At 37.9% G+C, this 69,302-nt stretch overlaps 2 pseudogenes; both read left to right on the top strand.

Annotated features, from left to right (window-relative positions):
- The first annotated feature begins 10,742 nt into the window (after positions 1-10,742).
- LOC135363540 (tigger transposable element-derived protein 1-like) lies at positions 10,743-15,353 on the top strand (annotated as a pseudogene).
- A 12,488-nt stretch (positions 15,354-27,841) lies between these two features.
- On the top strand, positions 27,842-37,003 carry LOC123848867 (adiponectin receptor protein 1-like; annotated as a pseudogene).
- The last annotated feature ends 32,299 nt before the right edge of the window (positions 37,004-69,302 follow it).

Genomic DNA, 69,302 nt, shown 5'->3' with positions numbered 1-69,302 from the left:
ACCTGTGTGTGTAGTATTCCAAAACTCAAAGAGAAGAATTCCTTGGTTGTAATGGAGCCATGATTATTGTTATGTCAAGAAATATGCACAGAAAGCAGTTAACATAGCAGCGCTGAGACTGCTCTCCTTAAAAAGGCCTGCTTGCAAGATTGGCCTCTGGTTACCCTCTGGGAGCCTGGGTTTTAAGAGGGTTCCCATTATGCCTACAACTGATAAGAATTGTTCACTGTGCCTAAACTGTATAACATGGTTTATGTTGAACACCTGCTTTTCTTCTGGGAGTCTGAAATTTTGGTACATGCTAGGCAGAGAGGGCCAAATGCATGGTTAGCTTTATGATGAAAGGCATCAGTGTTTCCTGCAGGACACATTCATCATCGAAGTTGAAGACTTGGAGGTAGTGAAAGACCAAGGCAGGTTCCAGTTCATCTAAATGGGTTCCAGCTCAGCCTCAACAATCCCCCATGGTCTCTGAGTGTCCCTTGATGTTCTTGCTGGGTATGCTGAGAATACAAGTCTCTTCCTACCTGGGCACCTCTCAGGGTTGTGCTTACTTACTGTGAGTGATCTTGAGGATTAGATAATATTTTACTCTGGGATAAAGAACAGACTTGCTTACTGCTTACTGTATGTGCTTACCTTGGTGAATTCTCTAAATTCAGGGTTTCTCAACTGTGATGCAATTTCCCTGTAGGTGCGGTGTCTGAGTACCTCTGCATTGCACCCATAGGACTTGGGGGTGAGAGGAACTGAGACAAGCATGATGTTTCTGCTGCTTGCTGTACTATGAGTAGAAGTATTTTCTCTCTGACCTGGAGTATAATGTTTCCACCAGAATCCTTATTAGCTTGAAAGTAGGTTAAAATCTTAGACTCTGATGGCAGGTTCTAGTTTGTCCTTGCTTCCCCCACTTCATGTTCATTTTCTCTTCTCAGCTGCCTGCCCTGTGAACTTTAGGCACCAGACACAGGAACAACAGACTAACATAGATTGAATTTTGCCCACTCCGCAACCCTCTTCCACTCCAGTAACCATCAACTTAATCTGTTTTCTGTATCTATGAGTTTTTTTTTTAGTATTGTTTTGTTTGTTTATAGATGACACATATAAGTGAAATCATATGGTATTTGTCTTTGTCTGACTTATTTCACTTAATGTAATACCCTCTAGGTCCATCCATGTTGTTGCAAATGGCAAGACTTCAATCCTCTTTATGGCTGAGTAGTATTCCTCTGTATGTGTGTGTGTGTGTGTATAGAAATAATCCTCTTTATCCATTCATCCATCAGTGGACACTTACATTATTTCCATGTGTTGGCTATTGTAAATAATGCTGCTACAAACATGGGGGTGCAGATATCTCTTCAACATAGTGTTTTCATTTCCTTTGGATATATTGCCTGAAGTGGAATTGCTGAATCATATAGTTTTATTTTTAATTTTTTGAGGAATCTCCATATTATTTTCCATAGTGACTGTACCAATTTACAATCCCACCAACAGTGCACAAGAGTTCCCTTTTCTCCACGTCCTCACCAGCATTTGTTATCTCTTGTCTTTTTTTAAAAGATTTTATTTATTTGAGAGAGATAGCGAGAGAGGGCACGAGCAGGGAGGAGAGGGAGAAGCAGACTCCCTGCTAAGCAGAGAGCTCGCAGTGGGGCTCAACCCCAGGATCCCAGGATCATGACCTGAACCTAAGGCAGGTGCTTAACTGACTGAGCCACCCAGGTGCCCCTCTCTTGTCTTTTGGTTTGTTTTGAGGCTCCCTAATGATCAGTGCTATTGAGTACCTTCGCATGTACCTGTTGGTCATTTGTGTAACTTCTTTGGAAAAATGTATATTCATTTCCTTTGCCTGTGTTTTAATCAGATTTTTTTTTTTTTTTTTTTTTTTTTTGCTATCAAGTTGTATGAGTTCTTCATATATCTTGGGTGATACTAACCACTTATCAGATATATGGCTTGCAAATAATTTTTCCCATTTCATATGTTGTCTTTTTGTTTTGTTCATTTTTTTGCTATGCAGATGCTTTTTAGTTTGATGTAGTTCCCTATGTTTATTTTTTTATTTTTTTTTAAAGATTTTATTTATTTATTCATGAGAGACAGAGAGAGAGAGAGGCAGAGGGAGAAGCAGGCTCCCAAGGAGCAGAGAGCCCGATGCGGGACTCGATCCCAGGACCCTGGGATCACGACCTGAGCCGAAGGCAGACACTCAACCATCTGAGCCACCCAGGCGCCCATGTTTATTTTTTATTTTGTTGCTTATGCTTTAGATGTTACATCCAAAATATCATTGCCAAGACCTATGTCAAAAAGCTTTTTATTCTCCTGTGTTTTCATCTAGGAGTTTTATGGTTTTCAGGCTTACATTTAAGACTTTTTGAGTTAATCCATTTTGAGATAATCTTTATGAGTGGTGTAAGGTAGGGAGACTGTATCATATTAAGGGAAGACTGTGTATCCCAGCCGGTGTATGCAGGCCATAGATATGGAGTCTAGAAATAGGTGGTTATTAAAAGTCAAGAAAGATGAATGGTAGATATTAGAGACTTCGCTTAACAATCTTGAATTGAGAAGGAAAAGGACCTAGGAAGGAGAATCTAATAGTAGTAGCAAGGCGGACCACCTGTCTTAGAGAGATTAGGTCACTAGGGAGGTTCCTAAAACAGGACAGATAAGGGATAGTGACTAGAATTGGGGCTAAAAGGAACTAGGCTTGGTGGCAAGATTGGCCTGATACTGAATGTCAAAGTTCAGCTTGCCCCAGAGTGCCAAGGTCTGGGTTGTACTTAGAGATGGAAAGGGGAGAGCCATCAAGTAGGTCAAGTGGTTCTGGGTATGGGGAAAAGAAGCCTGCAGATTAGATGCAGAGACCCCAGTCTGAAAAAGCAATGCACCTGCTATTAGTCATGCTAATGTAAATAATGTTGTTATGTTGTTGCTGCAGCTTTATTCTATAAAGTGTATTGTACATCAGAGACCTGGATTTTATGGTCTCTTCTCTTCTCTTCTTCTCTTCTCTCCCCTTCTGTCCCTTCTCTCTTCTTTCTTTCTTTTTTTTTTTTTGGTGTGACTCTATGTGGAAACCTGATATCCAAACAGAATAAGAAAAGTAGAACTGTGTAGGATCCCTAATTCATGCTTGTGGTGATGAGAAAGGCCCTGGGCCTTCTACACACCTAGACTATCTCAGGTGGTCCTATTACATTAACTACTCCACAGATGCAGATTATATTTCTACTCTGACTTTTCCAGTGAGGTTGGAGGCAGATCCACCTGCCTACTTGTTCTCACTACCCCTTCCCTTGAAACCTGCTCCTTTCTCAGTATTTTCCAACTCAGTAAATGCCATTCATCCTGGTCTATAATCATTTTCCACAGAGCAGCCTAAGTGATCTTTTAAAGCACAATTACATTATGGCACTTTGCTATTTTAAAACCTTCCAGTGGCTTCTCCTACAATTAGAATAAAATAGTCCTGCCAAATGCTTGTTTTGAAAAAATGATACATATATTTGAACACAGTGAGTTTCACATTTGCTAATGTTTTTTTTTTATTCTTATGTTAATCCCCATACATTACAACATTAGTTTTAGATGAAGTGTTCCATGATTCATTGTTTGTGCACAACACCCAGTGCTCCATGCAGAATGTGCCCTCCTCAATACCCACCACCAGGCTAACCCATCCTCCCACCCCCCTCCCCTCTAAAACCCTGTTTGTTTTTCAGAGTCCATCGTCTCTCATGGTTCGTCTACCCCTCCGATTTCCCCTGCTTCATTCTTCCCCTCTCGCTACCTCCTTCTTCTTCTTCTTCTTTTTTTTTTTCTTAACATATATTGCATTATTTGTTTCAGAGGTACAGATCTGAGATTCAACAGTCTTGCACAATTCACAGCGCTTACCAGAGCACATACCCTCCCCAGTGTCTATCACCCAGTCCCCCCATCCCTCCCACACCACCCCCCACTCCAACAACACTCAGTTTGTTTCCTGCGATTAAGAATTCCTCATATCAGTGAGATCATATGATACATGTCTTTCTCTGTTTGACTTATTTCACTCAACATAATACCCTCCAGTTCCATCCACGTCGTTGCAAATGGCAAGATCTCATTCCTTTTGATGGCTGCATAATATTCCATTGTATATATATACCACTTCTTCTTTATCCATTCATCTGTCGATGGACATCTTGGCTCTTTCCACAGTTTGGCTATTGTGGACATTGCTGCTATAAACATCGGGGTGCACGTACCCCTTCGGATCCCTACTTTTGTATCTTTGGGGTAAATACCCAGTAGTGCAATTGCTGGATCATATGGTAGCTCTATTTTCAACTTTTTGAGGAACCTCCATACAGTTTTCCAGAGTGGCTGCACCAGTTTGCATTCCCAACAACAGTGTAGGAGGGTTCCCCTTTCTCCGCATCCCCGCCCACATCTGTCGTTTCCTGACTTGTTAATTTTAGCCGTTCTGACTGGTGTGAGGTGGTATCTCATTGAGGTTTTGATTTGGATTTCCCTGATGCCGAGCGATATTGAACACTTTTTCATGTGTCTGTTGGCCATTTGGATGTCTTCTTTGGAAAAATGTCTGTTCATGTCTTCTGCCCATTTCTTGATTGGATTCTTTGTTCTTTGGGTGTTGAGTTTGATGAGTTCTTTATAGATTTTGGATACTAGCCCTTTATCTGATATGTCATTTGCAAATATCTTCTCCCATTCTGTCGGTTGTCTTTTGGTTTTGTTAACTGTTTCCTTTGCTTTGCAAAAGCTTTTTATCTTGATGAAGTCCCAATAGTTCATTTTTGCCCTTGCTTCCTTGCCTTTGGCGATGTTTCTAGGAAGAAGTTGCTTCGGCTGAGGTCAAAGAGGTTGCTGCCTGTGTTCTCCTTTAGGATTTTGATGGACTCCTGTCTCACATTGAGGTCTTTCAACCATTTGGAGTCTATTTTTGTGTGTGGTGTAAGGAAATGGTCCAGTTTCATTCTTCTGCATGTGGCTATCCAATTTTCCCAACACCATTTGTTGAAGAGACTGTCTTTGTTCCATTGGACATTCTTTCCTGCTTTGTTGAAGATTAGTTGACCATAGAGTTGAGGGTCCATTTCTGGGCTCTCTATTCTGTTCCATTGATCTATGTGTCTGTTTTTGTGCCAGTACCATGCTGTCTTGATGATGACAGCTTTGTAATAGAGCTTGAAGTCTGGAATTGTGATGCCACCAGCTTTGCTTTTCTTTTTCAATATTCCTCTGGCTATGCGGGGTCTTTTCTGGTTCCATACAAATTTTAGGATTATTTGTTCCATTTCTTTGAAAAAAGTGGATGGTATTTTGATGGGGATTGCATTGAATGTGTAGATTGCTCTAGGTAGCATTGACATCTTCACAATATTTGTTCTTCCAATCCATGAGCATGGAACGTTTTTCCATTTCTTTGTGTCTGCCTCAATTTCTTTCATGAGTATTTTATAGTTTTCTGAGTACAGATCCTTTGTCTCTTTGGTTAGATTTATTCCTAGGTATCTTATGGTTTTGGGTGCAATTGTAAATGGGATCGACTCCTTAATTTCTCTTTCTTCTGTCTTATTGTTGGTGTATAGGAATGCCACTGACATCTGTGCATTGATTTTATATCCTGCCACTTTACTGAATTCCTGTATGAGTTCTAGCAGTTTTGGGGTGGAGTCTTTTGGGTTTTCCACATAAAGTATCATATCATCTGCAAAGAGTGAGAGTTTGACTTCTTCTTTGCCAATTTGGATGCCTTTGATTTCTTTTTGTTGTCTGATTGCTGTGGCTAGGACTTCCAATACTATGTTGAATAGCAGTGGTGATAGTGGACATCCCTGCCGCGTTCCTGACCTTAGGGGGAAAGCTCTCAGTTTTTCCCCATTGAGAATAATATTTGCTGTAGGTTTCTCATAGATGGCTTTTATGATATTGAGGTATGTACCCTCTATCCCTATACTCTGAAGAGTTTTGATCAAGAAAGGATGCTGTACTTTGTCAAAAGCTTTTTCTGCATCTATTGAGAGGATCATATGATTCTTGTTCTTTCTTTTGTTAATGTACTGTATCACATTGATTGATTTGCGGATGTTGAACCAACCTTGCAGCCCAGGGATAAATCCCACTTGGTCATGGTGAATAATCCTTTTAATGTACTGTTGGATCCTATTGGCTAGTATTTTGGTGAGAATTTTTGCATCCATGTTCATCAGGGATATTGGTCTGTAATTCTCCTTTTTGATGGGGTCTTTGTCTGGTTTTGGGATCAAGGTAATGCTGGCCTCATAAAATGAGTTTGGAAGTTTTCCTTCCGTTTCTATTTTTTGGAACAGTTTCAGAATAATAGGTATTAATTCTTCTTGAAATGTTTGGTAGAATTCCCCTGGGAAGCCATCTGGCCCTGGGCTTTTGTTTTTTGGGAGATTTTTGATGACTGCTTCAATTTCCTTAGTGGTTATAGGTCTGTTCAGGTTTTCTATTTCATCCTGGTTCAGTTTTGGTAGTTGATACATCTCTAGGAATGCATCCATCTCTTCCAGGTTATCTAATTTGCTGGCATAGAGTTGCTCATAATATGTTCTTATAATTGTTTGTATTTCTTTGGTGTTGGTTGTGATCTCTCCTCTTTCATTCATGATTTTGTTGATTTGGGTCATTTCTCTTCTCTTTTTGATAAGTCTGGCCAGGGGTTTATAAATCTTGTTAATTCTTTCAAAGAACCAGCTCCTAGTTTCGTTGATCTGTTCTACTGTTCTTTTAGTTTCTATTTCATTGATTTCTGCTCTGATCTTTATTATTTCTCTTCTCCTGCTGGGTTTAGGCTTTATTTGCTGTTCTTTCTCCAGCTCCTTTAGGTGTAGGGTTAGGTTGTGTACTTGAGACCTTTCTTGTTTCTTGAGAAAGGCTTGTATTGCTATATACTTTCCTCTTAGGACTGCCTTTGCTGCATCCCAAAGATTTTGAACAGTTGTGTTTTCATTTTCATTGGTTTCCATGTATTTTTTTTAATTCTTCTTTAATTTCCTGGTTGATCCATTCATTCTTCAGTAGGATGCTCTTTAGCCTCCATGTATTTGAGTTCTTTCCAACTTTCCTCTTGTGATTGAGTTCTAGTTTCAAAGCATTGTGGTCTGAAAATAGGCAGGGAATGATCCCAATCTTTTGGTACCGGTTGAGACCTGATTTATGACCTAGGATGTGATCTATTCTGGAGAATGTTCCATGGGCACTAGAGAAGAATATGTATTCCGTTGCTTTGGGGTGGAATGTTCTGAATATGTCTGTGAAGTCCATTTGGTCCAGTGTGTCATTTAAAGTCTTTATTTCCTTGTTGATCTTTTGCTTAGATGATCTGTCCATTTCAGTGAGGGGGATGTTAAAGTCCCCCACTATTATTGTATTGTTGTTGATGTGTTTCTTTGCTTTTGTTATTAATTGCCTTATATAATTGGCTGCTCCCATGTTAGGGGCATAGATATTTATAATTGTTAGATCTTCTTGTTGGATAGATCCTTTAAGTATGATATAGTGTCCTTCCTCATCTCTTATTACAGTCTTTGGTTTAAAATCTAATTTGTCTGATATAAGGATTGCCACCCCAGCTTTCTTTTGGTGTCCATTAGCATGGTAAATGGTTTTCCACCCCCTCACTTTCAATCTGGGGGTGTCTTTGGGTCTAAAATGAGTCTCTTGCAGACAGCATATCGATGGATCTTGTTTTTTAATCCAGTCTGTTAGCCTATGTCTTTTGATTGGGGCATTTAGCCCATTTACATTCAAGGTAACTATTGAAAGATAGGAATTTAGTGCCATTGTATTGCCTGTAAGGTGACTGTTACCGTATATTGTCTGTGTTCCTTTATGGTCTATGTTGCTTTTAGGGTCTCTCTTTGCTTAGAGGACCCCTTTCAAGATTTCCTGTAGGGCTGGTTTTGTGTTTGCAAATTCCTTTAGTTTTTGTTTGTCCTGGAAGCTTTTTATCTCTCCTTCAATTTTCAACGACAGCCTAGCTGGATAGAGTATTCTTGGCTGCATATTTTTCTCATTTAGTGCTCTGAATATATCCTGCCAGTCCTTTCTGGCCTGCCAGGTCTCTGTGGATAGGTCTGTTGCCAATCTAATGTTTCTACCATTGTAGGTTACATATCTCTTCTCCCGAGCTGCTTTCAGGATTTTCTCTTTGTCTATGAGACTCGTAAGTTTTACTATTAGATGTCGGGGAGTTGACCTATTTTTATTGATTTTGAGAGGGGTTCTCTGTGCTTCCTGGATTTTCATGCCTGTTTCTTTCCCCAAATTAGGGAAGTTCTCTGCTATAATTTGCTCCATTATACCTTCTGGCCCTCTCTCTCTTTCTTCTTCTTCTGGGATCCCAATTATTCTAATGTTGGTTCGTCTTATGGTATCGCTTATCTCTCGAATTCTGCCCTCGTGATCCAGTAGTTGTTTATCTCTCTTTTTCTCAGCTTCTATATTACTGATTCTCTCTTCTGCCTCATTTATTCTAGCAGTTAGCGCCCCCATTTTTGATTGCACCTCATTAATAGCCTTTTTGATTTCTACTTGGTTGGATTTTAGCTCTTTTACTTCTCCAGAAAGAGTTTCTCTAATAACTTCCATATTTTTTTCAAGCCCAGCTAGTATCTTTAAAGTGATGATTCTGAACTCTAGATCTGACATCGTACTAATGTCCGTATTGAGTAGGTCCCTGGCAGTTGGTACTGCCTCTTGTTCTTTTTGTTGAGGTGATTTTTTCCGTCTTGTCATTTTGTGCAGAGAAGAATAGATTAATGAGAGAACAAAATGCTAGCAAAGTAACCACGTCCCCAGAAAATATACTCTAAACAAATCAGAAAAGACCTGAAGCAGTGGGATAGGAAGGGGAAAGAGAGAAAAAAGAAAAAGAAAAAAAAGAAAAAGATAAAGATAAAAACAAAAACAAACCAAACAAAACAACAACAACAAAAGAAAAACCAGAATGTGATCAAATATGATCTATATGGTATATAGATCAGTGCCACACACTAGATTTGGGGTGTATTTTGGTCTTTTAGAAGAAAGTGTCTCCCAAAATTTTAAAGAAAGAAAAACTTATATATGTACAAAAATAAGGGTTGATATGATGAAGGGATGGAAAATGACTGTAAAAATGGAAATTATAAAAAATTTTATAAAAGGAATTGATAAGAAGTTGTTTGAAAAAAGAAAGAAGAGGATTTAAAAAAAGAAAAAAGAAAAAGAAAAAAAAAGGGAGAGGATGTGATCAGGCAGGGGAATAGAAAACACCATATACTAGAGATTTAGGGTATATTTTAATCTGTTAGAAGAAACTATCTCAAAATTTTAAAGAGAGAACAACTTATATATATAAGCCAAAAATACGGGTAACTACTATGAAGTATGAAAAATAAAAATGTTTTTTTTTAAAAAAAGGGATTGATAAGATGTTGTTTGAAAAAGGGAAAAAGAAAAATTCAAAATAAATAAAAAGACAAAAAGACAGTTAAAAAAAATTAACTTTAAAAGACTAAGGAATCATGGTAAAAAACCCATGAATTCTATGTGCAGTATTCCCCTAGCGCTGGAGTTCTGCCGCTCTCATTGATCGGTAAACTTGGTCTTGGCTGGCTGTTCTCGCTGATCTTCTGGGGAGGGGCCTGTTGCCGTGGTTCCCAAATGTCTTTGCCGGAGGCGGAAGTGCCCCGCCCTTGCCCCCTCCCGGCTAAGTCATCTGCTCGGGTTTGCTCTCCGGGGCTTTTGTTCCCTGCGAGCTTTCCGTACAGCTTTGGAGGCGGAGAGTGAAAATGGCAGCCTCCCAATCTCCGCCCCGGAGGAGCCGAGAACTCGGGGCCCCGCTCCTCAGTGAGCCCCAGAGAAAAGCCGTCAGTCAGTCCCGTCTCCCCGTCTCCGGCCGCACTCCGTGCTCACCCGGCCTGTGACCGCGCGTTTCTATCTCTGGCACCTGACCCCGGGTGGAGTCTCCAAACCCGGCAGATCCCTGCGGTGCACTCCCGCGCGGCTCCTCCCGGGGGAGGAAGGTGAGTCTCCCCGGATCTGCCGCTTGTTGGGTCCCTGCTGGAGGAGAGGGGCCCGACTGTGCCGCGGATCACGGCTTATGGCCACCCCGAGCTGAGAGCCCGCGCCTGGGCCCCGCCTCTGCAGCCGGCTTCCCTGCTCCGTTACCTGGGAGCTCTGCCGCCCTCAGGCACCCCCGGTCTTTCTGTGACCCCGGGGGTCCTGAGACCACACTGTCCTGGAGGGTTCCACCCCCCGCTTAGCCACCAGAGTGACGTCCCTCGGCGGAGCAGACTTTTAAAAGTTCCGATTTTGTGCTCCGTGGTTCTATCACTTGCCAGAAGCGGCCGACGGAGGCCCCTCCCCCGCCGTCTATCCTCCCGAATATCGCCGCGGATTCACTTCTCCGCACGTCCTACCTTCCAGAAAGTGGTCGCTTTTCTGATGCGAGAGTTGTTGCTCTTCTTTTCTTCGATCTCCTGTTGGGTTTGTAGATGTTCAGAATGGTTTGATCCCTATCCAGCTGAATTCCTGAGAGGAGACGAAATCCAGGTCTCCAACTCCTCCGCCATCTTGCTCCGCCCCCTGCTAATGTTTTAAAAACACCAGATGAATGCAGAAACTGACCCAGTGAATGGAGCACGCATGCACACACCTCAAAGCATCCCCCACCCTGCCCGCCCAGCTATCTCAGTTCGTTGTGGGTTATGGGCCACACCTGTCCACATCAGGTATTACTGCTTTCCGCTGGATTTCAGATAACCCTCCTTCCACCACCCAAAACTCAGAGCTGCAGCTCTTCCGATGCCCGCTTCCATGAGCAAACTTCAGGTATATAGTTACTGTAGTATTTATGTCGGTGATCATTAAAAATGTGTAAAAATGTGCTGTTTTATTAGGTTTTAATCAGTTTTTAAAGTGTCACAAAATTTTTAAGTGCTTTACCTTTAGCCCTGTATTTTCCCTTAAAACCTGTGGTTTTTATTGTGTGATTTGGCATAGCAGAGTGGTTTTTAGAAATGTATATGTTTTGGGGCTCCTGGGTGGCTCAGTCGGTTAAGCATCTGCCTTCAGCTCAGGTCATGATCTCAGGGTCCTGGGATCGAGCCCCACATTCCATGCTCAGCAGGGAATCTGCTTCTCCCTCTGCCCCTCCCCTGCTCGTGCTTTCTTTCTCTCTGTTTCTCAAATAGATAAATAAAATCTTTAAAAAATGCATATGTCTTAGAGCAGAAATAACCACACAAATTTCTTGCTTCCGAGGACCTCATGTTGGCCTGTGCTTGTCTCTCTAACCTCCTCTCATACCATCCTTTTGGCTCACGGTGCTTCAAGCGCCCAGGCACATCTCAACTCAGGGGCTCTGAGAGACTTGTTCTTTCTGACCGGGAACTTATTCTCTCAGTTCTTGTCATGACTGGTTCCACTGCTTCCTTCGTATTTTAACCTCAATTTTACATTTTCAGATTGGCCTTCGCCAACCACTTTCTCTGACGAGCCTCCCCCCTTCCGTCTCCCTTTGATAGCTCTAACAGATCATCTTGTTTATTCCTTTTGGTAAACCTATTATAATCTAAAAACACCTGAAGTATTTTATTATTTTTCCTCTTACTAAAATGCAAGATCATTGAGGATACTTCTTTATGTACCTTCATACATACAAACCATGCATTTGTCTAAGGGATAGTTCCATCAGGTTAGGTGCAAATATGGAGTTCTTTTTGTTGCTGTATGAAAGTTCAAACATATGTGGAAAGAGTGGGAATGGGTGCTGAGTAGCCAAAGGGGTAGATTTGCACTGGTTATTCAGCTATTATATCTCAAGTCCAAACTCACATTGAATCTCTGCTTTGTGGTATCGGGTGGATTCTGCTAACCGGATTTTTTTGCCAGTTGGCTCTTAGACTGACAAAAGGGGGCACTAGAGAGAACTGCAAAGTTGGAGGAGAAAGAAGAAAAAGGTTCTGCTTATTTGCTGTCAGATTGGGTTCTTGCTAATATCACAAGAGTCTCATTTCTTTAATCTATCACTGACACTTTATTTTTATAGAAGCAATTGAATCCAGTTTGCAGATTTTCCAGCCTTTGAAGAACTAGATCTCATTATGCCCATTGGGGACACTAAAGCTGCCATTAAGCATCCCTTCTGAGAAGTCTGACTCTATGCCCCATGGAGTTCCTCCTCCAAATTCAGAGACACCTGCTCCAGTTAAGGAATATTCCTTTTTCTGAGTATTTGCTGTATGAGGCTTCTTGTCCAAAGTTCTAATTTTAATAGTTCCAACATCTCTTTATTTTCCTAACTTCCTGCAGTTGTTAGTTTTATGACATCTTATTCTTCTTTAATTTTTCTGTTTTCAGTTCTCCAGTTAAGAAATATTACCTAGTTTAATTCTTTATATTAAACCCTTTCTTTTAAAATAATGTATGTAATATTTTTTGTCTCCTAACAAAGATTAGCATATAAAAACAATAGAGACATACTTACTTTATTGTATTTTGCTTTATTGTGCTTTGTAGACATTGCTTTTTTTTTTAAAATACAGATTGAAGGTTTGTAGCAATCCTACATTGAGCAAGTTTATCAGTGCCAATTTTAAAAAAGATTTATTTGAGAGAGAGAGAGAGAGAGAGAGTGTGAGTGTGGGAGAGAGTATGGGGAGGGGCAGAGGGAGAGAATCTTCAAGTAAACTCCCCACTGAGGATGGAGCCCCATTCAGGGCTCGATCTCAGGACCCATGAAATCATAACCTGAGCTGAAACTGACTGAGCTACCCAGGTGCCCCATCAGTGCCATTTTTCCAACAGTATTTGTTCCACTTTGTATCACATTTTGGTAATTCTCACAATATTTCAAACTTTTAAATTAATATATTTGTAATGGCAATCTGTGATTAGAGATCTTTGATGTTACTGTTGTAATAAAATTAGACCAGTTAATAATTCTACAGTGGCCTGTAAGTGTTCAAATAAAAGGTAGAGTCACAATTCTCTCAGTTTAAATTGAAAGCTAGAAATCATTAAGCTTAGTGAAGAAGGCATGTCAAAAGCCAAGGCAGGCTGAAAACTAGGTCTTTTGCACCAGTTAGCCAAGCTGTGAATGCAAAAGAAAAGTTCTTGAAGGAAATTAAAAGTACTACCTTAGTGAATACATGAACACATGAATGATAAGAAAGTGAAACAGCCTTATTGCTGGTACGGAGAAAGCTTTAGTGATCTGCATAGGTCAAACCAGCCACAACATTCCCTTAAGACGAAGCCTAATCCATAGCGGGGTCCTCACTCTCTTCAATTCTATGAAGGCTGAGAGAGGTGGAGAAGCTGCAGAGGAGTCTGAAGCTAGCGGAGGTTGGCTCATAAGGTTTAAGGAAAGAAGTCATCTCCATGACATAAAAGTCCAAGGTGAAGCAGCAAGTTATCCAGAAGTTCTGGCTAAGGTAATTAATGAAGATGGCTACACTTAATCAAAGACTTTCCAATGTCAATGAAATAGCTTTCTATTGGAAGAAGATACCATCTAGGACTTTCCTAGCCAGAGAGGATATGCCTGGCTTCAAAGCTTCAAAGGACAGGTTGACTCTCTTGTTAGGAGCTAATGTAGGTGGTAACTTTAAATTGAGGCCAGTGCTTATTTATCATCCCCCAAATCCCAGGGCTCTTAAGAATTATGCTAAATCTCCTCTGCCTGTGCTCTATAAATGGAGCAACAAAACCTGGATGACAGAACATCTGTTTACAACATGGTTTACTGATTATTTTAAGCCCACTGTTGAGACCTACTTGTCAGATAAAAAGAGGCCTTTCAAAATTGTTCTGCTCATTGGCAATGCAGAGCTCTTCATCACCCAAGAGCTCTGATGGGGATGGACAGCAATAGTAATGTTGTTTTCAGGCCTGCTAACACAACATCTGTTCTGCAATGGATCAAGTGGTAATGTCAACTTTCAAGTCTTATTATTTAAAAAATACATTTTGTAAGGTCCTACTTGCCATAGATAGTGATTGCTCTGATGGGTCTGGAAAAAGTAAATGGAAAACCTTCTGCAAAGGAATCAGCATTCTAGATGCCATTAAGGATATTTTTGATTCATGGGAGGAGGCCAAAATATCAGCACTCACAGGACTTTGGAAGAAGTTGATTCCAACCCTCATGGATGACTTTGAGGGGTTCAAGACCTCAGTGGAGGAAGGGACTGCAGATGTGGTGGAAACAGCAAGAGAACTAGAATTAGAAGTGGAGCCTGAAGATGTGAATGAATTGCTGCGATTTCAGGATAAAACTTGAATGGATGAGGAGTTGCTTCTTATGGATGAGCAAAGAAAGTGGGCTCTTGAAGAAATCTGCTGCTGGTGAAGATGCTGTGAAGAGTGTCAAAGTGACAACGAAGGATTTAGAATATTCCATAAACTTAGTTGATAGAGCAGCAGGGTTTGAGAGGATCAACTCCAATTTTTTAAAGAAGTTCTACTGTGGGTAAAATACTATCAAATAGCGTCACATGCCACAGAGAAATCATTTATAAAAAAAGAGTTTGATTGATGCAGCAAACTTCATTGTTGTCTTTATTTTAAGAGATTGCCTCAATCACCCCAGCTTTCAGCACCTACCACCCTGATCAGTGAGCAGCCATCAACATCAAGGCAAGACTCTCCACCAGCAAAAACGTTACAACTTGCTGAAAGCTCAGATGAGGGTTAACCTTTCTTAGCAATAAAGTATTTTTAAATTAAGGTATGTACATTGTGGGGTTTTTTTGACCTAATATTTCATGCTTAATAGACTCCATATAGTGTAAACATTTATATCCCCTGGGAAACCAAAACGTTCATTTGACTGGCTTTATTGCTTTAAGTAAATGGTCTGAACCGAACTTGCAACATCTCCAAAGTATGCCTCTGCTGTACTCACTGATTTTTAACACTAAGTAGACTTCTTTAAAAATTCAAAAACATTAATTTACCAGGCTTTGTGAATTTATGTTACTCATAAACCATTTGTTATTCTCTGTACACGCATCTTCCCTTTGTTCATGGCTTGGAGATATGTGCTATTCATTATCACCTGGTTTCCAAGCAAAAGAGAATTTTAATTGATACAGTTGGTCTGAGATCTGTTTAACTTTTCAGATTGTCCAAAAGAAATCATCCAAAATGAACTGAATTAGATTTGGGCATATGCTGACTTATATCAAGCAAGAAACACACCAATCTAATATATTGCTGAACTTGGTTTTTGTTTTTGTCCTTTTAGAACAAATAGAATAAAACATGTGAGTTGCTTCTGAGAAGTCATGCTAACTGATCACTGTTGTTTGAAACTCAGGAACAAAAAAGGTTTTGTGCTGTATTGGCTTCACCTTGATCAGCATTGTTAAAAAAAAAAAAAAGTACAAGAGAACCAAAGCATACACAGTGATAAGTATACAAAACAGGCCCACGTGATGGCAGGTAGGGAAGCCCATGACTGTAGCTTACTCCCAGTTCATCCTATTTCATAGACTATGGTAGTAAGAGTATTCCAGTCCGTCCATCACAGATGGGCTGAGGCTTCAGACATTGTCATCCTGAGTTTGGGTAGGAGCTTTCAGAGATTTCATCTGTAAGGGTCCAGGAAAGGTATATGATTGCAATTATGTTTTTTCCCCCACTCTTGAGTTATCTTTTCATTCTCTTTTATATGCAGAAGTTTTAATTTTGATGAAATCCAATGTATCTAGTTTTTTGTTGCTGTTTGTTTTCTGCACTTTTGGGTCTAGAGCCAGGTTTTGAAGCTGGGTTGGCTTATTCTAAAACTCAGACCACCACTCAAATCCCACCTTCAAGTGTAGGAGGGCAATATAAATTAATTTTGATAGGAAAAAATTCGGTATACTTTATTAATATAATTAAATAAGAGGAAAAGCTCCACATGTTCAGGTGGGTTCTTTCAAGTCCCTTTTCATTATGAAGGGCGTTTGCTTGTGACTTAGCCTATAATAATATATGCAAGACTCTGAGAATCTAACAGAATATTCTTACTTAGCTCTACTAGCCCCACAAGCCCTGTCAGCCAATTGGGAATTGCAAACACTTTCTCATAGAAGAAATCTTGAAAACCAATGGTTTAAATAAGATAAGGAGCTTGCTTTTTTCTTACTTAGCATGAAGGCTGGAATTAGCCAGTCTTGGACCAGGTGGGTGACTCCGTGATTTCATCAGAAACCAGGCTTCTCCCTTCCTTTTTCTCTGTCATTAACTTGTGGCTTCATTTTCAAAATCATTCCATAATCGGGGTGCCTGGCTGGCTTAGTTCGTAGAACAGGTGACTCTTGATCTTGGTGGCTGGGAGTTCAAGCCCTACCTTGGGGCTTTTACTTTAAAAGAAAAAAAGGTCATTCCATGATCACAAAGGGGCTCTAGCTATTGAATCTACATTTTAGAAGGATGAAAGGGGAAAAGTAAAAATGACATGACTTCTAGATGAGTCAGACCTGCTTAAAGAACTTTTCTAGAAGCCCCATCCAATGATCTGTGTTTATATATACCACAGATCACATCAGCAAGGGATGCTGGGAGATATGGTACAGTAATTAATTTTTAGCTAAGCTTATTGCTGCTGTTATGGACACTTTCTGGTGCTTTGTATAAAATTTGGACCTCCCAAATTATTATTTGTAGGCTATTGATACCTTTTTTTTTTTTTTTTTGTATGAAAGGATATTCAACAGCTTTCTGGAAGCCTCTCACCAAAGAAAGCTATTTGTTTCAACCATTCTTTTTTTTTTTTTTTTTTAAAGATTTTATTTATTTATTCATGAGAGATAGAAAGAGAGAGGCAGAGGCAGAGGGAGAAGCAGACTCCCCGTGGAGCAGGGAGCCTGATGCGGGACTCAATCCCAGGACCCTGGGATCATGACCTGAGCTGAAGGCAGACGCTTAACCGACTGAGCCACCCAGGCGTCCCTGTTTCAACCATTCTTGATAAGCCTCAAATAACATGTCTTCAGATAATAGTGCAGTCTGTTTTCTGCTATGTCATCCCAATAATTCAATGATTTTGTTGTAAGAAAAGAGAATCGATATTGGGTAGACAATTAGCAGGTTTTTTTGTTTTTTTTTAAACACCTCCTGGATGGAGAGCTGGATGGAGAGTAATGTCAATTCAGCTTTCTCATTCATTTCTCTAGCCACATTACAAAAATGTCACTTTCCTTCTCTTTTTGTTATCAAATTGCCTTTTTCAAATCAATTTCTACATTTTCTACCACAATGTACAGCGTACAGATTGTCTTTAAAATCAATTTTCTTTTTTTTTTTTTCCAGTCAAAATGACACATAGGGTACTCAACTGTTTTTTGTTTTCCCGTCCTCTTTAATCATTCCTGCATCGATCCCGAATTCTCTAGGTCAGTCAGCTAACTGCGGGTGGATGGGGTTCTCACAGTATTAGTGCCTTATGCCCAAAATGTAGGTCTATAAGAACTCCAACTCAGTGTAAAAGGAAGAATAGTGAATTTCAAGAACAGAATTGCCTCTTGATTTTTAAATATCTGTTAAGGTTCAGAAAGCAGAAATTTCTTTTTGTGCTTTCAAGTTTGGCAGAAGTCTAAATAATGGCTCAAAAAAGTCTTGTTTTCCACTTCCTCAGCATTCTGTCCAGTTCAGTGTGCCTACTTGTTTGCAATAATACACTCGATCAGTTCTAATTTGAAAAATTCTAGTCCTGGGCAAGAATGACACAAATACCCCACTCGTAAAGTCTTGGTCATAGCACCAAACTGCTCTTTTTATGGTACTCTGTGACTGTTCCATCTGTCTGATTCAAATTTCTGCCTTTGTTTCTTTGAACTCCTTGTACCCAATTCTTATTCTCTGATTTCCTTGAATTTTATCTGTGATGAAAAACCTTGACCTGATTTTCATATGAATTACATATGTTTGGTTTTGTTGGATGTTTAATTATTGTGTATTTATATTAAGAGGTTTTTTCCCCTCCATACATTTTCTAGGTCAGAGCCCTAAGTGAACCTGCTGTGGTGATTTCATGATTGCTTATTGTTATTTTTAAGATCAGTTAGCTACTGTTTTTTGTTTTGGTTTGATTTTCAACTTTAACTTGGACCAGAGAAAATGGATTAAAGCAAAAGTGTAGTACATTTTTGTAGGCTTCCTAATTTTGGGGGCTCTTTAAGACTTTTCTTGACTTTTTAACTTTTTTTTTTCTGTAGGTTTTACATCTCTTTTCTAGCATGTTTTAGTTATCTTGGCAAACAGGCCATAACATGACAAGGTCTTTTGTAAGAATTCCTTCATCCTAATCTTCTATTTTTCTAACTCTTGTTTGTCTTTTAAATCTCTGAAGCACTTCTGACAAGGTTTCCACATATTGAAACTGACTCTGTAAGGACTCAAACATATTCCTTTTCCTTTTTAAAGTTAGTAGTTTAACTTTATTTTTTATTGTGGTAAGAACACTTAACATGAGATCTACCCTGTCTCAGCAAATTTTAAGTGTACCATAGAGTATTATTAACTATATGGACGATGTTATGTACCAGATACTTAGAAATTCAACATCTTACGTAACCCAAACTTGATACCCCTTGAATAGCAACTCCCTAATGTTCCCTCCTCTAAGCCTCTGGCAACTACCGTTCTACTCTCTGTTTTATATACCTCGTATAAGTGGTATCATGCAGCATTTGTCCTATGACAGCTTATTTCACCTAGCATAATTTCCTCAGGGCTCATCCATGTTGTCACATATGGTAGGATATCCTCTTCTTCCTCCTCCATTTTTTTTTTAATGAGGTAAAATTGGTATATAACGTTATATAGTTTCAGGCATAAAACATTATAATTCAGCATTTGTATGTACTACACAGTGACCACCACTAAAAGTCTAGTTACCATCCATCACCATAAGATTAACCCCCTTCACCCACTGTGCCCACCTCCAACCTCTTTCCCCTCTAGTAACCACCAATCTGTTCTCTATCTTTGAGTTTTTATTTTGTTTTGTATGCCTACATTGTTTTTTTCAGATTGTACATATGAGTAAAATCATATGGTATTTGTCTTTCTTCATCTGACTTATTTCAGTTAGCATGATACCTCAGGGTACATTCATGCTGTTGCAAACGGTAAGATTTTATTCTTTTTTATAGATGATAGGAAGTATTCCATTGTGTGTGTGTGTGTGTGTGTGTGTGTGTATACAGCCATCTTTATCCATTCATCCACTGATGCACATTTAGGTTGGTTCCCTTTCTTGGCTATTGTAAATAATATTGCAATGAACATAGGAGTCCATATATCTTTTCAAATCAGCATGTTTATATTCTTCAGATAAGTATTCAGATGTGGAATAGCTGGATCGCATCATAATGCTATGCTCATACAGGAATCTCTATATTGTTTTCAGTGGTAGCTGCACCAATTTATATTCCCACCAACAATAAACAAGGATTCCGTTTCTCCACATTACTCTCTACCACCTTTTTTTTTTTTTTTTTTTTTTAATAATAGCCATTCTAATGGATGTGAAGTGATAGCTCATTATGGTTTTGGTTTGCATTTCCCTAATAATTAGTGATGTTGGACATCTTTTCATGTTCCTGTTGGCCATATGTTTATCATCTTTGGAAAATGTCTCTTCAAATCCTCTGCTCATTTTTTAATTGGGTTGTTTGTGTTTTTGTTGTTCTCGAGTTGTATGAGTTCTTTATATATTTTGGATATTAATCGCTTGTCAGATATGATTTTCAAAAATTATATCCCATTCAGGAAGTTGCTTTTTCATTTCAATGATGGTTTTTTTCTCTGTGCAGAAACTTTTTAGTTTAATGCAATCCCATTTGTTCATTTTTACTTTTGTTTCCCCATGTCCTTGGGGTCAGATCAAGAAATTATTACTAAGACTGATGTTAAGGAGCTTACTGCCTATGTTTTCTTCTAAGAATTTTATGGTTTCAGACCTTACATTAAAGTTTTTCATACATTTTAAGTTAATTTTTGCATATGGCATAAGATAGTGGTCTAGTTTCATTCTTTTGCATGTGGCTGTCCAGTTTTCTCGGCTGTCCAGTTTTCTCAGCATTTATTGAGTGGACTGTCCTTTTTCCATTATATGTTCTTGGCTCCTTTGTTGTAAATTAAGTATCCATATATGTGTGGGTTTAAATATAGGCTCTCAGTTTCATTCTATTGCTCTGTCTTTTTTTTAATGCCAATACCATACTTTTATAATTGTTATAACTTTAGTGTAGTTTTAAATCAGGGAGCATGATATCTCCAGCTCTGTTCTTTTGTCTTAAGATTGTTTTGGCTATTCAGGGTCTTTTGTGGTTCCATACAAATTTTAGGATTATTCTAGTTCTGTGAAAAATGCCATTGGACTTTTGATAGGATTGCACTGAATCCATATATTGTTTTGGGTAGTAAGGACATTTTAACAATTTATTTTTTTCAATCTATGAACATGGAATATCTTTCCATTTACTTCTGTTATCTTCAATTTCTTTCATCAGATTTTTCTAGTTTTCAGTGTACATGTCTTTTAACTCCTTGGTTAAATGGATGCCCTTTTGGCTCAGTTGGTTAAGCATGTGCCTTCGGCTTAGGTTATGATCCCAGGGTTCTGGGATCAAGCCCTGCACCAGGCTCCCTGCTCAGTGGGAAGCCTGCTTCTTCCTCTTCTGCTCCCCCTGCTTGTGTTCTCTCACTCTATCAAATAAATAAATAAAATCTTAAAAAAATTTATTCCTAGGTATTTTATTCTTTTTGATATAATTGTAAATGGGATTGTTTTCCTAATTTATCTTCCTGATAATTCATTATTAGTTTCTAGGAATGCCACAGATTTTTCTTTGTTGATTTTGTATCCTGCTACTTTACTGCACTTATTTACTAGTTTGAACTTTTTTTTTTTTTTTTGGTGGAATTTTTGGGTTTTCTTTTTCTTTTTTTTTTTTTTTTTAAGATTTTATTTATTTATTTGAGAGAGAGAGCACATGAGAGGGGGGAGGGTCAGAGGGAGAAGCAGACTCCCTGCCAAGCAGGGAGCCCGATGCGGGACTCGATCCCGGGACTCCAGGATCATGACCTGAGCTGAAGACAGTCGCTTAACCGACTGAGCCACCCAGGCGCCCGAATTTTTGGGTTTTCTATATATAGTATCATGTCATCTGCAAAGAGTAAGAGTTTTACTTCTTTCTTTCTGATTTGGATGCCTTTTTCTTTTTCTTACCTAATTGCTGTGGCTAGGACTTCTAATACTATATTGAAGAGAAGTAGTGAGAGTGGGCATCTTAGTCTTGTTACTAATCTTAGAGGAAAAGCTTTCCACTAAAGTTTACATTAAAGATTAAAAAAAAAAAAGCTTTCCACTTTTCACCATTGAATATGATGTTAGCTGTGGGCTTGATATATATGGCCTTTATTATGTTGAGGTATGTTCCCTGTAAACCTACTTTGTGGGAGTTTTTATTATCAAAGAATGTTGACTTTGTCAAATGCTTTTTCTGCATCTATTGAGATTATCATATGGTTTGTATCCTTTCTCTTATTAATGTGATGTATCATATTGATTAGTGATTATTGAACCACCTTGGCGTCCCTGGAATAAATCCTATTTGATCATGTGAATAATATATTTTAATGTGTTGCTGTATTCATTTTGCCAATATTTTGTTGAGGATTTTGCATCTCTGTTCATTAGAGATACTGGCCTATAGTCTTTTTTTGCAGTGTCTTGTCTGTTTTTGGTATCAGGATAATGCTGGCCTTGTAAGAATGAATTTGGAAACTTTCCTTCCTCTTCTGTTTTTGGCAGTAATTTGAAAATAAATGTATTAATTCTTTTTTTTTTTTTTTTAATGTTTGGTAGAATTCACCTGCGAGGCCATCTGGTCCTGGACTTGTTCATTGGGAGTTTTTTTAAATTACTGATTCAATTTCATTGCTAGTACTTGGTCTTTTCAAATTTTCTATCTCTTCCTGATTCAGTTTTGGAAGGTTATAGGTTTCTAGGAATTTATCCATTTCTCAGGTTATCCAATTTGTTGGCATATAGTTTTTCATAATATTCTCCTATAATCCTTTATATTTCTGTGATGTCAGTTGTTATTTCTCCTTCATTTCTGATTTTATTTGAGTGCTCTCTCTCTCTCTTTTCTGGATGAGTCTGGCTGAAGGTTTATCAATTTTGTTTATCTTTTTAAAGAACTAGCTCCTGGTTTCACTGATCTTCTCTATTTTTTTTTTAAGTCTCTATTTCTATAATTTCTGATCTACTTTTTTTTTAATTGTGCGATCTCACTACATGTGAATTTTTTTTAAATTTTATTTTATTATGTTATGTTAATCACCATACATTACATCATTAGTTTTTGATATAGTGTTCCATGATTCATTGTTTGCATATAACACCCAGTGCTCCATTCAGTACGTGCCCTCTTTATTACCCATCACCAGGCTAACCCATCCCCCCACCCCCTCCCCTCTAGAACCCTCAGTCTGTTTCTCAGAGTCCATAGTCTCTCATGGTTCGTTTCCCCCTCTGATTTCCCCTCCTTCATTTTTAAGCACTGTGAATTGTGTAAGACTGATGAAGCACAGAGCTGTATCTCTGAAACAAATAATACATTATATGTTAAAAAAAAAAAAGAAGGTAGTAGGAAGGGAAATATCCACAGATATTTTAATTAAAAGATAATTTAAACATTTCACTGACTATATAGTGCTTAGCTATTATGCTTATTTTGAGTGAAATATCTGTTCAGCTACTTTGCCCGTTAAAAAAAAGGTCTTGTTGCCGAGATATGAGAGTTTTTAATATATATTTTGTGTAATAGTCCTTTCTCAGGTATGTGTTTTTCAAATATTTTCTTGGTTTGTATTTTCCTTTTTAATTAAAATATCTTTTATGGTTCACGACCCTTTGCCTAAAAAGGCAAAAAACTCTGCCTAATCCAAGGTCGCAAATATATCTTCTATGTTTTCTTCTAGAAGTTTTATAGTTTTAGACTTTATATTTAGATCTATAATTCATTTTAAATTTTACCCACAATACATATGGGTGTCCAATTTTACTCTTAATTTTAGTTGTTATATATAATCTTGAACTCCTCTGATACTTGATTCTTCCTGACATTTCTTGCACAAACAAATGAAGTAAATTAGAAAATGTTTATAAAGTAGTAAACTGGATTGTTCAAGATCGCTGAAATTACTGTATAGTTATTCTGCAAGACTTATCATTTGTTGCATAAGAATACAACACTCAGGAAGTATGCAAAAAAGAGCAACAAATCTTGCTGACTAGTGTTTCTTCTGTTAACAAGAATATAGTCATAATTATATTTATTTTATAATTCTGTGACAGTTTGAGGATCCTCTAATCTTGTTTAGAAATGTTACCCAATCTTAGAAGTCTCCAAAACATTGCTGTCCAAACTGTGGTGCTTGCAAATGATTGCTAGAATATCTCAAAATGTTAATAGAGTGCCCAGAGAATATAGAGCTGCTTCATTGATTTTGTGACTTCTTTTATTGTTTCTCTTTCTGTTTTATCACTTAATTTCTTATTTTTGGAAATATTTCTCAATTCATCTGCTTCTGTACCTTCTTTATTCCCTTCAAGTTTTTATAATACTCATTTCATCCTTAAATAGAAATGGACTTTTGTTCTGAATAAAAATGTAATATAGCCTGGTGATGGGTATTAAAGAGGGCATGTACTGAATGGAGCACTGGGATCATGGAACACTACATCAAAAACTAATGATGTAATGTATTGTGATTAACATAACATAATAAAATAAAATAAAATAAAATGTAATATATTCTAGTTAAAAGGAATTCACCAAAAAAAGCCAGAAAAAAAAGAACTGTTAAATAACAAAAATTCAACGGAGTACATTATAAAATCTAATTTTTTTTAAAGATTTTATTTATTTATTTGAGAGAGAGAGAGACAGTGACAGAGATAGTGAGAGAGAGCACAAGCAGGGAGGAGAGGGAGAACCAGGCTCCCTGCTAAGCAGGGACTCGATCCCAGGACCCTGGGATCATGACCTGAGCCAAAGGCAGACGCTTAACCAACTGAGCCACCCAGGTGCCTCTATCTAATTGTTTTTATTAATCAATTGTAAATTGGGCAGCATTCCATCTAGCAAGTAGAAGGGAGCTCCAGAGGACTACAGAAAAGGAAAGGATTTTAAAGGTAGAGAGGAAGTGGAAAAAAGGAAATTAACAAAGAATCCATTGTTTTAGGCAGGATAGTCCTCCTAAGGGGAGCAGTAGGGGTCTATCAGTAAATTTCCTGGTGCTGACTGGAGAAATTCCTGTGTTAACTGGTTAAAGGTTACATTTTGGGAAGGAGGGTGTTGAAACTGCAGTGAAGGTAGGTATTAAGTCTTGGTTTCCTGACTTGAGGCCTTAACCTAAGTGACACTGTTTTGGGTGTGTGTGGTTTTATTATTTATTTGTTTGTTTGTTTGTTTATTTTAACAGAACAGATAAATGTTATTTATTTAATTGGAAGTTTAATACAAGTCCAATCCTTATGTATACATCAAAACTTCTTTCTTACACTGGAGGAATACCTAAAATTTACATGTTAATGACAGCTTAAGCAATTACCATTTTTAAAAGAAAAATCTAAGTGTTAACACAAATATCTGTGCAACTACCTGATAAGACAGGGTTATTCAAAATAGTTAACAACTATTAGCAATAGTTAACAACATGACATGAGGGATGGGTGAATACTGACTGTCTAAATAACAGATCTACATTAAAAAAAAATCTAATGCTTTCCCTTGGAAAGGAGATAAATTTGAGGCACTTACCAAATACTGTGAAATGATTCCATGCCTTAGAGATATAGCCAGGGCATTCAAAACCCAAATATAGAAACCAAATATATGTGTTAGTGTGATGGCTAATTTTATGTTAATTTGCCTAGGCTACAGTGTCCAAATGTTTGGTCAAACACCAGTCTAGGTGCTACTGTGCAGGTATTTTTTAGATGTGATTAACATTTACTTTTTACTTTTTAAAAAAGATTTATTTATTTATTGGGGGGGGCAGAGGGAGACAGAGAATCCTGAAGCAGACTCCTCACTGAGCCCAGAGCCAGGTGAGGCTCTATCCCAGAACCCTGAGATCAAGATGTGGCCGCTTAACCAACTGAGCCACATAGGAGCCACTAGATATGATTAACATTTAAATCAGTAACTCAATAAACAAGATTATCCTCCATAAACTGGGTGGGTGAACCTCATCCAACCTGTTGAAGGCCTAAATAGAACAAACACTGAGATTTCCCAAAATGGAAAAAATTCTCAAGACTATAACATAGAAATATGTTTGAAAGGTCGAAAGCCTTCTGCTCAGTAGAATTTGGACTCAAGACTGTAATATCAACTGTTATCTGAATTTCCAGTCCACTGACTTGCCCTACAAATTTCAGACTTGCCTACTTCTGCAATTGCAGGAGACAATTCCTTAAAATAAATCTCTCTCTCATTTTTATGTCTATCTCTATCTCCCTCCTATTGGTGTTTCTCTGGAGAACCCTGAATAATAGACTTAGGGACTAAGGTTGATAGTTTTCTCTCAAAATGCCCCAGAAAAGCCAAACTTGAGCAAATGGGCAGTAGTGGTCTTCAGTCGTCAGCAGACAGGTTCTCCTAGAGCCTGACTATCTTGCCATCTTTTCTTATTTCTGAATACCAATTTTGATTTCCTCATTACTGTGTTCAGGAAATGCTATCATTTCTAATATGCAATTTATCTGAATGACCATCTGTGGTTTTGATACTCTATTTTCAGAGGCTTTCAGAAGGATTTCTTACAGCTTTTCTGTTTTCCTGTCTGGTTTTTAGTAACCCAAGGAAGCAAGGCTCCATGGAATTGATAGATAATGATGAGTACCTGTGGATTTGGAGCTCCTCAATAGCAGCTTTGCATATGGACCATGCTCTTATTTTTTTGCATTTGCAGTAATAGGAGACAGATTCTCTGCATATTTTTTTGCCGAATTGTTAAGATGTACAATTATGATCATCTTGAATTTGTGGTTTCCATAAGGAAATGAAATTTTAAATGCTTTGTCACTCCATTCTGTTTTGGAAACACAGCATACTATCAGAAGTTTTTTTTTTTTTTTTTTTTTTTTTAAGATTTTATTCATTTATTCATGAGAGACAGACCGAGAGAGACAGAGGGAAAAGCAGACTCTACTGCTGAGCAGGGAGCCTGATGCAGGACTCGATCCCAGGACCCTGGCCTCACAACCTGAGCTGAAAGCAGACACTTAACTGACTGAGCCACCCAGGCACCCCAGAAGTGTTTATTCCTAAGCCTTGTTCCTTAACTAGCCTGTAAGCTCATAGAGACAGAACAATGATGTGCTCATTTTTGACTTTTTTCTAGAAGTGAACATAGTGCCTGCCAATAGTAGACATTTAATATAATTTTGAAAGAGTAATTATCAGTAGGATTGAAGATTTTATATATATTTTATTGATTGAGAATAAGCAATATATTAAAATTTTGAATCAATGAATAATGTTCTCTATCCGAAATTAGTTTCTTTCTTAATGTCTATTCAAGAAAACTGTACTCAAGTGGTCACAGAACAGAAAACAAAAGATCACAAGGTGATGAGTCCAGAATCTTGGCAGAGTAAATGGGGACATGTTTTTCTCATACTTTCTGTAATCTTTATGGAGCCCTAGAAGGATGGACTTTCTTATTGATCCACTATATTGCATACCAAACTGAATCCAAGGAAAGTTCATTCAGACAGTGTCACTAAAATTGGTGGGAGAGAGAGAGTGCGCGCGTGCGCGAGAGAGACTTGAGTTAACCAATAAGTATTAAGTTGAAATTATAATAAAAATACCTCAAACCCAATGTTTTTATAGATGTGTTCTGCTGATTTTTCAAGTAAGAGTAATTCCTTTCTTATTTAAGTTATTCTAGAAAATAAAGGAGCTAAGTTGCTTACCTTATAATATGAGGCAAATGAAATCATAATTCCAAAAATGCAAAAAAATTATAGACCCTTTCACTTCTATAGAGAAACAAAATCTTAAGCTAATGGAATCCAATTGTGTGGACCAAAAACCATGATCAAATAGGCTCTATCTTAGTTATGCAAGGATAATTTTACATCAGAAATTTATCAATGTAATTTATCACATTAAAATGTTGACATAGAAAAATAATTACTGATACAGAAAATGCACTTGATATGGTAAATAACAGTTATTTAAATAACATAAATAACAGTTATTTAAAAATAAAATTTTAAAGGACGTTAGAAAAGGTAGCTTCCTTGATGTGGTAAAAGTTATTTATGAAAACCTTACAGCAAATATTATACTTAATGAAGAAATGTAGATGCTTCCTCTTTAGGATCAAGGATAAGAAAAAGCTGCTTGTTCTTATTATAACAGTTTAATACTGAGTGATAGGTTCTGGCTAATGCTACAAGGGAAAAAGTAAATATTGGCAGAGGTAAAGCTTCTGATTTGCAGACATAATGCTACATAGAAAAGCATTAGAATCAACAAACTACTATTACTAAAACAGAGTTCAGTAAGTTTGCCAGATGTATATGATTGACTTAAAAAGCCAATAGGCAATTGGACATCCATAGGCAAATAAAAACAAAACAAAACAAAACCACACCTCAATCTAAACTTCACACCTTCCACAAAAGTTAACTCAAGATGGATCATAGAGTCAAAATGTAAATTGTAAATTATAAACATCTAGAAAAGACTATAGGAAAAAGGACACCCAGGACTCCAAGATGGCATCAGTCGTGAAGGAGAAGAAGCTCATGGATGTGAAACTAGGAGAGCTGCCCAGCTGGATACTGATGCGGGACTTCACCCCTAAGGGCATTGCTGGAGCATTTCAAAGAGGTTACTACGGTATTACAACAAGTATGTCAATGTGAAGAAAGGGGGCGTTGCTGGTATTTCTATGGTGCCTGCAGCTTATGTGCTTTTCAACTACTATCGTTACAAGGCACAAGTACCACTGAAGAGGGCTCAGTGTGGAGGCACATTCGGCATTCCTGACCATGACCTTTGCCTGGCACCCTTGAATCCTTTCATATTCTAATTCAGAATTAACATCCAATAAAAGATGACTGGTACTTGGGAAAAAAAAAAGCTATAGGAAAAAAATATTCAAGTTCTAGAGCTATTTTTTAGACTTGACACCAAAAGCATGATCCATAAGAGGAAAAACTGATTAATTGTACCTAAACAAAAATAAAAACCTCTGCTCTATGAATGACCCTATTAAAAGAATAAAAAGACAAACTGCAGACTGGGAGGAAATATTTCTAAGTCACATACCCAGCAGAGATCTAATATCTACAATAGATTACACTCTCAAAACCCAACATTAAGAAGGCAAACAATCCAATTACAAAATTGGGCACAAGGCCGTAACAGTTTTTTCACCACAGAGGATATACAGATGACAAAAAAGAAAAAAAAAAGTGAAAAGATGTTTAACATCATTAGCCATTACAGAAATGAAAATTAAAACTGTAATGAGATATCACTAGACATCTATCAGGATGGCTTTAATAAATAGTAGTGATAATACCAAATGCTGTCAAGCATGTGGAGAAACTGCATCCTTCATACATTGCAGGGGAGAATGTAAAATGGTAAAGGCATGCTGGAAAGTAGTTTGGCAATTATTTTCAAACTAAAAATGGATTTACCATAAGAATCAGCAATTGTACTCCTGAACATTTATTTCATAGAAATGAAGACTTATTTTCATGCAGGACCATGTCCACAAATGTTTATAGCAGTTTTATTCATAAGGTCCCCAAACTAGAAAGTATCCACAATTTAATAAAAAAGTGTGAATAGTTTAAAATGAACTATGGTACATCCATACCACAGAATACTACTCAGCAATGTAGAGGAATAAACTACTAATACATGTAAAAATTTGGATGGCTCTAAAGGGTATTATGCTGAGTGGGAAAAAAAATTAAGTCACATACTATATGATTCCATTTATATATTCTATGGACAAAATTATAGAAATCGAGAACATCTTAGTGGTTGTCAGGGGGAGGGAATATTTATGGCTTAAAAGGGTAATGTGAGGGAGTCTTGTGGTATTGAATCCAAGTGTGTGAACCAGAATACATGATCAAGTAGGCTCTATTTTAGTTATGCAAGGATGATTTTCATCAAACTCTATCAGTGTAATTCACCACATTAAAATATTAATTCAGAAAAATAAATATCTCAGCTGATACAGAAAAATGCACTCAGTATGGAATGACACTAATTTAAAATAAATTTTTAAGGGTGCTTGTGTGACTCAGTTGGTTAAATGTCTGACTCTTGATTTCAGCTCAGCTCATGATCTCAGGATTGTGAGATCAAGCCCCGCATTGGGCACCCCGCTGGGCGAGGAGCCTGCTTAAGATTCTCTCTCCCTATCTTTCTCACACACATTCTCTCTCCCTCTCTAAAATAAATAAATAACATTATAAAAGTAAGTTAGGAGTAGAAGGGGACTTCCTCAATGTGGTAAAAGTTATATATAAAAATCTTTTTATTTTACTTTATTTTTACTTGTCAGAGAGAGAGAGAGAGCAAGAGCACAAGCGGGGGGAGTGGCAGGCACAGGGAGAAGCAGACTCCCCGCTGAGCAGGGAGTCCGATGAGGGATTCGATTCCGGGACCCTGAGATCATGACCTGAGCCAAAGGCAGATGCTTAAGCAACTGAGCCACACAGGTGCCCCTATTTATCAAAATCTTATAGCAAATATTATAGTCACACTCTTATAATTGTGTAAAATGGTAACATTTATTAGAGCTATATACACATACACTCATGAGTGCATGTATAACTGATAAAGTATAAATAAGTGCTATGGATTGTACCAATGTCAGTTTCTTAGTTTAGATACTGCACTGTAGTTGGGTCAGGTGTTAACATTGGCAGAGACTGCAGAAAGGAGGCATGGGACTGGCTGCAAGCTCCTGTGAATCTAGGATTATTTCAAAATAAAAAGTAATGCTTCTCTCCCCTCTTCCCCCACAGAGCTAACAATTTCTCTATACAAACAGGAACCCAATAACAATACAATAAAGCTGAAATAGCAATCATAAGCAAAAAATAATATATCAAAGAACTTATTTAGCCAAGAACATGTAAAACTCAGTAAAATGTTACAGCACTAATAAAAGACATAAAAGTTGATCTGAATAAATACAGGGATACCTGGTCTTTAAAGAGATGAGTCAATAGCATAAAGAAGTAAATTCTCCACAGTCAGAATTCTACCTGGATTTATCTGAGGTTCTTGATACCTATTAGCTATTGTGACTAAAAAAACTGTAAAGCCAACGAATAGCAACAGTGAGGTCCTGGCTCAGTAGCTGACCAGTGGACAAAAAAAGACTCCTGAGAGTGTTTTTTTTTTTTTTTTTTTTTTTTATAGTAAGACACAAAAACATGGCACCACAAATAAATGGGGAAAGGAGAGATACACTAAGTAATTGATACAGGAAACACTATCTGGAATAAAATATCTGACACTACATATAACAATCAACCTCAAGATGAATTGAAGACTTAAATGTAAAGACAAAATTAGTTAATATGTTGGAGATTCTTTGTAAATTAGGGACAAATCAGAATTTGTTAAACCCTTAAAAACAAATTGTGTAACAAATTTATGATTTTAATTGAATAAAAATCAAGAGTTTTTCCCTGATGGATACTTGTTAAGCAGTTGAAGAATGGAATAGTTATTAATAAATAGTTAAGGGACAGATGATGGAACGGGAGTCATGTTTTGGATATATAAAACTGATTAGGAGGGGTGCCTGGGTGGCTCAGCCATTAGGCGTCTGCCTTCGGCTCAGGTCATGATCCCGGGGTCCTGGGATCGAGCCCCGCATCGGGCTCCCTGCTCAGCGGGAAGCCTGCTTCTCCCTCTCCCACTCCCCCTGCTTGTGTTCCCTCTCTAGCTGTCTCTCTCTCTGACAAATAAATAAATAAAATCTTTAAAAAAAAAACTGATTAGGAATTAATATCTAAAATATTCAAGAAGCTGAAAAATAAGCTCTCAAAAAACAAAAATGAACAAAAGACGCAAATAGTCAATTTACAGAGAAGGAAATGAAAAGGCCACCATACATATGAAAAGATACTCAAGCTCATTTATAATTTGAAAAATGTGAATTGAAATGACATGTCATTATGTTGCTATAAACCATAAAGATGGGACTTCTGCTTCCAATCAGATGGGGTAGCAGGGATGAGATTTACCCTTTTCCTTAAAACAACCAACAGTTGGGAAAAATATATATGAGAAAATGATGTTCAGAAGTTGGTTTCAACAGACGAATGGATAAAGAAGATGTGGTCCATATATACAATGGAATATTGCTCAGCCATCAGAAAGGATGTATACCTATCATTTGCATCGACACGGATGGAACTGGAGGGGATTATGCTAAGTGAAATAAGCAGAGAAAGACAATTATATGGTTTCACTTATATGTGGAACATAAAGAATAGCATGGAGGACATTAGGAGAAGGAAGGGAAAAATGGAGGGGGGGAAATCAGAGGGGGAGATTAACCATGAGAGACTATGGACTCCGGGAATCAAACTGAGGGTTTTAGAGGGACGGGGGTGGGGGGATGGGTGAGCCTGGTGATGGGTATTAAGGAGGGCATGTATTGCACGGAGCCCTGGGTGTTATATGCAAACAATGAATCATGGAACACTACATCAGAAACTAATGATGTACTGTATGGGGACTAACATAGCACAATAAAATAAAAAATAAAAAAGAAAGACTCCTTATGTACAGAGAAATAAAGTTCATAGCAGATTTTTCATCAGAAACAACGCAAGCTAGAAGCAGAGCAGAACTTCAGAGACTGAAAGAAAATATTGCCACCCTAGATTTAGACACTTGTGAAAATGCCTTTCAAAAATGAGAACAAAGACGTTTTCAAACACACAAAAACTTAAATAATTTTTTTTTTAAAACTGCAATAATTTATCAGTAGTAGATCTGCAATATAAAAATGTTAAAGAAAACCTTTGAAGCAGAAGGAAAATGATACCAGATGGAAATTTGGAGCTACACAAATAAATGAAGGCCACTAGAAATAGTAACCATGTGGGTAAACATAAACTCTTGTTATTTAAATCTCTTTAAAGGATAATTGACTAACGCAAAAGTGATATAATGTATTTTGGGGTTTATAACATATGTAGAAGGAAAGTGTATGGCAACAAAGACAAAACCCAAGAACAGAGAAATAGCAGTATATTATTATAAGATTCTCATAGCACACATGAAGTGGGATAGTATCTCTTGGAGGCAGACTTGATGATACAAATAGAAAATAAATTGCAAGATAATAGATTTAAATCCAACCATATTGATAATCACTTTAAATATAAGTGGTCTGAGCCCACCAATTAAAGGCAAAAATTTCAGATTGGAAAAATATAAGATCCAACTATATGCTGTCTGTAAGAAACCCATTTGAAATATATAGACAAAAATAGATTGACCGTACCTCTGAAACAAATAATACATTATATGTTAAAAAAAAAAAAAAAAAAAGAGGGCGCCTGGGTGGCTCAGTTGGTTAAGCGACTGCCTTCAGCTCAGGTCATGTTCCCAGGGTCCTGGGATCGAGTCCCGCATCGGGCTCCCTGCTCTGCGGGGAGCCTGCTTCTCCCTCTCCCACTCCCCCTGCTTGTGTTCCCTCTCTCGCTGTGTCTCTCTCTGTCAAATAAATAAATAAAAAATCTTAAAAAAAAAAAAAAAGATAGTAGGAAGGGAAAAATGAAGGGGGGAAATTGGAGGGGGAGAAGAACCATGAGAGACTATGGACTCTGAGAAACAAACTGAGGGTTCTAGAGGGGAGGTGGGTGGGGGGATTGGTTAACCTGGTGATGGGTATTAAAGAGGGCACGTACTGAATGGAGCACTGGGTGTTATACGCAAACAATGAATCATGGAACACTACATCAAAAAACAGAAACAAATAGAAAAAAATAGATTAAGCCTAAAGGATGGGATAGAGAAACCATGCTAACTATAATCCAAAGAAAGCTGGACTGTTATATTCCTATCAGATAAAGTAGATTTTAGATTAAACTATTATCAGGGATAAAGAGAGCCTTTTCAGAATGATAAAGGTGTCAATTCATCAAGAGGATGTAACAATCCTAAATGTTTATGCAGCTACTAACAGAGCTTCAAAATATATGAAGCAAGAAACTGACAGAAATCCAATGAGAAATAGACAACACAATAATTATAGTTGGGTAGATTTCAGTATCTGTCTTTTAGTAATTGCTAGAATAGAAAAGCAGTAAGGAAATAAACCACTTAAACCATTTTATCAGCTAACTTGACCTAATGGACATTTAAGAACACTCAAACTAACTGTAGAAAACACATCCTTTTCAAGTGCACAAGGAACAATTATCAAGATATATTATACACTGGGCCATAATACAAGTCTCAATAAATTTAAAAAGGTCCAAGAGAACAAGTGTGTTCTCTAACCACAGTGAGATTAATCAGTAATCAATCACAGAAAGATATCTGAAAAATCTCCAAATATTAGAAACTAGATAATACACTTTCGATGGAAACCCAATATATCATCATTTGTAGGCAGTATTTAAAGTCGTACTTCGGATGAAATTTAATGTTCTAAATGCCTGTATCAGAAAAAAAAAGGACTCCAAGCAAAAACTTCAGTTTTTGACTTAAGAAACTATAAAAAGAGCAAATGAAAACAACCTCATGCCTTTGTCAAGAACACACAGTTACACGTTAAACTTAAAAGAATGATTGTCTGGGAGCACCTGGGTGGCTCAGTCGGTTAAGCGTCTGCCTTGGGCTCACCTCATGATTCCAAGGTCCTGGAATCGAGCCCCGCATTGGGCTCCCTGCTCCTCGGGGAGCCTGCTTCTCCCTCTCCCACTCCCCCTGCTTGTGTTCCCTCTCTCGCTGTGCCTCTCTCTGTCAAATAAATAAATAAAATCTTTAAAAAAAAATTTTAGATATTGACATTCCTGGGGCGCCTGGGTGGCTCAGTCGGTTAAGCGTCTGCCTTGGGCTCACCTCATGATTCCAAGGTCCTGGAATCGAGCCCCGCATTGGGCTCCCTGCTCCGCGGGGAGCCTGCTTCTCCCTCTCCCTCTGCCTCTCCCAGCTCGTTCTCTCTCTCTCTCAAATAAATAAATAAAAATCTTAAGAAAAAAATGATTGTGGGTGGGGCTGCAGGATTGGACTATGAAATAGGCTTAAAAGAGAAAGAAAAATTAGGTGTTTTGGTTCTAATCTACATCCCAGGACTGTCCAGGGAACTCAGAGCTGGTTTTTTTTTTTTTTGTATTCCATGATGTGTTTCAAATCTCTTACGCTGTAAATTTTAATGTGACAAGTGACATTAAATTGTTTGCTTGTGAAGATTCAACCCCCTTTTACTCACTCCCATCCTTAATTGATGGATGTGTATCAGAAGGAACTCCTTAATACCCATAACTCCGGAATGAGGTCTTAAAAACCCAGAGTCTTTTAAAACTTTGCTCTAAATCTTACTAGATTCATGTTCTCTGGCATCATAGATTTAATTTGAGCATGTTAGATTTTCAGTTGAACAGTATTCTGACAACTGGATTTCAAGAATTACTTGAATTCATGAAATCTTTGCAGAACGCTCTCTATGTCTGGGTTGTACTAGGTGACATGGACACTGTGCTCCGTGGTCATGGCTGCAAAGATGAGTCGGAGGTGCCTGCTAACTATTACTCTAACACTTGAATGACCTGGGGACAAAGCAAGTATAAAAATAAGCCTATAGATAGAGTTAAGGGGCTGTGACAATAATGTGTGGAGAGTAGTGTGTGGGCATGGAAGGAAGAGTTGTGCATTCCAGCAAAGGAAGAGGGGAAATGTGGGGGTTTGGAAAAAGCTTCAGAAAGCCGAGGGAGTCAGAATTTAGAGTGAATGCTTGTCAGCTAGGAGTGGGGGATACATGCAATGAAGAGGGGCCACTTGACATCAAAGAGCATAACGATTTCGGGAAAATGAAATTGCCTACGTCGCTTTGGAACATAAAGTGCCCTTGGTAGGAGGAGAAATGAGGCAAGAGATGAGGCTGACCACGGGCTCTCACAGCACTAGAATCCTGGTATCTTCTGTTTTAATCTCATCTCTTCCTCTCTCAAACTCTGTGCTTCTAGTCTCTTCTCCTTGTACCTAGCAGTGTTCTGAAAGACTTTTTTCTTTTTCTTTTAGCTGTAGAATTTGATTAACTTCTCTTTCATAATATTGCATACCAAAACTGTCATTCTTCAAATTTATTTTTACTGTTAGAATGAATGGGTAATGGTAATGTGTGATAGATAAGCAGAGTCTGATGGTCAATGCCATTATAATACATATAGCTACTTAAATTGTTAATCTATAAATTTTTAAATTGGTTCTCAAATATACAAATGCAGTGAAAATTGCTTCCACTTTTACATTAATTTTCACACCATCCAACTTTTTTCTTGACTATTATTATAAAGGCTTTTGGTAGATGAATTTCTTCAGTGACTGATTTTCAGTCATTAGGTAAGACTTAATTTCACTGCTGCAGGGGAGGGCGCTGAGATCTGGGGCGGCTCAGCAGGCCACCTCCAGCGCCGAGGGATATATAGCGCAGGGGACTGTGGCCCCCAGCAGAGCCCACCCACAGCAGCTGAAGAAGAGCAAGCATGCCCAGGGCCCCAGGAAGAGGAGGAGGAGGTGCAGGTACTGACCTCCCCTGCAAGCCCACCATGCCATGGGGAAGGTGGGGGAGATTGTGTGTGAAAGGTCTGGGAGGGATACTGGAGGGTCATCCCATATGACGTACTCCCCGACCGGCTAAAGGACAATGACTACTTGCTACATGGCCGTGGAGCACCGCTGCCCTCCTCCTGGGTTTGCTTCAAGAGCATTTTCCACCGCCATACAGAAACTGGCAACATCTGGACCCATCTGCTTGGCTTTGTGCTCTTTCTCTTTTTGGGAATCTTTTTTTTTTTTTTTTAAAGATTTTATTTATTTATTTGAGAGAGAGAGATTGAGAGACAGAGACCACGAGAGGGCAGAGGGCAGAGGGAGAAGCAGACCCCCTGCCGAGCAGGGAGCCCGATGCGGGACTCGATCCTGGGACTCCAGGATCATAACCTGAGCCGAAGGCAGTCGCTTAACCAACTGAGCCACCCAGGCGCCCTCTTTTTGGGAATCTTGACCATGCTCAGACCTAATGTGTACTTCATGGCCCCTGCACAGGAGCAGGTGGTTTGGGGGATGTTCTTTTTGGGTGCAGTGCTCTGCCTCAGCTTCTCCTGGCTCTTTCACACCATCTGTTGTCATTCAGAGAAAGTCTCTCAGACATTTTTCCAAACTGGATTATTCAGGGATTGCTCTGCTGATAATGGGGAGCTTTGTCCCCTGGCTCGATTGCTCCTACTGCTCCCCACAGCCATGGCTCACCTACCTCTCCACCATCTGTGTCCTGGGCATCTCTGCCATCACTGTGGCACAGTGGGACCGTTTGCCACTCCTAAGCACTGGCAGACAAGGGCAGGAGTGTTCCCGGGGCTTGCTGTGAGCGGTGCTGTGCCCGCCATCACTTTACGATTGTCGAGGGCCTTGTCAAGGCCACCACAGTGGGCCAGATGAGCTGGTTCTTCCTCATGGCTGTGATGTACATCAGTGGAGCTGGCTTTTATGCTGCTGGAATTCCTGAGTGCTTCTTCCTTGGGAAATCCATTCTCATCAGATTTTCCATGCCCTGGTGGTGGCCGCAGCCTTTGTCCACTTCTACGGGGTCTCCAACCTTCCAAGAATTCCGTTAGGACCTAGAGGGTAGCTGTACTGATGATTCCCTTCTCTGAGGGGTGGGGGAGGAAATTCAAGTGTTTTTCAAAATAATTCCTTTGTTGACCTGAGAGGAAAAAAATTTTCACTGCTGCAGATGTCCCCAGGTATTTGGGTCATGTTGTGAGAAACCATTAAAGTAGCATCTGTGGTCTCTCATTTATGGTTGATCATTATATCACCTTAGATTAGAAAATTTTGATTTAGCTTATTTAAAATGACGGTTTTATTTTTATAATTTTTATTGAAATATAAAATGCTTGTGGAAAAATACATGTTTTAAGTTTACATATCAATGATTTTTCAGGAAAAGACCGCATCTGTGTAACCAGCTCTAGGGTCAAGAAACAGAATATAATCTGCAGCCCTGACACTTCCCTCATACCCTTGTAGTTATCGTCCCCGTCCCTGCCGTGGGTGGCTACTATTCTAACTTCTAATACTGTAGATGAGTTCTGTCAATATTTGAACTTTATGTAAAGGGAATCATTACAGTATATTCTCTTTTTGGCTCTGACTTCTGTAGCTCAACATTCTGTGTGTGAAATTGATCCATATTGTGGAGTCTGCTTGTAGTTTGCTCATTCTCATTGCTGTATAGTATTCTATTGCATAAATCCACAATTTATTCATGCATCTACTGCAGATGAACAGTTTGGGCTGTTTTCATTTTCTTTTTTTTTTTTTTTTTTTTGTCAGTTTAAAGTGGTACCAAACTATTGGTAATTTGATTTTAACAGTAGTTCCTCTTCAAAGATGTGTGTTGTCTTTTACGTGAAAGTGTAAATCAAAATGTCCTAAGTCTTAACAAATGAGAGAAATTATGTGTTTCTATTACCTGGCACTATTGTTGATGGCAAAATAGCAAGGATTAGATATCTTGTAAAATTCTCCCTTCCCTCACTCCAAATCTATATTCCATTTTAAGCATTGCCAACCCTAACTATATGAAGATGGAGAAATGACTAAATCACGGGGATTGCCATCATTCTGTAAATTAGGGAAAGACTGCTTTATCCATGTAGTGAAATTTGATCATTTAAATCAGGAATCGCTACTAGAACAGTGTAGATTGCAAACCTCCAAATCTGTGCTAAAAAGAGTTGAAATCCAGTCACCTTTCCACAGTGACAGGGATTTATGCAGGCAAGAATTTAGCTGGGAAAGAGAGTGCAGACATAGGACAGGTTTAGGGAAGGTTCTGAAAGCAGTAATAATGTGGGAAGCAAGAAGCATCTATTTTTCAGAAGATCTTGGATGAAAGATAGGCCTGTCTGTTTTGTTTACTAGTCTATCCTTATTGTCTAGAACAGGCATGTAGTAGGCAATAAATACCTTGGGATGTGGAATGACGGGCAGCAAAGCCTTCTGCCGAAAATCAGTGGGTAAGTGCTGGCTACCCAGATACTTTGCATATGGGTAAAACCAAAGACTAAAATTATAGTAATAGAGAAAGTGAAGCAAGAAATAGATTTCTCTCTCAGTGCAGAGAGCTGGATCTGTAGAATGAAGTTCAGTGTTCCCCTAATTGTGTTGATTCAGTATCATTACTAGTCCGGAGTGAAGAGAAATGACCTTCATGTGAATCTTTTTTCTAGCTCCCTGCTATTCACTTACCGTTATGGAGAGAACCAGAGTCAGCCCATCTAGCAATATCGTAGCTGTGTCTAGAAGCACAAAGCAGCACCTTCTCACATTTTTGCTTGTGCTTGAGGTGGCTGGACTTTCAAAGCCTATGATGGCCCAGGAAATCTCTGTGTTCATAAACAAGTGGCATATGGCATTTGAAATATGTAATCTGGTGTTTTCTAATAAACCATATAGCAGGAATTTTTTTTCTGGCATTTCAGACACTCTCAGGCATACTGGAACAATGACAATGGGAAATGAGAGTTTTAGAAATAGATATCTATAAATTGACACAGAGTGAAATGTAAAAGAACGAAGAAGTTGATTAGTTGTGTCTTTGGAGCAAGTGGTGGGATTAGGGGTAGTGGTTCTTGCATCTATGAGTGAGGCCGATCAAAGGGGGAGCCGGGCTTCCAGGGAAGCACATAATAACTCCAGAGAATTAAAGGAGGGAACTGAAAATAGTATTTCTTGGTATGTGATTCTGAAAATGTATTCTTCATAACACGTGCAGGCACAGGAGAAAAAATGTCAAAATAATCTGCTGTAGGAACCCTGTACTTGTTTTCTTCCCTTGAGAAAGTGCTATTTCATTTGAATTGGCAGGATTTTAATGAAATAGCCGAGTGTAACCACTCAGATTTAAATCTGGCCTGGACTGTGGAGGAAATATGCTAGATCTCCCTTGTATATAAAACTTTGTATAGAGAAGGTCAAGAATGAATGTTTCCTTTGGGATTAGTTTTGGGGAACTATTATCCCTTTGAAAATACTCCTTAATGACTAATGTTGTTTCTGATTGGCAAAGTATAATTCAGAGGCCACAGGAATGATCAATATAACAGTTTTCCCATGTACATGGAACTGTAATTTTGTTTTAAAGGAAGTGAGCATGTTGGAAACTTAGAGGTAGCATTTGCTAAAATTTCAGTAACACAAATGTGCCAGGACAATTCGATCATTAGAAATGATTTACTCAATCAATTTTTACTGAATAGAATTATCCTAATTTCAAGAATTTATTTTCTGGTGCTTTTCAGTAACTCTTTTTCTTCCCATCTTCTCTGGCTTCTGATGAGGCGCTGTCAGAGTGGCCCATCGGGGGAGTGAGCCAATTATGTTATGCAATGTCTTATTCCTGTTCATGCATTTCCAGGTTAGAGATTCATGTGCAAACTGAAGGGCTAGTGTTTTTTGTTTTTTTTTTTCTCTTCAGTCCTCTGATACTGGAATGGGGCAGGTGGGTTGTTAAAGAACAATGAACTTTGGGAATAAGGGTACAATTTGTAAATTTCTCAAGTGCATTTTTTATCCATTATCTCATCCATTGTTTTTGTCTCCCTTTGGCATTATGTCTTTTTGTTTTGTTGTGTTTTAATTAAGGTAAAATTGACATAGCATTATATTAGTGTCAGGTGTCCAACATAATGGTTTCATATTTGTATATATTGCAAAATGATCACCACAGTTAAGTCTAGTTGACATCTGTTATCATACATAGTGACAAATTTTTTTCCTTATAATGAGAACTTTCAATATCCACTGTCCTAGTTACTTACAAATATGCAACACAGTTTTATTAACTACAGTTACTATACTGTACATTACGTTCCCAGCTTATTTATTTTATAATAGAAATTTGTACCTTTTTGATCTTTTTCACCCATTTTGCCCACCCCCAATCCCCACCTCAGGCAACCACCAACCTGTTTTCTATATCCATGAGCATATTTTTTGTTTGTTTTTTAAAATTCTGCATATAAGTGAAGTCATACAGTATTTATCTTTTTCTGTATGACTTATTTATTTAGCATAATGCCCTCAAAGTCTATCCATGTTGTCATAAATGACAAGACTTGATTCTTTTTATGGCTGAATAATATTTCATTACAAAATACCCATCATATTTCCTTTATCTGTTCATCTATTGATGGACATTTAGGTTATTTCCATATCTTGGCTATTGTAAATAATACTGCAATGAATGTGGGGTGCATATACCTTTTTGAATTAGTGTTTTCATTTTCTTCAGATAAATACCCAGTAGTGGAATTGCTGGATCATATGGTAGTTCTATTTTTTTGAGGAACCTTCATATTGTTTTCCATGGTGGCTGTACCAATTTGCATTCCCATCAACAGTGCATGAGGGTTCCATTCTTTCCAACACTTATTTCTTGTCTTTTTGATGATAACCATTCCAATAGGTGTGAGATGATATCTCATTGTAGTTTTGATTTGCATTTCCCTGATGATTAGTCATGTTGATTGAGCACCTTTTTGTGTATCTGTTGGCCATTGTATGTCGTCTTTGGAAAATGTCTACTTAAATCCTCTGCCCGTTTTTAATCAGATTGTTTTTGTTATTGAGCTGTATGAGTTCTTGATAGATTTGGTGCATGAATCCCTTTTCAGATATTTGATTTGCAAATCTTTTCTCCCATTCAGTATGTTTCCTTTTCATTCTGTTGGTGGTCTCCTTTGCTCTGCAGAAGCTTTTTAGTTTGATATAGTCCCATGTGTTTATTTTTGCTTTTGTTTTTTGTACTTTGGTGTCAAATCCAAAAAAGTCTTTGCCCAGATTTGGGTCAAGGAGCTTATTGCCTCATAGGTTTTATGGTTTCAGATCTTGCATTCATATCTTTAAGTCTGTTCTTATTTTTAATGCTTCTCTAAGAGGTAGGTTGGGAAAGGGAAAGGATGTGTTATTTGCATGAATTTTGTTACCTGAATACATTGTGTTTGAGAGGATGAGTTGAGGCTCGTGAGAAAGCAGTTTGTTTACTATTTAAATGCTTTTATATTTTATAAATAATACTTTTTGATTATTTATGGTCTGTGGTTATTCATAATATCTTTGTTCTAATGATATTCAATGACAAATTCGCTGATTTATCCACTGTCTCATCAGAACTGGGGAAAAACTTGGATTGGCTGTTGTGATGAGTTGACTTTAAGACTCTGTTTATCATTATTATTATTATTGCTGCCCCGTATATATATTTTTAAAAATTAATTTTAAAAAGTAACAGCAGTTTTAGGTTTAGGTTTACAGAAAAATTGAACAAAAAGTACAGAGAGTTCCCATATATTAGTTGCTCTCCTTGCTCTCCCCCAGCTGTTTCCCCTATTAGTAACATCTTGCGTTGGTGTGGCACATTCGTTACAATTGATGAGTGAATATTAATACATCATTCAGTTAATACTGAAGTTAATAACAACAGCTCTGTGTTGTACAGTTCAGTGAAGTTGTTTTTTGTTTGTTTGTTTGTTTGGAGGGAGGGAGAGAGAGGACGAGAAGGAGGGAGGGGCAGGAGAAGGAGAGAGAATCTTAAGCAGGCTCCACGCCGTATGTGGAGCCACCACAGGGTTTGATCTCACAACTTTGAGATTGTGACCTGAGCTGAAAACAGGAGTCGGACACTAAACCAACGGAGTCACCCAGGCAGCTGGAGTTGATTCATCCTAGCAGGTGACTGTTGGTTCTTTCCTGCTGCTGTGACTCTTACGCTGCCTAGCTTCTGACTTTTTTCTGAGACGGGTTCTTCAACTTTTGCCTTGATCCTATGAGTATATCCATATTCTTATACAACAGATTCACTTATTACTGTAGGCAGAGTTGTTTTCTGTATTTTTTTTTAATTCTATATAGTTGCTTAGAAATACTGCTCTTAATTTTCTTGTTTCCATCAGTTACCATCTAATGTTTGATAAATGTATAATATCAGGTATCCACCATTATTGTGTCATACAGAATAGATTTACTGCCGTAAAAATCTTTTGTGCTTTAACTAATTCATCTCTCCAGCTCCCACCCTCCTCCCACTGACCCCTGGCGGCCACTGACTATTTTACCATCTATATAGTTTTGCCTTTTCTAGAATATCAAATTGTTAGAATTATATACTATGTAGCCTTTTCAGATTGGCTTCTTTCACTTAAGAATTTGCATTTAGGTTTCTTCAATGTCTTTTTGGGGCTTATTAAGAGCTCATTTCTTTTTACTGTGGATAATAGTCCGCTGTGAGGAGGTACCGCAGTTTATCCACTGTCCTATTGAAGCACATCTTGATTGTTCCCAGTTTTTGGCTATTCTAGTCTTTTTTTTTTTTTTTTAAAGATTTTATTTATTTATTTATTTGACAGAGTGAGAGAGCACAAGCAGGGGGAACAGTAGAGGGAGAGGGAGATGCAGGCTTCGCGCTTAGCAGGGAGCCTGATGCGGGACTCTATCCCAGGACCCTGAGATCATGACCTGAGCTGAAGGCAGACGCTTAACCATCTGAGCCACCCAGGCGCCCCTATTCTAGTCTTTTGATGCCAATAGCCACACTCTTCCCCTGTGGTAGGTTAAAAGATGTCCCTCCAAAGATATGTAGGTTCTAATTTCTGGATCTTGTGAATGTTACCTTATGGCAAAAAAGGACTTTGCTCATGGGAATAAACTAAGGATCTTGAGCTGGCAGTTGAGCCTGGATTATCCTAAATGCAGTCCCATGTATCCTTATAAGAAGGAGGCAAGGGAAGATTTAATAAGAGAAGGTGCTGTGACAGCAGAGGCAGAGATTGAAGTGTGGTGGTTATGAGCCCAGGAATGCCGGCAAGCCATCAGAAGCTGGGAGAGGCAGGGACCGATTCTCTCCAGCGAGAGTGTGACTCCGCCTAGATCTTGCTTTCAGCCCATTGAAACTGATGTTGGACTTCTGGCCTCCAGAACTGTGAGAGAATGGATTTATGTTGTGTTAACCCACCCCATCTGTGGTGATTTGTTACAGCAGCTGCAGGGAAGGACTACTCTGTCTGTGCCACATTGGAGTCAGTCTGGTGAACACGACTTAAGGAACTCGGCTGAAGCAGTTGGATATTCCCCACTACCCAACCCCGACCCCAAACATGAGTTATGCGCAGAGGCAAAAAGGTCTAAGGGCAGCTGGAGTTGATTCATCCTAGCAGGTGACTGTTGGTTCTTTCCTGCTGCTGTGACTCTTACGCTGCCTAGCTTCTGACTTTTTTCTGAGACGGGTTCTTCAACTTTTGCCTTGATCCTATGAGTATATCCATATTCTTATACAACAGATTCACTTATTACTGTAGGCAGAGTTGTTTTCTGTATTTTTTTTTAATTCTATATAGTTGCTTAGAAATACTGCTCTTAATTTTCTTGTTTCCATCAGTTACCATCTAATGTTACTCTGCTCTTAATTTTCTTGTTTCCGTGAGTTACCATCTAATGTTACTCTCAACTTTCGAAATTCAAAATGAGAGTTTAGATGTTGCTCCTGAGTTGCTTTCCTAAGGCAGTTGAGAACCCCTAGGGCATTCTTAATCACATGAATACGTGAGGGCCCCTAGAATGAAAGGGGTGGGTAAAATAACTTTTTGGTTGTGATATGAGATATCAGTAGGATTTTTCTCTTTAATAATAGTAATAGAAGATTTACAAAAACAATAGACAGCTGGGAATGGGAAATGATAAAAGGTAGAATAAACACTACAAAATTATAGAATTCATTTTTATCAGTTTTAGTTTAGACCGTAGGAGTATATATCTGTAGTGAAGCAATAATAGCACACGGAACTCAGCTTGTATTCCTTTTTTCTAAAGCTCATTTTAACAAATATCAGGCTATGCCAGTTTCTGAAGCACTGAACAAATAGAGACTTTGGACATGACCCTAGCACAGAGCATGATGCACAGCAGATTATCAATTGAATGAATGATTGAAGGATGAGCAAACATGAATCTAGTGAGCAGGTGAAGCAGAAAGGTGAAGGTTCATTTCTTTAGAATGAGATCATTCCTAAGATATCACCTGATGTAAACTCCTTTAGGAAATTTGTGAGCCATCATCATTCATTTTATTGATCTGAAAGTGGTAGAAAAAAATAGAGAGAAAATAAGTAGAAAATTATTTCCAGCCTTATCTTATGAAAGCAAAACAGTGAGATGAAATCTTTCCTCTTTGTAGCACCACGAAACAATGGTGACCTGCTTATGTAATCTACAAAGGAAGTGTTTGTTTATGTAACCCCTTAGCTATGCCTTTAACGTTCAGAAGGGTGAAAAAATTTAATTCATTACTGAAAACTCTCACTATTAAATAATCAGGCACATCAGGGGGAAGCAGGGAATGGTGTGAGACCGTTCTTTTGTTTCTTTCCTAGCTACATAGCCATTCCCACCACAGGTGGGGGCTGCTTTCTCCTCCCCGCCACCACCAGGAGCCCTGGGTGTTTTCATCCACCTGCCCCACCCTGCCCTGTATGCACACACACCCATAAGGTTCTGCTTCTTCATCCTCTCAAGCTTTGGTTGGAGCCGTCAGTTGTTCAGTTCATCTTGGTTTTTCCCTGGCACATCTGGGATGAGGGTGCTTCAGATGTGACAGGTAGAAGGGGAGAACAAAGAAAGACAGTTTTCTGCTCCAGCTTCAAGGTAACATACAAGGGAAATACGCTGTTCCTCTGCTAACACAAACGATCCCTCAGCACACGACCCTAGTGCTTTATTATGTTTGGCAGTGCCTTTGTCTGCCTTTGTTGATTTACTGAGGTCTGCTAAGGTTGCTCAGTTTTTAGCATAATGCTTGCGCTATCATGCTAAAAATTCTCTGTTGCTTTCTTCTGCCTTACATCTGTTTATCATTCTAGCAAGACAGGCTTTTGTAGAAGGGAGAGTAGACAGCGACAGATGTGCTATGGTTTGGGCATGGCAAAAGACCAATTTACTCACAATATTTCTTGGTTCCTTTACTTCCTATTTTTCTATTAGTCTTTTCCCTGAATGTTGTTTTAAAGAAGACATGCATTAAGGCTGTCACAGACTGATTTACATGATTACTTCCCTGTCAGATAAGAGAGCCTTCTGGGTTTGAGACACAGAGGCGCTTGTTTGGATAGGGGAGAATGAGAATATGGAGGGAAAATTAAAGAGTCCCTGTGGAAGTGCCCAGAAAAGTCACGTCCAGGCAGGATGCCACAGTTATTTCTGTGGCAACCAGGGGACCACCTATGGTCATGGGCAGAAGGCAAGGAGGGCCAGCCCTGCTTATAATTAGAGGGACTGACGAGTTTCAGGGGACTGGCAGTTCCTTGCAAAGGAATTGCTAAAAGTGACACTGTTTTTAACTTTCTATTTGAAAATGATTTCAAACTTACAAATGGATAGTATTTTAAGAAGGCATGTGTTTTGGTAAAATTAGTGAAAGTCGCAGGGAATAAGAGGTTGCAGAGACATTAAGATGAATTCCTGTTTCTTATGCCCTAGGTAGAGGGGTGCTGAGGAGTAAGGCCCAGGGGTTATGGGGAACTGAGCTGCTTTCTCTTGCACTGCTCTTGGCTTCTATGCTTCCCCTTTCTTTCTCTTACTTGCCTTCCTTCATCTTCTCCTGCTTCTCCCCACCTTTACTCCTTTTCTTTTTCCTATCCTTCCCTTCTGTTTTTTGATCCTATTGAAAATTTGCTCAGCTATATGAGCCTCAGTTTTTTAGACTGTAAAATGAGAAAAAAATGTCCGCTTTACAGTGTTTAAGGAGGATTAATACAGGTAAAGTGGGATACTGTGTAGTGTTCCTGGTTGAATGCCTAGAACAGAACACAGGTTCAATAATCATTTCCCTTTCCTTTCTGAGTCTCATTGTTTTTGTTCATAAAATGCTAATTAATAATCACTGTCTTTTTCTGTTGTGGTTATATACCTAACAGAAACACCAGATACAGCACAAAAAAAAAAAAATAAAATAAAACAAAAACCTCTCACTATTCCAAAGCTACAGAAATGAATAATTCTGGGTTGTACAAAACTTCTGGAGACATCCTACAGAGATACAAAGAAAATGCTCTATCTTAACCTAGAAGGAAGGAAACATGAACCTGGAAATATACATGGTAACTGTGTTTCGAGATGACTTGAAAATGTCCTGGTGATGATAAAGACAGCGATATCAAGATCAAATTGATCTTTAAAGTCGGTACAATTCCAGTCCTAACCCCAATAGGAATTCTAAAATTTATGTGAAATAGCAAAGGTCCAAAATAGCAAGACACCTCTAAAGAACCAAGGCAGGGCTACTTGCCCTACCAGGTATGGTGTTTTATTTACAAGTATGGCCATTAAGATGGCGTAGTGTAGACACAAGGATAGACAAACTAATGAATCGGTGTGGGGAGAAGATGGCAGGGGAGTAGAAAGGCCAGAAGCAGACCTATCATCTATGGAAATTCAATATATGCGGAACACTGGAGAAATTACCCATAATATTTGGAAAATTGATTATCTCTACAAAAAGTTTTGATTGATTTTCTACATCTTGCAATACACAATAACAACTGTCAAGTAGAGCAAAACTAAAATATAAAAGGCAAGATGGTACAACTTTTAGAAGGCCATATAAGAAGAATATCTGTGGGACTTCAGGGTAGGAGGAATTTCTTAACAAAGCATATAAAAATGCAGTCTAAAAAGGAAATAATTGATAAATTTAGTTATGTTAAAACTAGGAGTATCTGTTTATCAAAATATACCCATAAACAGGGACACCAGGGTGACTCAGTCGATTAAGCATCCGACTTGATTTCTGCTCAGGTCATGATCTCAAGGTCATGTGATAGAACCCCTCACTAGGTTCCACACTCAGCCCAGAGCCTGCTTGAGATTTTTGTCTCCCTCTCCCTCTGCCCCTCCCCCTGCTCGTGGACTCTCTCTCTCTCTCTCTAAATAAATACATAGATAAAATCTTAAAAATTACCATAAACTGAATAAAAAGCAATTCCTACAATGGGAAAAGATATGTACAACACATAAAACCATCAAAGGATATTTAGAATATATATTTGCAAGAAAAACCCTCACAAGAGACATGTACAGACATTTCACAGAGGAGAAAACACAAATAATCATATGAAAAGATGTTAGTTTTGCTAATAACAAAGGATATGAAATATAATGAAGTTGTATGCCTGCCATTTTGTCCTTATCATGTTAGCTAAAGAGTCCAACCATTTCAAGTGGGATGACTTTTGGAGGCAACAGTAACACTCACATTCTGCTGATAGCATGGTAGACTAATGCTTTGGAAGAAACGGGCATTATCTAATGAAGTGGAACAAATGCATGCTCTATGACCCAGGTATTTAATTTCTAGATGTATACTCTATACAAGCATGTGTACCAGGAGGCATAAACAATGGTGTCCATAGCAGCATATATAATCGTGAATATGGCCATATCCACAGCTACATGGATAAATCTCAAAGCTGATATTGATTAAAGTAGGCAAAACATTTATACAGATTTTTTTTCTGGAAAAATGTCTAGTCAAGTCCTCTGCCCATTTTTTAGGTTGGTTGTTCTTTTGATATTAAGTTGTGTAAGTTCTTTATATATTTTGGATATTAATCCCTTATCAGATGTATGATTTGCAAATATCTTCTTTCATTCAGCAAGTTCTTTTCTCATTTTGTTGCTTGTTTCTTTCTTTTTTTTTTTTTAAGATTTTATTTATTTATTTGACAGAGAGAACAAGAGAGCACAAACAGCGGGAACAGTAGAGGGAGAGGGAGAAGCAGATGCAGGGCTTGATCCCAGGACTCTGGGATCATGACCTGAGCTGAAGGCAGATACTTAACCATCTGAGCCACCCAGGTGCCCCTTGTTGCTTGTTTCTTTTGCTGTGTAAAAGCTTTTTTAGTTTGATGTAGTTCCATTTGTTTATTTTAGTTTTTGTTGACCGTGTGTGATGAGATTAGTCCAAAAAAAAAAAAATTGCTAAGGCTGATGTCTATTTTCTTCTAGTAGTTTTATGGTTTTACATTCAAGCCTTTAATCCATTTTGAATTTATTGTTGTGTATGGTATAAGATCATAGTCTAGTTTCATTCTTTTGCATGTAGTTGTCCAGTTTTCCCAATACTGTTTATTGAGGAGATTGTCTTTTCCCTTTGTCATAGATTAATTGACCATATGTACATGGGTTTATTTCTGGGGAGAAAAGGGAGCCCTTGTACACCATTGGTGGGAATGTAAATTGGAGCAACCACTACGGAAAACAGTATGGAGTTTCCTCAAAAAATTAAAAACAGAACTACCATATAATCCAGCAATTCCACAACTGGATATTTATACAAAGAAAATAAAAACATCATTTGAAGAGATCTATGCACCCCTATGTTCATTGCAGCATTATTTTTAATAGCCAAGATATGGAAGCAGCCTAAGGGCCCATCCATAGATGAATGGATACACACACACACACACACACACACTGGAATATTACTCAGCCAGAAAAAAAGAACAAAATCTTGCCATTTGTGACAACATGGATGAATCTAGAGGGTACTATGCTAGGTGAAATAAATCATTCAGAGAAAGACAAATGCCATATGATTTCACTTATATGTGGAATCTAAAACACAAAACAAAACAGGAACAGAGTCATAGATACAGGAAACAAACTGTTGGTTACCAGAGTGGGGAGCAGTTGGGGGTAGTGAAATAGGTGAAGGGGATTAAAAGGTATAAACTTACAGTTATAAAATGAATAAGTCATATAGGGAATATAGCAATAATATTGTAATAACTATATGGTGACAGATGGTAACTGCACTTATGGTGGGGATCATTTCATAATGTATGAAAATGTGGAATCACTATGATGTACACCTAAAACTAACAGGATATTGAAAGTCAATTATACACTAATGAAAATTATACAGTATTTTATTTATCGATAGATATACATGTAGTGTATACAGTAAAGCAAGGATATGATTGATATATAACTGTTCTCTCTGGCAGGGAAGGATGGGGAGATAATTGGGAAGGGAGTACAGGAGGGTTCTGGGATACTTACAATGTCTTCTTTTTTTATTTTAGGTAGTGTGTCCATGAGTGTTGTTTAATTAATAATTCTTTACTCTGTATATATATCTTATATGCTTTATATATACATATACAAACATATGTATATGGATATATATTTCACATACACAAAGCCTGAAACAGTGCTTGGTACAGAAAAGTTACTTAATAAACGTTAGTTTTCCTTTTCTCTCTCTCTACCTTCTGTCACATGACTATGACCTGATTAAATCCTTTGAGCTTAAGTAGGTGATTCAATAACAAGGCTAGACCACTGTCAGTTATTCGTTAGACTGTTCAGAGGAGACAACATCTCAGTGCCATTATTTAGGCAAATGTGACAGATGGAGCCAGTCTGGCTGAATCCGGGATTGCTGTTGAAGGGGCTTGGCAAAACCTTGGTGATTATAGCTACAGCCAGCTGCCTTGTACCAAATTCTGGCTGAGGCAAATAGGAGCAGATTTATCTGTGAAATTACTGTCATGCATGTGTGTACAGATTATTTTATCTCAAGATATTTCAGTTGCAAAGCAATTGGCAAATTTAAACTTTGTATTTAGATCCATGTTCCATATTTTATAACACCATTGATGTTATTATTTAATGATACCTTGATGGGCCAGTCTACTTTTTTGACTTCCTGGAACCCTTCTCTTTGTCTCAGAGATGACTTTTGTATTTGTTATCAATTTTTGAAAATTTAGCAAGCAAACTACTGTAACATTTCCTCTTTGAAAACATGTGTCACCATTAAACAAATCTTGCTCTTTAACTTTTTTTTTAAATTGGAATAACTTGAATAATCATATTTGCTTTTTACCTTTGTAAGCTAAATGTTGCTGTCTTAAGTACTCTGCCTGTGTAGGTCATTAAAGACTGTTACTTTGTCTTGAGTAGGTGGCCAATTTCACACATCAAGATAGTATTTGGTGGTTTTTTCAATGTTTAAATATAGTAAATACAGTGATATATAATAATAGTCTATTTATTATCCTATTTATCTCAGAAGTGAACAGAGATAGGCCAGAAGAATGAATTATGGGCTTGGCTGCTGTGACCCTGACAATAAATTATAGTAGCAGAAAAAAATCCACAAGTTTATTTTTTGATTTGAGTTGGTATGGCTGCCCTGCTTTTAAAGTAGCAAAGATCTCATCTCCTTCTACTTTGTTGGTCCTACTATCTATAGGATATGGTCCAAGATGGTTCATCACCATATCTCCATTTCCAGCAGAGGGAAGGGGAGAAAGAGCACACTCCTTTCTCTTAAGGTCATACCATGGAAGCTGTATTCATTTCTACTCATATATCATTGACCAAAACTTAGTCACATGGTTACATCTAGTTCTATGACAATTAGAGGAGGACAAATGGCTACTGAAGATAACTTGATCTCTCTGCCAAGGGCAAATCCCAGGACTTAAAATTAATGGCAGTTTAACCTCCTATGTCATTTTATCTCCTTTCATATTTTCCCATCTTAGGGGAAGTTCCTGTAGCATACTGTTTTATGCTTTTTACTGCAAAAGTCCCAAATCCCAAGCAACTCAAAATTGTAGTCTTTGCTCCTGTTCCCCCAACCTTCCTGCTCAAGATAGGGAGTAGATCAACTAGGGATATCGATTTAATTTTTAGTGATTCCTTTGACATTTATCAGATGTTTCTTTTTTTGGTAATGTTATCTTACTTGCAACAGCAATGGCTAGGACGCTCAAAAATATTGGGTCATCCTTTGCAAGCATTTTAAACAGAAGATTTAATAATTAAATTCTTTCTTAGAAAATGCCTTGGCTTGACATTTTCTTTATTGCAATACTCAAAATTGAAGAACTTTCAGAAGTGATCTTCAGACTTCAAACAGTATTATATGTGCATGGAGTGAAATGTTTTTCACCCTTGTATAAAATTAATCCCCTTCTTTTAATGTCATTTGAATACTAATGATGTCATGTAGAATGACACAGCCATTAGATACTGTTCATCCTAGTGTCTATTCCATGCCCTCTCCTGTAAAAATGTTACTTCAAATTTTCCTGATTCAGAATTTTCATTTTAGTCAGAGAATTAATCAGCCAGTAGTTAACTAATATGTACTTATCAATACAAAGGCACTGTGGGGATTCTTGCCAGGTAAAGTAAAAAGTGTGAGTCAACGTCAACTTTGTTTTAATTATTTTTGTTTGTATAATGTTTAATAGTTTACAAAACATTTTTACCTAACTTATTTTAGTGGGTTCTTATTAAAAGGGATTTAGGGCATACATAAGTGATTAGCAGAGTGCCTGAGAGATTAATTTTATTTAAAACAAAAACTAAGTAATAATTTTCACATTTTAAAGGTGAGGAAATTGAAGTTCAGAGAGGTTAGGTGACTTGCTCCAAAGCACATAGATAAGGGTTAGGTCAAGGCTTACTGCCACGTGCTTCTGATTCCAGGCCTGGTGTTCTTGAAACTTACCTTGCTGCAGTTTAAAAGATGTGGATATTAGGGTATAGATAATATCCAAATAGATCATCGAGTCAGCACATTTTCAGGGTTGGTCTGTTAAATAACTCAAGCTCAAGTATGATGTTAGGATTTAATCAGAGCCCTGACTTTTTTATTTTATTTTTTATTTTAATTCTGGTATAGTCAACATACAGTATTATATTAGATGGACACTTGGGCTGCTTCCATAATTTGGCTATTATAAATAATTCTGCAACAAACATAGGGGTGCATATATCTTTTCGAATTAGTGTTTTTGTATTCTTTGGGTAAATACCCATTAGTAGAATTACTGGATCATATAATTTTTTTTAAAGATTTTATTTATTTATTTGACAGAGAGAGAGAGATAGTGAGAGCTGGAACACAAGCAGGGAGAGTGGGAGAGGGAGAAGCAGGCTCCCTGCAGGGAGCCCCATGCGATGTGGCGCTCAATCCCAGGACCCTGGGATCATGACCTGAGCCGAAGGCAGATGCTTAATGACTGAGCCACCCAGACGCCCTGGGTCATGTAATTTTAAAAAATTTTTTTGAGGAACCTCCATACTGTTTTCCACAGTGGCTGCACCAGTTTGCATTCCCACCAATAGTGCAAGAGGGTTCCTTTTTCTTCACATCCTCCCAACACTTCTGGTTCTTTGTTTTTTTGATTTTAGTTATTCTGACAGGTGTGACGTGATATCTCATTGTAGTTTTGATTTGCATTTCCATAATGGTTAGTGATGCTGAGCATCTTTTTATGTGTCTTTGGCCATCTATATGCCTTCTTTGGAAAAATGTCTGTTCATGTCTTCTGCCCATTTTTAATTGAATTGTTATTTTTGGTGTTGAGTTGTATAAGTTCTTTATATGTTTTGGATACCAACACTTTATCAGATATGTCATTTGCAAATATCATCTCTTATTCAGTAGGTTGTGTTTTAGTTTTGTTGGACGTCGTCTTTGCTGTGTAGAGCTTTTAATTTTGATGTAGTCCCAATAATTTATTTTTGCTTTTGTCTCCATAGCCTCAGGAAACTTATCTAGAAAAATGTTGCTATGGCTGATTCAGAGAAATTACTGCCTGTGCTCTTTTCTAGGATTTTTTGATTTCATGTCTCACATTTAGATCCTTAATCCATTTTGAGTTTATTTTTGTGTGTAACATAAGAATGTGGTCCAGTTCCATTACTTTGCATGTTCTTGTCCTGTTTTTCCCCCATTTGCTGAAGATACTTTTTTTTCTCCATTGCATATTCTTGCCTCCTTTGTTGAAGATTAATTGACCATATAAGCATGGGTTTATTTCTGGGCTTCATTTTGTTCTATTGATCTATATGTCTATTTTTGTGCTAATACCATATTAATTTTTGTTGTTACAGCCTTGTAATATATCTTTAGATCTGGGATCGTGATACCTCTAGTTCTGTTCTTTTTCAAGATTGCTTTGGCTCTTCATGGTCTTTTGAAGTCCCATACAAATTTTAGGAAAATTGTTCTGGTTCTATGAAAAATGTTGTTGGTATTTTGATAGAGATTACATTAAATCTGTAGATTACTTTGGGTAGTATGGACATTTTAATAATATTTGTTCTCCCAATCCATGAGCACAGAATATTTTTCCATTTGTTTGTGTCATCTTCAATTTCTTTCATCAATGTTTTATAGTTTTCAAAATACAGGTTTTTCACCTCGTTGGTTAAGTTTATTCCTAGGTATTCTATTATTTTTTGTGTAATTATAAATGATGGTGTTTTCTTAATTTCTCTTTCTGCTACTTCATTATTAGTGTATAGAAATGCAACAGATATCTGTATATTGATTTTGTGTCCTGCAACCTTACTGAAGTCATTTATCAGTTCTAGAATTTTTTTGGTGGAGTCTTTAGGGTTTTCTATATATATAGTATCAGGTCATTTGGAAATAGGTGAAGTTTTACTTCTTTCTTACCAGTTTGGATGCCTTTTATTTCTTTTTCTTGTCTGATTTCTGTGGCTAGAATTTCCAGTACTATGTTGAATAAAAGCCGTGAGAATGGACGTCCTTGTCTTACTATTATCTTCAGGGAAAAGCTCTCAGTTTTTCATCATTGAGCATGATGTTAGCTGTGGGCTTTCATATATGGCCTTTATTATGTTGAGGTGTGTTGGAGATTTTTATCATGAATGCCTGTTGTACTTTATCAAATGCTTTTTCTGCATATATTGAAATGATCATATTGTTTTGTTTCTCTTGTTGACATGAGGTATCCTGTTGATTGCTTTGTGAATATTGAACCACCCTTGCAACCCAGGAATAAATCCCACTTGATTGTGGTGAATGATTTTTGTTAATGTATTGTTAGATTTGTTTGTTAATATTTTGTTGTGTATTTTTGCTTCTATGTTCATCAGAGATACAGACCTGTAGTTCCTTTTTTTTTTTTTTTTTCTCTGTGTCTTTATCTGGTTTTGTTATTAGGGTAATGCTGGCCTTTAACAATGAAGCTTTAGAAGCATTCCTTTCTCTTTTATTTATTTATCTGTTTTGGAATTATTTGAGAAGACTAGGTATTAACTTTTCTTTACATGTGTGGTAGAATTCCCATATGAAGCCATCTGGTCTGCCACATTTGTTTATTGGGAGTTTTTTGATTACTGATTCAATTTCATTGCTGGTAGTGAAATTGTCTGTTCAAATTTTCTATTTCTTCTTGCTCCAGTTTTGGGAGATTATATTTTTCTAGAATTTTATCTATTTTTTCTATGTTGTCCATTTTGTTGGCATATAATTTCTGATAGTATTCTGTTATAATCCTTTGTCTTTCTATGGTGTTGGTTGTTGTTTCTCCTCTTTCGTTTCTGATCTTGTTTATTTGAATTTCTCTCTCTCTCTCTCTCTCTTTTTTTTTTTTTGGACTTGCAATTTATTATTATTATTATTATTTTATTATGTTATGTTAATCACCATACATTACATCATCAGATTTTGATGTAGTGTTCCATGATTCATTGTTTGCATATAACACCCAGTGCTCCATGCAGAACGTGCCCCCTTTAATACCCATCACCAGGCTAACCCATCCCCCCACCCCCCTCCCCTCTAGAACCCTCAGTTTGTTTCTCAGAGTCCATGGTCTCTCATGGTTCGTCTCCCCCTCCGATTTCTCCCCCTTCATTCTTCCCCTCCTGCTATTTTCTTCTTCTTCTTCTTCTTTTTTTTTTTAACATATAATGTATTATTTGTTTCAGAGGTACGGGTTTGTGAATTGTATAAGTGTTGAATCTCTCTCTCTTTTTGAGGAATCTGCTTAAAGTTTGTCAATTTTGTTGATATTTACAAAGAATAAGCACCTGGTTTCATTGATCTTTCTTTTGTTCTGTTAGTTTCTATTTCATTTATTTTTGCTCTACTCTTTATTATTTCCTTCTACTGGTTTTGGGTTTTCTTAGTTCTTCTTTTTCTAGCTCTTTTGAGTGTAAGGTTTGGCTGTTTGAGATTTTCCTTGCTCTTGGGGTAGGTTTGTGTTGCTATAAACTTCCCCCTTAGAACATATTTTGCTGTATTTCAAAGTTTTTGGACCTTTGTGTTTTCATTTTTACTTGTCTCCATGTATTTTTTGATTTCCTCTTTGATTTCTTGGCTGACTCATTTGTCGTTTAGTAGCATGTAATTTAACCTCCATGTATTTGTGTTCTTTCTAGATTTTTTCTTGTGGCTGATTTCTAGTTTCATAGTGTCATGGTCAGAAAAGTTGCATGGTATTACTTCAGTCTTTTAGAATTTGTTGAGACGTGTTTTGTGGCCTAACGTGATCTGTTCTGGATGATGTTTCATGTGCACTTGAAAAGACTGGCCCTAGCTCACTGCAGGGGCTGTAGTCAGATTCATATGTATGGTTCTTCCCCTCTCCCCAGGGTAGGGGTCACTTTGGAGTGGTGCTGCCAGGGTTGTGGAAATGCATTGGATGGTCACTAGCCAAGGGCTTATTGGAGGGGGCAGGTTTAGAGGAGAACACAGGGTTGGGGTATGCTGGTCTGCTATAGCAAGATGCCTGGAGCTGCTTTAGAAAACTCCTGCTGCAGGGCTAGATGAGACAAGTCTGCAGGATAGTCTGGGGGTGGGACATATGGTGCCAGCAAGATCCATGCAGGTCTGCTGAAGGGGGGTAGTTGGAGCTGAGGCCTGGCTGGAGGGGGCATGTCTGCAAGAGAATGCAGGGGTGGGGTGGGCTGTTAGCAAGTTAAATGGAGAGGGTTGGCACTGCACTGTGTCTAGGCTGGGGTTGAGGGAGAGAAATGGCACCCACCAGCTTCTGTGTTCCTGGAGAAGTCTCCCAATGATCCCTACCCCTCCAACACGTGGTCTGAGAATAGTATACTCTAGGCATTTTTCAAAATTGCTGCTTCTATGTGTATCTCCATGGGGCTGTTTGTTGCACTGTCCCTTTAAGGGTGGGGACTCGGTTTCCTATCACTCTTCTGGCTCTCCCTGAGACTGCTGATTTTGAATGTTCCAGGTGTTAAGCCCCACTAATTATAAGAACTCACAAAACTATGCTCCTCTGGTTCTCAAAGTCAAATGTTATGGGGATTTATCTTTTCCATGGGAGTTTCTCATGCCTAGGGTGCCTGGTGTGAGGGTCTGTTTCTTTCCTCTCTCTTTGCCTGTGGACTCCCTCCCTCCCCTGGACAGTCCCAGTCTCATGGGTCCATTTGGTTATCAACTAAGTCTCCACCCCTCCCACCTTCTTTGATATGGTCTCTTCTCTACATTTAGCTGTGGAGTCATTTTCTGGGCTATTTACACAGTTCTGTCAGTTTTCTGGGTTATTTACACTGATGTGGGTATTATCTAGTTGTATCCATAGGACAAATTGTGCTTAGGATCCTCCTACTCCACCATCTTCCCCCGAAGTCCAGAGCCCCCACTCTTAATCCCAAGTCTACCACCTTCTCAGTGACCTTGGAAAAGTCTCTTAAACTTTTTGGAGTTTAATTTTCCTTATCTATAGAATTGGTGATATTGAAATGTCAACTTCTATAATCCTTTTTAGGTGATAGCTAGGCTTCTGCAATTACCTGTACTTTTTTATGGACATATTTTGTGATTTAGAGTTTGAGGTAGAGTGGTAGAAATATGTTCATGGTTTCCTTTCACACATATCAGGGAAAACTGGATTGCTGAGTGAGGAAACATCTTTTCTGTGTGCTTTCTTTACATTCATTCATATATTATATATTATATAACATATTATATATATATATATATAACAACAACGAGGTACTATTAGAATGTTGAAAATCCCAAACACTGACAGCACCAAATGCTAGTGAGGATGAGGAGTAACAGAAACTCTCATTCATTGCTGGTGAGAATGCAAAATTATACAGCTACTTTGGAAGACAGGTTAGCAGTTTCTTACAAAACTAAACTTACTCTTACCATATGATCCAGGAATTGTGCTTCCTGGTATTTACCCAAAGGAGCTGAAAACTTTCACATGAAAACCTACACACGGTTATTTATATCAGCTCTATTCATAATTTCCATAACTTAGGAGCAACAACCATGTCCTTCAGTAGGCGAATGAATAAACTATGGTACAGACAATGAGATATTATGCATTGCTAAAAGGAAATGAGCTATCAAACCATGAAAAAACATGGAGAAATCTTAAATGCATAATACTAACTGAAAGAAGCCAATCTGAAATGCTACATATTGTATGATTCCAACTATGTGATGTTTTGGAAAAAATAAAACTATGGAGACAGTAAAAAGATCAGTGTTTCCACGGATTAAGTGGGAGGAAAGGATGGATAAGCAGAGAACAGGGGATTTTTATTGCAGTCAAACTATTCTGTATGATACTATTAAGGTAGATATGTGTATATATTTGTCAAACCCAGTATGGACTTTGGGTGATAATGATGTGTCAATTCAGGTTCACTTATTTTAACAAATGTCCCACTGTGGTGCAGGATGTTGATAGTGGGGGAAGCTAGGCATGTGGGGGTTAGAGAATATTTGGGAAATCTATACATTTTCTGTTCAGTTTTGCTGAGAATCTAAAAGTGCTCTAAGAAATAATATCTGTTTAAAAAGAAAAGTGGAGTCATATTATTTCTTTTTTGTGATTTGCTTTTTTATGCAGCATATTTTGAAGATTTACCTGTGTTGATGCTTATACTTTTAGTTTATTCATATTCACTGCTACATAATATTCAATTGTGTGATATACAATTATTTATTCTGTTGGTGGACATTTTGGTAGTGTATACAATGTATGTGTTTCCTTATTCACATCTACAAGAGTTTTCCTAGATAACAGGAAATTACCTAAGAATTATCATTAGGGTTATTAGGCTAAGTACCCATTCAGCTTTAAAGATAATGCTGGATTGTTTTCCAAATTGTTATATCAATTTTATACTCACCATCTGCATGTGACAATTACTTTTGCTCCACATCGGAGCTAATACTTCATATTTAGCTAATCTGATAAGTATAATTTGCACTTTCCTGATTACTAATCAAGTTGAATGTGTGTTCATGTTTATAGGCCATTTGTGTTTCCTCTTTTGTGAAATGCTTATCCATTCCTTTCCTCTGTTTTTATTGTTTCTTGATAATACTCCTCTGTAGATAATGCATACTTTAAAAGTTGTCTCCTGTGGCTTATTTTAAAAACTCTTTTTATGTTGTCTTTTAATAAAACAAGTTCTTGATTTTAATATAGTCACATTTAACAATTATTTCTTTTTGGTAGACTTTTTCTTTTCTTTAAGCTGCGTTATTGAATAATGCTCGATATAGAAAAAAACTAGGTTTTTAATGAATACAAATTGATGCATTTGGCGCTAAGTATAAACTTGTGAAACCATCATCACTATCAATGCCATAAATTTATCCATTGCATCCACAAATTTCCTCCCACCCTTTTTTTTTTTCCTTTTGTGGTAAGAGTACTTAGCATAAGATCTACCCTCTTAGCAAATTTTATTTTTATTTTATTATTTTTAAAAGATTTTATTTATTTATTTGACAGAGAGAGACAATGAGAGAGGAAACACAAGCAGGGGGAGTGGGAGAGGGAGAAGCAGGCCCCCCGCAGAGCAGGGAGCCCGATGCGGGGCTCGATCCCAGGACCCTGGGATCATGACCTGAGCCCAAGGCAGACGCTTAACCGACTGAGCCACCCAGGCGCCCCCAGGCTGAAAATTTTTAAATGTTTTTTTTTTTTTAAAGATTTTATTTATTTATTTGACAGAGAGAGACATAGCGAGAGAGGGAACACAAGCAGGGGGAGTGGGAGAGGGAGAAGCAGGCTTCCCTCGGAGCAGGGAGCCTGATGTGGGACTCGATCCCAGGACCCTGGGATCATGACCTGGACAGAGGCTTAACGACTGAGCCACCCAGGCGCCCCTTAGCAAATTTTAAATTATACAATAGAGTATTGTTAATCAAAGGCCTAGTGTTGCATAGTAGGTCCCTAGAACCTACTTATTTTGCATAACTGAAACTGTACCCTTTGGATACCTCTCTATTTCTCCCTCCTCCTAGTCCCTTGAAACCACCATTCTATTCTTTTCTTTTATGTATTTGACTCTTTTAGATTTCACATCTAAGTGAGATCAGGCAGCATGTGTCTTCCTGTGTCTGGCTTATTTCACTTAGCCTGTCTATCAATGTGTTGTAAATGGCAGGATTTCCTTCTTTTTAGAGACTAAATAATAATCCTTTGTGTGTGTGTGTGTGTGTGTGTAGATAGATATGGATAGATAGACATATTTATATACACACACCACATTTTCTTTATCCTTTTGATGATGGACATTTAGGTTATTTTAACATCTTGGCTATTGTGAATAATGCTGCAATGAACAAGGGAGTACAGATAATTCTTTGAGATCCAGATTTCGATTCCTTTGGATATATATTCAGAAATAGAATTTTTGGACCAAAGATAATTCTATTTTTAATTTTTCGAGGAGACTCCATATTATTTTCTACAATGGATATACCAGTTTACAGTCCCCCTATCAGTGTGTAAGAGTTCTTTTTTCTCTGCATCCTCACCAATTGTCCTTTGTTTTTTGATTATAGCCATCCAAATAGGTGTGAGGGGATATTTCATTGTTGTTTCAATTTGCAATTCCCTAATTAGTGATGTTGAGCATTTTTTTTCAGCTACTTATTGGGCATTTTTACGTCTTCTTTGGAGAAATATTTATTTAGGTCCTTTGCCTGTGTTTTAATTGGGTTGGTTTTTTTGTTTTTTATTTTTTTTCTTTTGCTATTGAGTGATAGGAATTCCTTACATAATTTGGATACTAAACCCCTTATCAGATATATGGTGTGTAAATATTTTCTCCAATTATGTAGGTTGCCTTTTCATTTTGTTAATTATTTCTTTTGCTGTGTAGAAGTTTTTAGTTTCATGTAATCCCATTTGTCTATCTTTGCTTTTATTAACCTAAGAAGTTATTGTCCAGCACAATATCTAGAAGATTTTTCCCTATGTTTTCTTCTAAGAAGTTTATTGTTCCAGTTTTTATGTTTAAATCTTTAATCCATTTTGGGTTGATTTTTGTATATGTTGTGAGATAAGGCTCAATTTCATTCTTTTGCATATGAATATCCAATTTTCACAACACCATTTTTTTTTAAGCTTTTTAAAATTTTTTATTAGAGAGAGAGAGAGTACAAGCAGGGGGAGTGGCAGGTAGAGGGAGAAGCAGGCTCCCCGCTCAGCAGGGAGCCCAACATGGGCTTGATACCAGGACCCTGGAATCATGACCTGAGCTGAGGGCAGCCGCTTAACCGACTGAGCCACCCAGGCACCCCCACATCACCATTTATTGAAGAGACTATTTTTCCCCATTGTGCATTCTTGGCACCCTTGTCAAAGATCCATTGACCATATATGCATGGGTTTATTTCTGGGCTTTCTGTTTTGTTCCATTGGTCTATATATCTATTTTTATGCTGATACCATACTGTTTTGATTACTGTGGCTTCATTACTCATTTCATTACTGATTCAAAACAATCAGTAAGTGTGATACTTCCAGCTTTGTTTTTCTTGCGCAAAATTGCTCTGGCTATTCAGGGTCCTTTGTGGTTCCAAGTGAATTTTAGGATGTTTTTTTCTATTTCTTTAAAAAATGCTATTAAGCTTTTGGTAGGGATTGCATTGAATCTATAGATCACTTTGGGATGCATGAATATTTTAACATTATTAATTCTTCCAATCTATGATCATGGTATATCTTTCCATTTATTTGTGTCTTTTGAAATTTCTGTTAACATTTTGTAGATTTTGGTGTACAAGTTATTTACCTCTTTGGTTAAGTTTATTTAAGTTTTTTTTGGAGGGATGCTATTGTAGATGGGATTAAAAAATGCAAAAAATAAAATAAAAATGAGAACCTGAATAAAATAAAATAAGAAAGATGCCAAATAGCCAAAGCAACCTTGAAAAAGCAAAGCAAAGCTGGAGGCATCGTAATTCCAGATTTCAAGTTATATTATAAAGCTGTAGTGATCAAAACAGCATGGTACTGGCACAAAAATAAACATATAGATCAATTGTACAGATTAGAAAACCCAGAAATGAACATAAAACTGGACAGATACATGCAAAAGAATGAAACTAGACTTTTGCTCTTTAAATGGATTTTGTGAAGACAGTGAGAGATGGCAAGGGAGAAAATTCAACTAAAGAGACCCAGTGCATGGAGAATCTGTCTGGGAGTGATAGAAATCAATTATACCAGAGAGATGATGGGTGATGTGGGGAGAGCAAATGACTAGAATTTACTTCCTTCACTGATGTAGGTTCAAGGAGAGATCCTGTTAGTTTTCTTCAGGTTTCACCTGGAGAGGGGAAAAAAGGTAGTGAGAGGGGGATTGGGGTTCCTAGTTGTGAACAACAGAAACCAAATCTGGATAGCTTTGAGAGAAAAGGTAGGTATTACCTTTTGTTGGATAGCTTATAGAAGAATCAGGCTTGGAAAATAGTCTTGAGCCAAGGAAGTCTGGGAATCGGATGATGGGCAAATTCACATCCCAGAAAGGTCTGGTAGAATCCCACTGGACAACACTTGCCAACCCCCATGGACACTCAGATCAGAAGTTACCCTTATGTATAGTTGGATCGCTGCACTTTACATCACTCCCTCAGGATTCCAAGTCTCGTATGGAAGCTCCTACTGGCAGAGTTGAGGCTACGTGCTCTCTCAGTAGCTGCTAAGGACTTTTTGGTTTCCACAGTGGGAGATGAGGCCTTGTCTTCTGCCAAGATGTGCAAAGGAAGATTCCTTCCCCCAGATAGGAAGGATAATCAGACACTACATAATTAAAAGTAATAACATCAGCTTTGACAAATATCTACCACTTGGGGGTCAATAGCTGCCCTCTGTTGTGGGAAAAAAATACCATGTACTTAGGCTGCCAACAATCTTCATGTATTCAGCTTGGCCTGGGGTGCAGAAGGGGCATCTGTATTAGGGCCTCTATAGTGGAGAGAGGCATACTGTCCAAAGCAATGTGGGTGGTCAAAGGGCCTGGACAAGTTAGTCAGAATCACAGCTGCTGGGGGGGGCGGTGACTGGGAGAAGAGTAAGGGTAGTATCAGTAGGGAAAGAGTAGCCAAGGGGCATTGATGGTAACCATGGGCTCATGGTGCACATTCTCCCCTGAGATGAGCTGTAGACATCTCCATGTAGACATTGGGTATTAACAGCAGTGTAGTAGGTAACAGAATGGGACAAAAAGGATGTAGGGATTTCAGAATGATGCTGCCTATGGCTTTTTTTTTTTTTTTTGCCAATATTGAATTGCCCAAACCCCATTGATTATCCTTCCCAAGGCCAGTTGTTAATCATTTACTGATATATCTTTATTCATTTTTCTTAAAGAATAATGGCTGTATGTTATTTGTTAACATGATATATACCATTATAAAAATTCAATATAGAAATGTCCATGACAAAAAATAAGCTAGTCTCCTAATTCTACTTTGTGGCAAAAATCATTAGGATTTTGTGACTAGTTTGTGAATATTGCCTAGACATATCTCTTTTAATCTCTCTCTCTCTGTGTAATATCTAGATAAGACATCTGTATCTATCCATCTATCATCTGTCATCTATATTGTTCAGCTTTAGCAGATGCTGCCAAACAGTTTTAAAAGGAGGTTTTAAAAGAACACTTTATGTTCTCATTAGCAGTAGTTCCAGTTGCTCTATATCTTTGCCAATGGTTGGCAATGTCATCCTGGTTGGCTGTAGTATCATCACATTGCTCTTCCAGTTTGCATTTCTTATGACCCCAAATGTACATCTTTTCATATACTTATTGGCTATTTGAGTGTCTTTTCTTTTTAATCAAGTGTCTTTTCAAGTCTCTTGCCTATTGTTAAAACATTGAGTTGTTATCGGGCTCCCTGCTCAGAGGGGAGCCTGCTTCTCCCTCTCTCTGCTGCTCCCCCTGCTTGTGCTCTCTCCCTTTCTCTCTCTTTCTGACAAATAAGAAATAAAATCTTTAAAAAAAAAATGACATTGAGTTGTTTCTCCTTTTTATTGCTTTTTAGGAGGTTTATGTATTCTGAATATAATTCTTTTTGAATATAATTCTTTTTGACAGTCAAGTTCAAATGTCTTTTTCACATTTTTATTGTCTATTTTTTAAAGATTTTATTTATTTGAGAGAGAGAGCATGAGCAGGGGCGGAGGGAGAGGGAGAAGCGGACTCCCCACTGGGCAGGGAGCCTGATGCGGGGCTCAATCTCAGGACCCTGGGATCATGACCTGAGCCGAAGGCAGATGCTTAACTGACTGAGCCACCCAGGCACCCTCACATAACTTTTTAAAAAGTCATCTTCATAGAATTTAAGAGGAACCTGGGACTTGACTATCTCATTTTACTGTTAAAGAAATAGACCTAGCAACTGTAAATGATTTGCCTATTGGGCTAGAGATAAGAGCTGGGATTATTTAGTCTCATGCTTTTTTGACTCTAATGCTCTGCCTGTCCTAAAAATGAAAAGCAGATAATTTAATCAACATAGAAAGTTTTTACAACACAGTCTTAAGTCCATAGGTATTTGGATCTTTTTTTTTTTTTAATTTATATATTCATTTAGTCCGAATCTTGAAGCTCTCATCAAATTTACTTTCAATCTTCTTAAAGTGAAAGCAGGGAGGTCTTATATTTTCTCAAAAAAGAAAAATATAATAAGAAATAGTTTTGAATCTCATTTATTTGATAGACTGCATGAAGCAAGGATTTCATAAATGGGAAGATTTTCTTCAAGCAGTGGCTTTGTAGTTTGTGGTTGTCTTTGATAGTGCTTCATATATATAACCTTGGGGAGAGAAATGGTCTGCCAACTTGCTCTGTGCTCTGGCCGATCTTTGCAGTAAAATGCTTTCAGTCCCTGCCCCTACCCTCACTGCCTCTCAAAATAAAGTAGACTGATCCTCACCTTCTCAGTCATTATTGGGATTACATAAGTGTGTACAACTGGATCTTTAGTAGCACTCACCAGAAGATAAAAATCTAAAACCCCAGAAAAATAATTGTCAATGAAGATGAACTCACATGAGACCACCAAGCTCAGAGAAGGCCAAATGTGAACCACCTTCTCCTTCCTAAATGTGCAACCAGAGGATCTGAAGGCATTAAAACAGTTTTGAATAACTAATGTCTGAGAAAAGAATCTAACTACTTTTTTAGATCTGCTGGTCTCCGATCAAGGCATAGCCCAGCTTATTGTGACACCTGGAGTGCGATCACAGAGCTATCTTACTAGTGGATGGATGGTCAGTGCCTATGATCCTTGGTTGGTAATTGCGTTGGTTGGTGGTTTTATTGGTATTTGGGTCATCACTTTTGCAAAAACATCTCTTCAAGGGGTTGAATTCCATTTTGGAAGTTTTTACTTGCACGATCCAGGGCACAGATGCACTGCTCTGCAGCCAAAGACGAAAAGGCTGCACTGACTCTGAGTGTCAGCCTTCTGCCCAGCACTGGCGTCGCTGCTTTTTTCTCAGTATCAGCTTGAGGCTGAGTTATTGAACTCCGTGCCAAGAGATGATGTGAGGTCACTTATGTACTGGATTAAAAAGGAGGCAATGACTTTAAGAGATTTAGTATTCCTGGGGGTCTAATCTCACAAAAAATTCCATTTATTCCAGGTCCTCGCCTACACCAGTTGTTTCTTGTGTTGTTGATTTTAGCCATTCTGACAGGTGTGATGTGATATTGCATTGTATATTTGATTTGCATTTCCCTGATGATAAGTGATGATGAGCATCTTTTTATGTGTCTGTTGGCCATCTGTATGTCTTCTGTCCTTTTTTAAATTGGATTATTTGGTTTTTGGGAGTTAAGTTTTATAAGTTCTTTTTTTAATTTTTTAAAAATATTGTATTTATTTATTTGAGAGAGAGAGAGCAGAGAGAGTGCATGGGGCGGGGGCGGGTGGACAAGGGTGAGGGAGAAGCAGACTCCCTACTGTGCAGGGAGCACCATGCAGGGCTTGATCCCAGAACCCCGGGATCAGAACCTGAGCTGAAGGCAGATGCTTAACCAACTGAGCCATCCAGGTGCCCCAAGTTTTATAAGTTCTTTCTATGTTTTGGATACTAACTATTGGATATGTCATCTACAAATATCTTCTCCCATTCCGTAAGTTGCCTTTTAGTTTTGTTGATTGTTTCCTTTGCTGAGAAGAAACATTTTATTTTGATGTAGTCCCAACACTTTATTTTTGCTTTTGTTTCCCTTTCTTCAGTGGACCTCTAGAAAAAGTTGCTATGGCCATTGTCAGAGAAGTTACTGCTTGTGTTGTCTTCTAGGATTTTTATGGTAAGAAAACCAGAAATTTAAAAATTAATTGGAGGGATGCCACATTCTTCCCACGGAATAGTCCTTTTACATTTTAGTGTTCAGCCTAGAGTATCTGCATTTGGATTGCTCCATCAAAATCCAAAGTTATGGGGCGCCTGGGTGGCTCAGTCGTTAAGCGTCTGCCTTCAGCTCAGGTCATGGTCCCGGGGTCCTGGGATCGAGCCCCGCATCGGGCTCCCTCCTCTGCAGGAAGCCTGCTTCTCCCTCTCCCCCTCCCACTGCTGTGTTCCCTCTCTCGCTGTGTCTCTCTCTGTCAAATAAATAAATAAAATCTTTAAAAAAAAACAAAACAAAACAAAACAAAAAACAAAATCCAAAGTTATGTCAAGGACAAAGAAGAGAGACCATAGGTTTCTAGTCAGAATTCATATCAGTCCCTGTCCCACACAAAACAAAGAGTCCACCATTAAGATAAACTTGTAGTACAATATTTATAGCACAGGAAATGTAATAATTAATAATAATAATAATAATAATAATAATAATAATAATAAAAGTAAAGGTTTTGAAATGCCATTTTTTTCTTCCTCTGGCCAACAGGAATTCAGAAGTAGTGTGGTCCCATCTCTGATGGTCCTGCCCTCAGAGAGCCTATAGTCTTGGGGGATGTCTTATATTTGAATCTTGTGATTTTTTAGTGATCAAATTTGTTTTTTAAAAAATGATTTTATTTTTAAGTGATCTCTACACCTGATGTGGTGTTCAAACTTACAACCCAGAGATCAAGAGTCCCAGGCTCTACCAATTGAGTCAGCCAGGCACCCCACTCTTTTTTTTTTTTTTTTTTACTTGATTGCATCTCTATTGTCATCTTGGTTCTGACCTTCACTTGAAGGTAAGCTGTCTCTTGAACTTCCATTACTTTTCCTTAGGCACTGCCATAGAAGATGCAGCCCCTCTTGGAAGATTTCTTCTCAATTCTGAAACCCCAGTTTATAGGGCTTCACAACACTCTTCTGGCCACTGCCTTCCTAGTGCAGTAGTTCCTAGCCAGGAAAGCACAACAGAAAAGCCCGTTTAGCTTTGCAAGATCTAGATGGTCTGGTATTCTTCCCCAGGAATTTCTGAAACATTCTGATATTTTGATTAGGAAGGACAAGACATGTTTTAAAAATTAAAACACTTTTTTGATTCGTTATGAAGCAAAGTTCATAGTCCCTCTTTAATAATGCCTCATAATAAAAGAGCTTATGTTTGCCTTTGTACTAGTATAACTTTCTTTGTTTTCATGGAAGAACCTCATTAAGACATGAAATAAAGGGATAGAAAGGAAACTCAATATTCAGACATCTTAAGATGCAGCCAGATGGGTAGCTTAGCTATCTAAGATAAAGCGAGGGCTCTTAATAAGCAGGTGGAAATCCTGAGATTTTCTGAAAAATTATTGTCTATGTGCCTGTGTAAATCACATTTCTCTGACCCTCAAAGCACAAGAACTGATAAACTATTCTGTGGCAGTTTGTGTCTAAGAAATGAGAGGGGAGTGGCACTTGGGTGGGCTCAGTCGGTTAAGCGTCTGCCTTTGGCTCAGGTCCTGATCCTGGGGTCCTGGGATACAGCCCCACTTTGGGCTTCCTGCTCAGAAGGGAGCCTGCTTCTCCCTCTCCCTCTGCTCCTCTCACCTGCTCCATCCACTTGTGCTCTCTCCCACATGCTCTGTCTCTCAAATAAATAAAATCTTAAAAAAAAGAAAAAAAAAAGAAATGAGAGGGGAGATGCTAGATAGTGTCTTCTGTGTAGATACCATCTGGTGCCTGCTATTATTTTTCAGATGGTAAGACTTGAGGTCAAGAATGGTTGTTCCTTTATCAGAGTCAAAATGACCAAGTGGCAGGACCATGAGCTATGAATTTGAGGTCCTGTTACACCCAGCCATGTCTTCTAGCCCTTTCTTAGGACCCCATGCTAACTTTTTGTTCTCAAGCAGTAGTTGAGTGACTTCTATTCTTTCTCTCCTTAATTTTTGCTCTTCAAAGTCTTCGAACACATGAAACAATCCCCTGCCCCAGATTCTGGTCTTCTGTGAAAGGTACTGTACTTATTTCTGAATACCATTCTTATTCCATGAATAATTATTGCTGACTACTATGTTCCAGGCACTGAGCCAACTATTGTCCATTCTATGGTGAATAAATCATACTTAGTCCTACCGTCATGTAGTTTATAATCAGGGTAGGGGCAGGTATAGATGTTAAATAAATATTTGATTACAAACTGTGGTATGTTCTATGAAGGAAAAGTATAAGGTGTTTTTAGAGAGAGGATAGGGAAATGTAAACTAGTTGGAGAATGAAGGACAGGTTTTTGGGGCAATAACATTTAAGGTGAGATCTGAAATTTGTATAAGTGCCAGCCAGAAGAACAAATTGGGCAAAGTGTTGCAGTCAGAGGGAGCAATGTGTGTGGGAAGCTCAAGAACTTGCTTGGAGTGCTGAGAAATTGTGGGGTGACCATGTCCTTGGGCTTCCCTTGGGGTTGCTAAAAAAAAGTTTGAAGTGAAAAAAAAAAGTGTGGCGTGGAATAAAGGAGATGTATGGAAATCAGAAAAGTGAGTTTTTTGTTTTGTTTATAGATGAACCATTTGTCAGTTCAACTTCTTTGATTAGGTTTGTTCTTTAATTTATATCCTACTTTTCTCTCAGAAAGAAAAAATGTAACTGTTAAGACATAAAAGTCTACTGCATTTTTAATCTTTTTGTGATTACTGTTGCATGAAAGAGAGGTATGACTTCTTTATTGACCTTTGCCATGTGGTCTATGCATTGGACTAGTCTGATTTCTGAATTTTCTTTTAGTTGACTTATTTTACTTCATTTTGTCTTCAACTCAAACTCTACTCAATTGCTATGAATTTTTAAATCTATGTGGAAGTCACTGTCACAGTATGGAAAATGAAGTCAGAAAGCCATAGAAATTTAGGTGAACAAAGAAATTATGATTTCATTTGTGGGTATCTCCAAAGATACTTAGATTTCTCTAAGAAACATTTTTTATTCTCTCTGATTTTAAATAACTAGAACGAGGCAAATCAATGAAATATTTTTCTACTTACTGTTACAATTTTAACTTACATTTCTTGAATTGTGCTTTTTATTTCTTGGACTATTGTGTACATAATGAGGATAACAGAGAAACCCTGTCCTAGGAGCTGTCCTAGGTGCAACCCAGGGGTCCATTTGATTTTCTGAACACAGAATCTCCAGTGATAGACCTACTGGGTGGGGAGGGTTTGGCTGAAAATTGGGGCAGGAGAATGGGCTTGTGACTTAAATCAGGTAAGATTCAGACAGAATGAAAATGGCTGGAGAAAAGCAACAAGCTAACAGGTCTCCTTTCACTCACTAATCTCTAGTGGCTCTTAGAGGGTTCAGAAATTACTCTCCCTCTCTCCAAGACAAATATTTTTCACTTTCTTCTTTCCTCAAGAAAATTAAGGAAATTCCTCAAGGAAATACTATTCCTTCT

The sequence above is a fragment of the Mirounga angustirostris genome, unplaced genomic scaffold (assembly GCF_029215605.1).
Source record: "Mirounga angustirostris isolate CCGP_5_RB_7025 unplaced genomic scaffold, mMirAng1.0.hap1 SCAF_2, whole genome shotgun sequence".
Lineage (NCBI taxonomy): Eukaryota > Metazoa > Chordata > Mammalia > Carnivora > Phocidae > Mirounga > Mirounga angustirostris.
The sequence above is the reverse complement of the archived record's forward strand: the minus strand, read 5'-3'. Positions and strand labels throughout refer to the sequence as shown.